Source organism: Nicotiana tomentosiformis, chromosome 2 (genome assembly GCF_000390325.3).
Source record: "Nicotiana tomentosiformis chromosome 2, ASM39032v3, whole genome shotgun sequence".
Lineage (NCBI taxonomy): Eukaryota > Viridiplantae > Streptophyta > Magnoliopsida > Solanales > Solanaceae > Nicotiana > Nicotiana tomentosiformis.
This window is the reverse complement of record NC_090813.1, coordinates 30,659,294-30,721,527: the sequence shown is the minus strand read 5'-3', so window position 1 is coordinate 30,721,527 and position 62,234 is coordinate 30,659,294. Positions and strand designations below refer to the sequence as shown.

The window sequence follows — 62,234 nt, the reverse complement described above, 5'->3', positions numbered from 1 at the left end:
AAAATTCCATTATCTTAAAAGAGGAAGAAATTCATGTAACTACCTGGAGTGTATTGCTGAAACCCAAGGAATTGTATGCCAAAGATTAGATGAAACACAATCTTCGGCGCTAAAGAAACACCCGAGACTCTCTTTCTTTTGTTTTTCCCGTTCGATGCTTTCTTCCTTTCCTTCAAGGGATTTTTTTTTCTTCTGAAACCCGTTGCTTTTGTCTGAGTTTCCCCTTACCCTAATCCCTTTTAATTTGGCAGATAATTGTTTGTTTGTTTTTTCCTCTTTCTTTCTAACCCTTGTAACTTGTGTCACGTTAATGGGATAAGCCCACTTGTATTCTTTCTTCTTTTTGTTTTGTTTAGTTAGTTTCATTGTTTGTTTGTTTGTTTTTTGTTTTTTTTTGTAGTTAGTTTCTAATAATAATAATAATTATTATTATTATTATTATGCTAATGACCAATACACCCTTATAAAAAAATATAGGGTATTACATCCTCCCCACCTTATGAAATTCGGTCCCCGAATTTAACTCAAGTACGTACATATAGACTGAAATAAATGGGGGTACTTGACTCGCATAGTATCTTATATCTCCCAAGTAGCTTCTCCAACTACATGATTTCGACATAAGACTTTTACGAACTCAATTTCTTTTGACCGTAGCTTTCTTACTTGCCTGTCAACAATAGCCTTCTGTTCCTCCTCGTAAGACAACTTCTCATCAAGCGGTATAGCAGGTGCTTCAAGCACCTGAGATGAGTCTGATATACATTTCCTTAGCATTTAGATATGAAACGGTGGATGAATAAAGGACAACTCAGGAGGAAGTGCCAAACGATAAGCCAAGGCTCCCACTCGGTCCAGTATCTCATACGGTCCTATAAACCTGGGCTCAACTTGCCTCTTTTCCCCAAACCGCATCACACCTTTCATAGGGGAGACACGTAGGAACACTTTGTCCCCAATTTTGAACACTAAATCTCTTCTTCTCTTATCAGCATAAGACTTTTGTCTACTTTGAGCTGCAAGCAATCTCTGTCTGATCAACTGGACCTTGTTCATAGCTTCTTGTACTAGGTCGGGTCCCAATAAGTTAGTCTCACTAGCTTCAAACCATCCGATAGGAGAACGACATCTTCTACCATACAATGCTTCATACGGTACCATTTGAATACTGGACTGGAAGCTATTGTTGTAAGCAAATTCAGCTAAAGGTAGATAAGCGTCCCAACTACCTCCAAACTCAAGAATGCAAGCTCTCAACATATCCTCCAAGATTTGTATAGTACATTCAGACTACCCGTCTGTCTGGGGATGAAATGCAGTGCTAAGATCTACTCGTGTACCCAATGCTTCTTGAAAAGATTTCCAAAAGTGTGAGGTAAATTGTGATCCTTTATCAGAGATGATGGATATTGTAACTCCGTGAAGTCGGACAACTTCGTTCATAAATATCTATGCATACCTCACTCCGCTATATGTAGTCTTCACTGGAAAAAAGTGTGTTGATTTCGTCAGTCGATCTACAATCACCCATACAGAGTCATAACCTCTAAGGGTTCGTGGTATCCCGGTGACAAAATCCATAGTAATTCTTTCCCATTTCCACTCTAAAATCTCAATTTGTTGTAGTAGTCCTGTGGGTCATTGATGCTCAACCTTGACCTGCTGACAAGTCAAACAACTAGAAACAAAGTTAGCAACATCTTTCTTCATACCTTCCCACCAATAGAATTGCTTCAGGTCTTGGTACATTTTTGTGGATCCAGGATGTATGGTGTATTTATAGTTGTGGGTTCTTCAATAATAGAATGTCTCAACCCATCTACGTCTGCTATACATAGCATGTACCCCATTCGAAGCACACCATCACTTTCAATAATCATATCCTTGATTTTACCAGCTAAGGCCTCATCTCTATATTTACATAATCTCTCATCCTCATATTGGGCGGCCTCATTGCGCTCAACTAATGAAGACTTAGCCTGAGCACAAGCCAACAATGCCTCTGAATTTCTGACACTAAATCCGATACCTGTATCTTCTAGTCTCTGAATATCTTTGGCCAAAAGTCTCTTTGCAGGAGCTATATGTGCCAAACTCCCCATAGATTTTTTGCTCAATGCATCAGCCACCACATTGACTTTTCCAAGATGATACAAAATAGAACAATCATAGTCTTTGAGTAGTTCCATCCAACGGTGTTGCCAAAGATTCAGATCTCTCTGCTGAAAGATATACTTCAGACTTTTATGGTCAGTATAAATCTCATAAGTTTTGCCATATAGGTAATGCCTCCAAATTTTTAGAGCAAATACCACTGCGGCCATCTCCAAATCATGTGTAGGATAGTTTTGCTCGTGCTTTTTCAATTGTCTCGAAGCATAAGCTATAACACGACCATTTTGCATGAGAACACATCCTAATCCCACTCTCGAGGCATCACAGAATACTGTAAATCCTCCAGAACCTGATGGTAAGGCTAATATTGGTGCAGTTGTCAAACATGTTTTGAGTTTTTGAAAGCTCTACTCACATTCCTCCGTCCACTGAAACTTTATATTTTTCTGTGTTAGCTTAGTTAGTGGCACTGCTATTCTGGAGAAATCCTGCACAAAATGCTTGTAATAGTCTGTTAATCCTAAAAAGCTGTGAATCTCTGTAGGAGAATAGGTCTGGGCCATTTCTGCACAGTTTCGGTCTTCTTAGGATCTACCATAATGCCATTTTTGGATACCACATGCCCCAGAAATGATATTGAGTCTAGCCAAAATTCACACTTCGAGAACATAGCATAAAGTCGATGTTCTCGTAATGTCTGCAACACAGTCCTGAGATGATCCTCGTGTTCTCCTTGGCTACTAGAATATATCAGGATATCATCAATAAATACTATAACAAATCTATCCAGAAACGGGTTGAACACCCGATTCATTAAATCCATGAATGCAGCTGGAGCATTAGTCAGTCTAAAAGGCATCACAAAGAACTCATAGTGCCCGTATCGAGTTTTGAAAGCAGTCTTAGAGATATCTTCATCTTTGATTCTAAGTTTATGATAACTAGAACGGAGGTCAATCTTTGAAAAATGGGCAGCTCCTTGTAACTGATCAAACATGTCATCTATACGAGGCAAAGGATATTTATTGTGTATTGTTATCTTGTTCAACTGCCTATAGTCAATGCACATTCTCAGGGATCCGTCTTTCTTCTTTACGAACAGTATTGGTGCACCCCATGGAGATATACTCGGTCTGATAAAACCCTTATCTAACAAATCCTGTAGTTGTTGTTTTAGCTCCTTCAACTCTGCTGGTGCCATCCGATATGGCGGTATTGATATGGGTTGTGTGTCAGGTGGTAAATCAATACCAAAATCTATTTCTCGTACTGGAGGCAATCCTGGTAAATCCTCAGGAAATACTTCAGAAAATTCTCTCACTACTAGAACATCTTCTATACTAATTGTTTCCTTTCTTGTGTCATTTACAATAGCTAAGAGACCCAAGCAACCTTTCTTCAGAAGTCGTTGATCCTTCATAAAATATACAACTTTGCAAGTCTCTGGAACCTGACCCCATTTTAGAATAAAACTAAGATCGTTTGGTATCTCAAACTTGACTATCTTTGCATGACAATCGACGATAGTATAGCAAAAAGATAACCAATCCATTCCTCTCAGTATGTCAAAGTCAATCATATCAAGTACAATATGATCAGCTAGAGTATGTTTACCCTCAACCCGAATCTGACAAGCACGATACACGTATTCAGCTAATAGAGACTCTCCAACAGGAGTAGCAACTAGAAAAGGTTCATTCAATAGCTCAGGCTATCTACTAAACCTCAAAGCAAAGTACGAGGACACATAGGAGTGAGTAGATCCCGGATCAATCAACGCAAGTGCATCAAATGAACAGACAGAAAGAATACATGTAACCACAGCATTCAAGGCCTGAGCATCTTGTCTAGTAAATGCAAAAACCCTCGCCTGAACTCTACCAGCATTCCCTTGTCCTTGATTCACAGTAGCACGGTCCCTAGCACCTCAAGCTCTATTTCCTGTACCCGTAGCACTTGAAGTATTACAAGTAGTCTGAGTAGGTGCAGCTGACTAAATAGAAGCCTGGTTGAAATTCCTCGGAGGCTGAGGGAAATCCCTTAAGTGATGTCCTAACTGGCCACACCGAAAGCACTCTCCAATTAGAACACGACATTAGCCCAAATACGATCTACCATAGGTCTGGCAGACTGGAGTAGTGGCATATATCTGCCTAGAATTACGATGTCCAGATGTTGATGGTCCCCTAGTACCTTGTCTGTAATGTGGTCTGTATGTGGTCTGTGAAGACAGGTGTGTTCCTGCCTGAGAACCCTATTGTTGTTATCCCTGATTTCCTGTTTTTTTATATTCACTAAAACCGCCACTAAAAGACCCTCCTGTCTTGGCCTTCTTACATAAATCACTAGCCGCACGCTCATCACGTCCCTTGTTTTCAATTTTTCTAGCAAGGTCGATTGCATCAGAGTAGGATAAAGTCTTCATATGTGGGGCTACTATAGTGTATAACCGACTAACCAATCCATCAATGAACCTCTGAACTAGAGCTTCTTCGGTAGGCACTAAGTACGGAGCATATCTATCCAGCTTATAAAACTTGGTGTTATATGTTGACACATCCATATCTGGAGTCTGAACAAATCTCTCAAAGTCTCTAAGATATTTTTGCACCAGGCTGTCTGGAAGAAAATGATTCATGAACAACTTAGTGAACTCATCCCATGTCAGTGATAATGCTCCTGCTGGCCTTCCTAGCAATACAGTTTCATACCATGTGTTGGCCATATCCTCTAGTATGTATGTTGTGAGTTCCACGGCTCTCTCACTCGAACATCCAAGAGCACATAATGCCTTGAGTGTCCCATCCAAGAAACTTTGAGGATCTACTAAATTATCGGAACCTGTGAATTTTGGTGATTTCAATTTCAGGAACTCTTGCAGGGATACCTCCTTATTCCTGAAAGTGTGAGTCTGTGTAGGTGCTTGTGTCTGTAAAGTAGCGTGAGGAGCTGAACTTCCACCCTAAGTAGGCATCAATGTCTCTAACACATTCAATAACCTTGCCACTGTATCTGCAGGTAAGGCGACAGTAGGTACAACAGTTGGCACTTATGGTGGAGCGTCCTGAGCTCCCTGCCCTTGCACTTGATCTGGCATAGCAGCTTGTGGTTGACCCATATTCCCAACTTTCGGTTGAAGAGCAGTCTGTCTTCTCGTTTGATGAACCCCAACTTGACCCCCACCCCGGGTAGTACCACGTCCAGTAGATGAGGGTGTGCGTGTCCTAGCCATCTGCGAAAGAAATACTCCAAAGTCAGTCTTAAGTTATCTCAACGCAAGATCAAAGGATGAAAGAAGGGAAAACATTCCTAGATGTTCAGTAGCCTCAAGATCATAAGTATGGGCGCCTACATACCCATGAACAATACTCTACTAAACATTGCTCCATGACTCGGGACTTAAAGCCTAAGCTCTGATACCAACTTTGTCACGACCCAATTTAGGATCGTGACCGACGCTTAGGAGCAAGTGCTCCCAAGTAAGCCTCATCGGTATTTTACAGAAAATCAGGCAGAGTTTTCCCTATTTTTGGACTATCCAAAAAAATTTTCTGTCTCAAAATCAACAACCAACCATTCTAATATCAAACCAAACAATCGACAACTCATCAATTAATCAAAACAAGTCTCAACCATTACTAATTAACCCACTAACAACCAGAAATACTAATTTATCTCCAACTTTGATAATAAAAAACGATACTCAACATAAGACTATAATAACAAAAGAATACCCATGACACTAAAATATTGATTGTTGAGCGACTCTAAGAGTTCAAAGAAAGACCATAACAATAAATAAAATTTTCGCCCACATGAACAAGTGCGAGGCTCACCAAGAACTATCAACATGTGCGCTCTAATTAACGAAATCTTCGCCCGCATCAACTGCTGTCTCTGTAAAAAAAAATAGCGAGGAATGAGTCTCTAACTCAGTGAGTAATAACACTTAACCACAACCGCTTTTATTGGGGACAAGTCAGAAAACATGCTAGTATCTCAAACAGAAATAACATAAAAATGCCTTTCAGAAACAATAAATAATTTCCAGCCTCATCATATTTTTTTTTTGTATTATAATACAATTAACAATTCAGTAATAAGTTCGGTAACCATTGTATAATATCAATATTCATATTTGGGAGGTTTCAATGAACGGATCATGTAATCGATAAACTGTGGACTTCTTCGCAAGAAGTCAAATATAACGGTAGTCTCTATTCGAGAACGGTATGCTAGTTCTACCTTCCCACTAGCGAGGGTTGTAACGGTAATCAGTAATTACAAGGTGCACCGGGTCTAACGAACCCGCCGTTAGCCGGGATCCTTCAAAGTCTACTCTCATTTATACTTGTCTTTGTATCCGTATATACTCATAGGAAAATATTTTAAAATAATATAGGGCATTTCGGTTCTTATCAAATCATGTAATTTTATTTCGATAACAGTAAATTCAAGTAACAGTAAAATATATCTAATGACAACAAGATTATTTAAAACAATGGTAATCATGTCACAAATCTATTCGGTATCATATCGAGTAAAAGACTTATCCCATATACAACTCAAAATAATCGGTAACATATTCATATTAAAAATCATGTGTAAATCATGCAAGTTATGAAAACATAAATTGCGGTTAGATTTCTACTCACAGTACTCGTGCCAAAATACCAAATGCTTCACTTCGAGCAATTCGTACAACTTCCTCCAATCAATCTATAATTACATAATATCGATCTCATGTTAATTTTCTTGTTTAGGCTAAATCCATCACTAGTTTAGAATACCCAATCCTCCGAGTTAACTCTTAATTTGCCGAATTATAGTTACCCACATATGAGCAATTACTAATCTATCAACTCCAACCTATTCGTATAATATACCCAGTTAATTTACGGAAAACTCTCGTGAATTTCTCCAAATTTCCTTAGCTTTATCTTTCAAATTCTTAATCCAATTCCAAAATTATATCTACTCAGCCCTATCAGAATTATGTATATAAAATTCCATTGTCTTAAAAGAGGAATAAATACATGTAACTACTTGGAGTGTATTGCTGAAACCCAAGGAATTGTATGCCAAAGATTAGATGAAACACAATCTTTGGCGCTAAAGAAACACCCGAGACTCTCTTTCGTTTGTTTTTCCCGTTTGATGCTTTCTTCCTTTCCTTCTAGGGATTTTTTTTTCTTCTGAAACCCGTTGCTTCTGTCTGAGTTTTCCCTTCCCCTAATCCCTTTCAATTTGATAGATAGATGTTTGTTTTGTTTGTTCTTTTTTCTTCTTTTTTTTTCTAACCCTTGTAACTTGTGCCACGTTAATGGGCTAAGCCCACTTGTATTCTTTCTTCTTTATGTTTTGTTTATTTAGTTTCATTGTTTGTTTGTTTGTTTTTTTGTAGTTAGTTTCTTATAGTTATTATTATTATTATTATTATTATTATTATTATTATTATTATTATTATTATTATTATGCTAATGACCAATACACCCCTATAAAAAAATATAGGGTATTACGGGATTATAACTCTAGTTTTATGTATTGAAGCATTTTTGGATGATTTAATTATTGCATCTATATTCATTTGTTCATGTAATCGAGATAGGCATAACTTGTGATATCTTTGCATTATATTGTTGGTTGAGTTCATAGATTCTTCTAAGTAATCGAAAAAGATTAGTTGAATCATTGATTAAACCTAGTTAGGAGGATAATCGAGAAAGGTTCTCCCAAAGACCAATCTACTACGCATTCTTGCATATTTTTACGGGCTTAAATTGGTTCATCTTGTGAGGTTAAGACTTAATCAAGAGAGGAGTTTTGTTGAATATTTGAACTAATAATTGAGTGAATTCGAGAGACTCACTTGAACATTAGAAGTGAATTATCTAGAGTTAGATCTCAAACAATTATCTTGCACCTATCCTATCAACCCCTATTTTTTCCCATTGATAAATTCCTTGCTTACCTTTGTTGCGATTATCATTAGTCAATAGCTTTAGATTCTTAGTTAATTATAGTTAGAAATCATACAAATCTTAATTGTTGATTATCTTGTATAGCAATCAATCTAGAAACTACAAGAATACTGTTTAAATCCAATCCCCGAGGATACGATATTATACTATACTATAATTGATTAGCAAGCATAATTTAGGTGTGTGTTTCGAGATCGTCAAATTTTGGTTCAGCGCCTGTTGCGCCTCATTAAAAAGACACGACACATCCACCTCGTTCATTTTCTCCTGGTCCTCCTTGGTCACCAGACATCGGAGGTAGCTGGCTAAGCCCACGGGAGCAGATAGAAACCGGGCATCCTCCGGGACAGTAGGAATAACCGCTCTCTTGCGACCAGGGTCCACACTCGGAGCGGAAAACTGATACTCTTCTTGGGCTTACGAGTCACCCTCTTCTTTGGATTCACCTTGGGACCTGGGGAGCCCGAAGATTTTCTTTTCCTCTTCTTATTTTCCCCCACGATAGCCCTGGGCTGTCCCGTAACTGAGGGATCAACAGATAAGGACACGTCCTCCAACGGCCTAAGGTCAGTGGTCTTAGGTAAACCTGTGAAAGAAATAAGAATGGTCAGTGTTATGTAAGTTAATAGCACGGAAACGACTATTCAAAAGAGAACCTTACCGTGAGAACGGGCCTCCCATCGACCCTTTGAAACTTGCGCCATGAGCGCTCGAAGTATGACATATGTTTGCAGATGCCTTCGATCCACTCCTTGAGCCGGTGGACTGCATTTGGAACCCGGGCAACAGCTGCACAACCACAAATACAAATGATGAAAAGGGAAATGAGGAAAAATTGGCACTTAAGGAAAGGCTGCACTTACAAAACGCATTCCACTTCTCGGGGAATGGCATAAACTCGGGGGGTCAGATCTTCGGTCTTCACCCGAACGAAGCGTCCCTGCCATCCTCGGTCTCGATCCTCATCAATGCTGGAAAAAGGGGCCTTGCTGGACCGGCGAGTAAGCTTGGTTAGTCAATGCATCCAAAAATTAATCAATGCATCCAAAAATTAAATGAATGGTTAGACATAAAACATTTTTTTACTTATCTAGGTCTGCTTACGTTTAGATCTGGTATTCTTTTTTCTTGAACCAAATAGTGAAAATAGTTTTCTTGATCCATACATATTTGAATTCAAAATTACTACTACTCCGTCTAATATTCTTTCCTTTTTAGTCTGTCCAAAAAAAATATCATTCTATTTAGTAATGTTCAACTTTAAATTATTTTTTTTATCTTTAATGGGATAATTTCTAGTCACACAAATTTCTATAGATTTACTTAAACCACAAATTTGAAAAGTTTTCCTCTATTTCTTAAATTCTAAATCTCTAACACAAGAAATGAAATCGTCCGTTCCGGTCCGTCTTTAACATCCATGCATGCAATCTTTAATTCAAACAGAATTGATAAATAAATACATCACCCTGTCATCCTCCTGTAACATTCTTACTTATCCCGAAATTAGGAAGTAATGTTTTTTTTATTTGTCAGCTTTATTCAGAAGAACGAAAGCATGCACTATAATTTAAGTTTCAACCCATCATTTGGGAGGGCTAAAGCTAAACCAATTGCCTGCGCAATTATCCAAAAAATGAAGTGTTTTGTCTCTACACAATAGGACATGGACTCCTTTATATGATCAAATATTTGTACCTTTTCTGTACTTTTACTCCAAAATCAATACTTTTATTTTGTGTGTTTGTTCCTTTTCCCTTGAAAGTTGCTGCACGTGTTATTTGTTATGAATTGTTTCATTTTTCTTTGGAGGTTGTGCTTGAAGTTATTTATAGTATAAAACTAAGAGTTGTCTTTGTGTTTTTTCTTTTTTGGCTTTGGGTATTTAGTATTCGGAATTCAATGGTTCGATTAAGTTGAACTTGCATCGGATAGGCTCAGAGAAAGCACTTATTGGCGAAAAAGTTCTCTATTATCAAGCTTGGAACTTAAAACCTCTAATTAAACGTATAAGAATACCACGTCAAGGGCGAATATAGTATTCTATTAACTGATTTAATTAAATCCATAACTTTTGATGCGGAGTATAAATTTATGTGTAAAAAAGTTATTAAAATTATAAAAAATAATATAGATGAATTCATAACTTTAAAAGTATAACAGATTTAATATATATACTAAAAACCTTAAAGGTTGAACTCATAGAGTTTTAAATCATGAATCTGCCTCTGTATCAGGCCATCCCATATACCCCTTGGTGGTACAGTTAAATATATACTCCATATCTTTGTTTCTTTTTCTAAATTTATTCCTATTTAGTAATGTTTGAGATAGCAACTTACTATAGATTGTGGTGTTAGTTACATTACTGATGAACTGCCGGCCGACAAGGTCATAGAATCTGGCGATTATGGCAATGGAAGATGGATTTTGTCTTTGTACTGTATATATTTGTGTCACTTTCTTGGGGAGGAGATCATGGGCTATTGTCCATAATAAGTTTTTCGCTTAACAATTGTGACTATTTTAGTATTCATTTCTTGGGTTTGAGTAAAGGCAATTAATCCAAACACCACATTCCACACTCCACTTCGTGCTACGTAATTTAGCTCATCCAAGAAAGAATAACGGAGCTTTTGCTTTATTAATTGTTTATTTATTAAGTACTACTTCATTATATATCGTAACTGTTGTATTTGGAATATTAAACAATTTTTCTTCGAGTACAACTTTAAACTTAAAAAAGAACTTTTTCTTTTCTTTTCAAAAAAGAAATAGGGCCTAATGATTTCTATTTTACGTATAGTTTTGAGTTGTTTTATTTCAATACTTTTATAAAGCGATGTTTGGATTCACACTGAATATTGTAGTAAATATCATGTTGTTTTTTTGTTTTCTGTCATTCTTACAAGTAGAAGCTTTTCTTTTCTTTTGCCTCATCCCTGGACCCAGGGATTGTCGGTCACATCTATCTCAAGCATATTCAAATCTAGTAATCGTGTCATATCCGCAACGAAACTGACAGAAGGAAAAAGTGAAAATTGATGGTAATTCTCAATCATCTTCAACGTAAATTCGTTGATTATATCCATTGTATGTCGAAACAAATGACACAAAGTAGTGTTAATTAGTAATTGAATTGACACTCTGATAAGCATTACCGATTACTACGTTTAATGATTAGTTTGTTTGATAGCTTACATTCGCAAGATCAATTAGTCTCAACAAATCATTGCTCTCGTTGAATTTAAGAAATTTGTAAAAATCAACAATACTAAATTTTCCGTTACTGACAGCAAGGATACAGTTTTACATTGTGAAAGAGCCAATCTTTTACAAGAACGTAACATTGTTTGTTGATACAAATAAATAATAAATAAAAATAAAAAGAGCCACCCCATGTTATATTTTTCTTTGTATTGAGTATTAAATTAGGACTGAAATTTGAAACTACCAGCTGAAAATCCACCATCAACATGAATAATCTGACCAGTAATGTGTGAAGCAGCAGGAAGACAAAGGAATGCCACCACTGGCGATATCTCATCTGCCTCTGCTATTGGTTTCAAAGGTGTTCTACACATCAGTTCTGAATAATTTCCCAATAATGACGGGTCAATATCCTCCTGCAAATTATAGCTAAAGTTATAAATAAAAACATTGAGAAAGAGACTATAAACACAACGTTTCTTTGCATGCTTAGGAATATATAGACATCTACAGCGTCGACAACATTACATATCAAATTTGAATACTTCCTTCCAAAATCAATAGAGTATGTTCTTTCCTCATTTTATGATAATGATTCATACCATTCACACTAGAAAATATCTATTTAAAAGAATTAATTCAAAACTCATATATAATTGGAAGAAAATATGTTACTGCTGAAGTGCAAATTTGGATATTAGGAACATTACCGGTTTCAAAATGTTGGTTTTGACAGCAAAGGGAGAGACTGTGTTAACGCGGATTCCATCACTAGCCCATTCGCACGCCAAAAATTTCGTCAGCTGGTTGATTGCACCTATTATATAAAAGAATAATCATTAATTTGACATCAAGAAATTTTTCAATCAATAACCGAAATATTATGTTGCATGAAGAAGGCTAATAATTTAGCGATATATATAGGTGAAAGTCCAATTCTCAATTTTCTCCTTTCTTTTCCTGATCTTATAATGTGATAGAGATTTGTTTTTTAAAAGGCAGTTCGGTGTATGAAGTATTATGCATTCACAGTTCTAACCCGTGACATATACGATACACAAAGACAACTTTATCGTTGTATCTAAGGTTCCCCTTCCGAAATAATTTTCGTTTTTAAGGAAAATATAAAGAAGTGTTAAGCTGAAATATATAGTTTCATGTGTTAGTAATTTTACCTTTAGAAGCTCCATAGACAGAAAGTGCAGGTAGTGCAACTGAACCAGCAAGGGAAGAAATGAAAACAATGCTAGCTGCATTTCCACTTGCTTTCAAGAGAGGGTAAGCAATTTGGGTCAAGTGGAAAGGGGACTCCACATTAGTTCCCATAATCTTTGAATAATCTTCTGCACTAATATCCGCAGCTCTTTTTATCATACTTATCGCAGCATTATTCACCTATAATAAATTTCCATATGAAATAAAATGAACAAGATTATAATCAATTACCATATACTCTCTTCGGTCCATATTATTTAATATTTTAAGACATATTTATCTCTTTTAAATATTTCACTTAATTTGCCAGAACTAGTAATATGTGAGATGGGAGGGTGTAGTTACACTCTCATAGGCGACCTATGCTTCGGAATAAGGGGTCACCGGACCCCGTTAACTTTGACAAATTTTTTTAATATATAAGAATATATATGTTAAAGACAATCATATATTTTGCTTGGAATCTTTAAAATTAAAAGTGTAATGTAGACACTAATTGAATAGTTTGATCATATGCTCCGCCATATTCAAATTCTAGTTCCGCCTCTTTGTTAAGATATATATACTTTTAGAAAATACATATAATGCAATGGCCCTATATGTCAGTAAGTAGTTCCAAGAGATGAGAATTAGCTATAATAAATACAAGAAAACGACAGGAGAAAATATAACGTTTCCAGTATTCCAATTTTGTCTTCTATCATTGATGCTGTTGGAAGTTTGTCACCTAAATTTGGCCTTTATTGGCCTTTCCTGTTCTAATCTGATTTCACTTATATCTTGGCATGTGTCTACAATGACGAGGGTGTTTACGTTACAATGTCTGGAAAATTCAACAGAGAGGTTTTACGTCATTTTAATAGCTGTCTCATTTAATACATGTTATATTTACTATTTAAAGAGTTAAATAAATTAAAAACCGTCTTTACATATTTAATACATGCTTTTATTTATTTAAGTTAGAGATTTCTAAAAGGAAAAATCAGTAGTATATTTTATGTCCCTGAATTTCGTCTCATTTAACATGATTATTAATTCATTGTTCAAAGAGTTACTGCATTAATTAAATTCCTTTATGAATCTAAAATAAATATGCATAATACTTTTACATATTCGTGAAATAATGTATTTGTTTCTAAAAAAAATATAAAGCAAATGGTTTCTAAAATTAAATTCAGACATTAAGAAGATTGACCTTGGTAACTCTCTCTCCACGCGGGCTAATCTGGATTAATTAATCAGCTCATTAAATTTCAGATGTTAATTAGTGACTAAATAAAAAGTATTGTGGTAACTCAAATTCCTTGGTATATCAGAAATAACTTTTCTATCGTCACAAAGATAAGGTCTTGTCTACATTTTACCCTTCTCAGACCCATTTCGTGGGATTACACCGAGTTTGTTATTTTAGTTGTGGTAACTCAAATTCCATAAGGATGGACATATTGGTTTTAGGGAGATCGATTTTTTTTCGTCTCTCTGTTGTAATTAACGATTTCAGTAGAGAAAAAATAGTAGTAATTAGCAAGGAAACTTACCAGTATATCGAGCTTGCCCTCAAACACAGAAGAAACAGTCTGAATAAGTTGTTCTCTCTCTTCTTTAATATACAAATCACAAACAGAGCCAGTCACCTTAAATCCTTTGCCTTTCCATTCTTGTATCTTCTCATCAAGTTCTTTCTGGTTTCTTGAACATGTATGTATAGTTGCTCCAAATCCTGCTAATTCCTCCACTATTGCAAACCTAAATAAAAGAAAAAATGAAAAGAGAAACAACTGAAGAAAACTGTAGTAACATAGCAAAACCAGGATTTTCACCAAATGGATTCAAAAACAAAAAACAAATAAACGCACCGAAGAAACTAAGATGATTCAAAATCTAATACTATATTAAGTGTATATATACAGCTGAATCCTTTCCGCCTATCTAGCTCCGCCCCTAGTTGTAGACACCTAATTTTTGACCCTCGGTTTTCAAGAAGAACGAACTCAACAAGTCAAGAATGACTTACCCAATACCTCTGGTTCCACCTGTAACTAAAGCTGTCTTCCCATAAAGAGACCATTTCTGGAGTTTGTTACTACTGCTACTCTGTTCTTGCTCAGTTGCCATGCCTATATCTCTCTTTAATTGCTCAAGAATTCAGACGAATATATACCTTATGTAGTAAACGTAAATTTCAAGATCTAACACTTTGTATTTCTTGTTTGCAGGCCGCAGGATTGGATACAAGGAGAGCGTTATTATTTATAGCTCAAGTTATTCCCTTCCTAAGATTTATTAAAAATGAAAATCAAACGAGAAAGTCAATGTAAATAGATCGACGGCTAAAAATGATGGAGGGAACTTTAATGGAGATCAATGGTTGTAGAATATGGATCCATTTTTTGTTAATTATTTTTGTTTTCTTAGTTTCCTAGAAAGTAGAATAAGGCAATAAGGTATCGAGGAGGTTTTGAGTGGTTGGAGATAATTGACCAATGATTTCCTTTATTATTTAAGTTATATACATATGTAGGGAGTATAAAGATTTTTTAACACTAATAATGTAATTTAACTTATGATAGCATATCAATTACAATTATTTATTAGGTTATCAAATTACTAATATTTTATCATAAAGTTTTACTTGCAATTATCTTATACTCCTAATTGAATTGATTGTGTATATATTTTTTACATTGCCGATGGCCGATGCACTTTGGTTATGTTATTACTTTGTTACGTAATTTTAACAGGAAAAAAAAAAGAATCGTGAAAGAGGGCAGGCTATTTAATTTGTTTCACTTCAAACTTAGCTGTATTTCCAGTTGCACTCTGTATTGTATACTCAGAATACTGAATACGAGTCAACACTTACTTCATTGGCAGATATAACAGAGAACGGCTGTACTTATATTCCCTTCCATTTACCGATTGCTAAGCTTTTCTCATTTTCTATTTAGTCTAAAATTCTGATTTAAAACAAGTAGCATGATTTGACATTAATTATTTGACGTCCAAGCAGTCTAAAGACTCTAAAATTAACTCATGTTCCATATTTAATTTTCTTTGCAGTAAACATTTCAGGCACCTCGCTCTAAGATAATAGTAATAAAAATCCACCTATGTTACTTACATTTATTTTAGCGAACTGAAGTAAACTGAAATCCCCAGACTATAGGTACTATATGGGGGTCAACACACTTCAACCACGGAGCTAGCCTTTCGGTTGCGGTTGCGGGTACGTGCCCAGTAGCTTTAGTCAAAATTTTGTACTTGTTTTAAGAAATTTATTGAATATATTTAGAACCCAGTAACTTAAACAGACAAAAATTTTAAACTCATAAAATTCAAATCTTGGCTCCACCTCTGTAATAAATCAACAACTTAAGTGTATTCAAATCAATTTAGCAGTAAAACCTCCTACTTTGTGCAAGTCATTTGCCTTCCTGACACACTTAATTGTACTCAAATCAATTTAGCAGCAAAATCCCATACTATTTCTGGAAGTGACTATTTGTTCAATGTGTAGGAACCTTCTATTTTTACCTTCATATGATTTCTGGCAGCTTTTTTATTTAAATATGTAATAAAAGAGTATAAATTAGAAAACAAAATACCCTGTGACATACATCTCCACAGTGGGGACAACACACTCTCTTGATGAAAAACAAAATATTCGCAGCTATATAGGTTTGGGAGGGTCAGTTAAGTGGCATCACATACCATAGCAGAACACATTTTAAGAATACATTTTGAACAATAATGAAAACTCAACGATATCTCAATTGTAGTAAAACAAAATGATTAAGTCTCGAGTTCGAGCTTCAACAATAAATTTTTTTTGGAGAAAGTGTTTTATCATGGACCTATCGACGCGAATATGCCAGTACTACTGCTTTTTATACAAACGTAGTACGTAGCTTTTACACATGTAATTTTTATTTGAAAATATTAGTTAATAAATATCTGATCTTGCACTGCTAGTGAGATAGACAATCATCAGATTTCGAGCTCTATCATTTTCTTTGAACGGAAAGAGTACAACTAATCATTGTTACGAGGGAAGTCGTTCAACTATCACCTCTTCGTTGAGCTGTTAAGAAGCCAACATAATATTCGAGGTGCCGCGAACTAATCCCAGCACTATTTGTTATGATCGAAAAAGTCCGTTGTCATGCGAAAGTTAGTAAAGCAACAATTGAACGACGATAAATCAAAAAACAAAAAAGAAATATACCAAAAGAGACACAAATATTTAACGTGGTTCAATCAACTGATCTACGTCAACGGCTGTTGGACTGGGAGAATATTTGACATCTAGGCCTCGCCAAAAAGGAGCCCAACTTGTGTAATTTTATTTTGTATAGTTAATAGCGGACGGGCCAGTAGCACTTAGGCCCAAAGTATATATATCATTTTATATATGTTTTGTAATAGATTTTTCATTCTTTTGGACAGAACATAACAGATTTAATCGAGAAGCTTCCATCTTCTTCTTCTCTCTATTCTCCTTAACCCTAACTGAGTTCTCATGGCGATTTCGTGGATCTCCAAATTTATCATGGTATCAGAGCGAGGATTCACGTAGATCTCGCGCACAGCTTTCGTCCGATGGTAGCCTCACACGATTTTGTGGATTTTCTCTCATCTTCGTCTCATCTGTGCTTCGTCGGATTTGTTGATTTTTTTGTTGTTTTCTCTCATTTTGAAGGTCGTTCTTCTTCCGGTAGCGAAGAAGTGTGGTAAATCTGAACCTGTTATCACTCATTTGTCTGTTACAATTGGTTTTCCCTTGTCCTAGTGTTTTGCATGTGTAGATTTTCGCATAAAATTGGCGTGATTCTGTTGTTTTCAATATGACTCTGGGAGATAGTACCAGCTCCTCTTCTACATACTTCCCAGACCCTCGAGTCCTCTGTTTATACATTCATCTGATATTCCTGGCACTTCCTTAGTGTCCATACCATTTGCTAGTACTGGGTTTGGGGGTTGGAAGAGAAAAATCATCGTTGCTTTGTCGGCAAAGAATAAAATAGCTTTTATAGATGGCATCTGTCCCAAACCATCTGATAATGCACCAGAATTAAAGTTTTGGAATAGATGTAATAATATGGTGATATCCTGGTTGACTAGTTCTCTCTCTCCAGAGATTTGCTGGGAGCGCGTTCAATACTCTGAGTCTGCTGAGTGTATTTGGAAGCAACTCGAAACCAGATATGATACTGTTAATGGGACCAAAATATTTGAGATTAAGAAGGAATTAGCTTCCACTTGATAGAGATGTTGTATATTGCATCCTATTTTAATAAATTGAAGAGGTTGTGGGATGAATTGGCCTTCATGCGCCAGCATTCTGTAAATCCTTGTAATTGTCCCTTGCAAAAGGAATTGGAGGAGGACAAGTTATATCAATTTTAATGGGACTTAATGAAATATATGTTAGTATTAGGAGCAATCTTCTTATGAGACAACCACTTCCTTCTCTTGACATTGCCTACAACATATTGCTCCAAGATGAGAGTCAGAGGCATATTAGTTCTACTCATCAATTCAATTCAGACTCAGCCTCATTCAATGCAACTGTCAATAATTATGCCAAGTTTCCTCCTCCAAAACAACAGTATAATCAAAAGATAAATTTCGATCAAATGGCAAATGTTGATCAGGGCAAAGTCCCCATGTTTTGCAAATAATGTAAGAAGTATGGGCACTTAATTGATAAGTGTTACAAGCTTCATGATTTTTCTCCCAATTTCAAGTTCACAAAGGGGAGAAGAATTGCAGCAAATGCCACTGTTGAACCTGAGTTCACTGCTGCTGGGCATAATACTGATGGTTCTTCTCATTCTGGTTCTTCTGATTCATCTGAACAGACTTCCATGATTCAAGGGTTGTCCATGGACCAGTACAATCGATTGCTGACTCTATTACAACAGTCTCATGTGTCAGATACTTTTCCTCAGTCTAATCTCATTGCTTCTGCTAATTTTGCTGGTACATTACTATCTGGTGATCTGTTGAATATTGCTAGTTTTAGTTCATGTATGCTTTCTCAAACAGTTAATCTAACTTGGATAATTGATTATGGGGCTACTGATCACATGACATCTAATAAAGATTTTCTTACTAATCCTACTCCTTTACTTGTTCCTTATCTTGTGTCTTTACCTAATGGATACAAAGTAAAAGTGACCAGCACTGGTTCTTTTGCCTTGCATCCATCCCTCATTATTCACAATGTTCTATGTATTCCTTCTTTCCAGCACAATCTTATTTCTGTGCATAGGATCATTCAACAGTTCATATGATTTATCTTGTTTGCTTATGAATGTTGTTTACTTATACCACAGGGCCCTTCTCTGAAGAAGTCTCTGGATCTTGGTAAATTGGACAGTGGTCTTTACAAGCTTGTCTGGAAAAGATCATCTCAATCTTAACTCTTTACAGATTTACCATCCATGAATTATGTTAATTCTTCATTTGTTGTTCCTAGTTATACATTTACTTGTAATTCTCTTGTTTCTAGTTCCATTCATGTTTCTTATGTTTCTGCATCAACTTGTAACTATAGTTGTCCTAGCTTACCAAATGTGTGCATTATTATACCTAGTTGTAATACCACTTAAATGAATAAAATGGATGTTCTTTGGCATCAAAGACTTGCTCATGTTCCCTTTGTTAGAATGAAATTGATTTCTGGCTTATCTTAACTATCATCCAAACAACCTTTTATTTGCAATGTTTGTCCTATGTCAAGGCAAACTAGGCTGCCTTTTCTATATAGCTCCACTACTACTACCAAACCTTTCTAACTCATATACATTGATACATTTTATCATACAACTACATATTCTGGGGATAGATACTTCCTTACCATTGTAGATAATTATACAATAGCTACTTGGACACATCTAATGGGGGCTAAAAGCAATGCATTTCCTTTGATAAAAGCATTCCTTGCAACGGTCCAGACTCAATTCAATACTAAAGTTCAAACCATTAAAAGTGACAATGCCTTAGAACAAGGTTCAAGCCATTCTGCCTCTACCTTCTACTCAGAGCATGGAATAATTCATCAAACTAGTTGCCCATATACTCCTCAACAAAATGGAGTAGTTGAAAGAAAACATAGAACACTTCTTGAGGCCTCTAGAGAATTGCTATTTCAGTCTAGTTTACCACTATAATTTTGGGGTGATTGTTTATTGATTGCCACTTATATAATTAATAGGTTACCCTCTAAACTTCTCAATGACATATCCCCTTTTGAAATGTTGTATGGCAAGGTGCCCACCTATTCTCATTTGAGATCTTTTGGTTGTTTATGCTATGCCACGATTCATATACATCACATGGACAAGTTAAAGCCCAGGGCTGCCCCATGCATCTTTCTTGGATATCTATTTGCTAAGAAGGGTTACAAACTCAACAATTTAACCACTAAGAAATGTCTCATTTCTAGGGATGTCATATTTCATGAGCACTATTTTCCTTTCTCTCAATCCTATCCTACAACCACTTCTATTCCATATCCTTGTATACCTATTTATGCTCCTTCTACTATTTATCCTGAATCCTCTAATTCTCCCCCCCCCCCCCCCCTCCATCCTCCTCTTCCCTTTTTGATACTGCTTCTCCTTTATCTCCCCCTTATCCCTCTCCCCATTCTATTACTGTTGCTTCATCTTCCTCTCCTACCTCTTCTCCTTCTATTACTGTCACTCCTTCTTCCTCCCCTTCTTCTTCTGTTGCTCCTGCCCCTATCTCTTCCACTCCTTCATTTTCTGTTCCTTCTCCTCCTCTGAGAAGATCCTCCAGGGACCATCATCTTCCCACCTATCTTCAGGACTATGTTTGTTCTTTTTCCAGAACATCTTCCTCTTCTTGTTCTAATTCCATTCTTGAGCATGCTGAATTTGAACCTAGTACATATTCTCAGGCAGCCTCCATTCCTGTTTGGCAAGATGCAATGAGAAAGAAATTTGAGGCTCGAGATGCCAACCACACTTGGGATATTGTAGAATTACCTAAAGGCAAGAAAGCCATTGGCTACAAATGGATTTATAAGGTGAAATATAAAGCTGATGGTGGTGTAGAAAGGTATAAGGCTAGGCTTGTGATTAAAGGTGATACACAGGTGGAGGGTGTTGATTTCACTGAGACATTTTCCCCTATTGTGAAAATGTCCACTGTCAAGTATCTCATAGAAATGGCTGTTAAACAAAAGTGGCCTTTATTTCAATTGGATGTTAATAATGCGTTTCTTCATGGCGATTTAAATAAAGAAGTTTATATGAAATTGCCTCATGGCCTTTCAGTTTCTGGCCCTCTTGTATCTTCTGCTCCTTTGGTTTGTAGATTAAGAAAGTCTCTTTATGGACTATGTCAAGCTTCTAGGCAATGGTATGCCAAATTGTCTCAAGCTTTGTGTTTTAGGGGTTTCACTCATTCTATCAATGATTATTCTCTGTTTGTCGAGAGTTCTCCTTGTTCACTGACTATTTTAGCTGTTTATGTTAATGATATAATTTTGACTGGTGATGATCTACATGTTATTCTTGATTTGAAGATGTTTTTACATGACCAATTAAAAATCAAAGATTTGGGCACTTTGAATTATTTTTTGGGTATTAAAGTTTCTTATTGTTCTTCTGGTCTCCTCCTGAATCAAAAGAAGTTCACCGCTGACTTGTTATCTGAATATGCTTGTTCTGATATTTCTTCTGTGGTGTGCCCTTTGGAACTTCATGAGAAGATGTTTGCTGATTCTGGGGATATGCTTGACAAGCCTGAGACCTATAGGAGTTTGATTGGGAAGTTACTTTTTCTCACACAGGCCTGACATTTGTTTTGCTGTCCAACACCTTAGTCAGTTCTTAAAGTGTCCAAGAGTCCCCCACATGGCTGCTGCCTTGCACATTTTGAGATACCTGAAAGGTTCACTTGATGTAGATCTTTTCTATTCACACTCATCTGACCTTACCTTGACTGCTTACTCAGATAGTGATTGGGCAGCCTGTGTTGATACTATACCTGTTAATCGGGCCGAGCTGACCCGTTTACAGCCCGGTTCAGCCCGAAACTGTAGTGTGGGGGCAGGCTGGGACGGATTGGGCGGGGAGCGGGTTTCAAACGAACAGTTTTTTGATACCGGTGCACCGGAACCCGCTAAGCCCGTTAACCCGTTAACGGGTTGTTAACGGGCTACAGCACGGTTCAACCCGTTAACTTGTTAACGGGTTGTTAATGGGCTACAGCCCGGTTCAGCCCGTTTTTTAAATTATTTTTTAAAAAAAATTTTTAATGGACTAACTGAAACTCCTGATATTGGCACTTGTATTTCTGATTTACACAAACATTTAGAAATATTATATAATTATTATGCTAATATTGTTGATGTTTCTTCTGCTGTAGATGCAAATATTCCTTCAAGTTCAATTTCAACATCTGGGACCTGTGCTTTGGATGATAATGATTGTGTTGAAGATTATTTGATTTGGTCTACACTAGGTGAGCATCAACAAACCAGTAGCAGGAATATTGATGAACTTCAATTCTACTTGCAAAAGTCAGCAGAGCCCCGCACAAAGGAATTTCTACCACTGGGTTGGTGGAGGAGCAACTCAAATAAATTTTCTGTTCTTTCGTCCATGGCTCGAGACGTGCTAAATGTACCGATTTCAACAGTCGCATCAGAGAGAGCATTTAGCCAAGCAAGGCAGCAACTAGGAGATACCCGTCATTCATTGGGTAGCAACGCTTTGAAAATTCTAGTGTGCTTCAGAGATTGAATAAGATCATAACAACAAAATCAAGGGCGTGACGAGGTAGATGAAGCGGAGGACCAAGAAATTGGAGATATAATGGTTTATGGTGCTGATTCAACCAATGCCGGAAACCAAGAACCTCATGTTGACATGGATGAACTTACAAAAATGATGCAAAGCATGTGATGTACTTTTTTTTTATATATAATTATTGTAAACTTTTAATTTGCAAGTTCAAAAATAACAAAATCAAAAAAGAACTTGCAACTTAATTTGAAGTATTATATATTATTCAATAAAAAATATTAAATAAAAGTCTTCGGAGCTTGATCCTTACATATTGCCTATTGGTCTTATTAAATAATTTTTTGTAGCTACTTACTTTTAAATTTTAATTTTAAAATTATAAATTTCAAATTTCAAATTTAAAATTTTAAACTTCAAAGTTTAATTCTAAGCCTTAAAAGTTTTCAAACACTTAAGTATCAATAACATTGAATAAGGAAAACAAAATTTACTTTAAAAAAAAAAAATTCACGGCCCGCTAACAGCCCACTAACATCCCGCTAAGCCCGAACCCGGACGGACAAAAAAAAATTCGAAAAAATACAGCCCGCTAACAACCCGCTATCAGCCCGCAACGTTAAACGGACGGGGTTTTTTTTTGTGGCCAGCCCGTCCCAGCCCACCCGTTAAACACCCATAGTTGATACTCGTCGATCTGTTACTGGTTTCTGCATTTTTCTGTATGATTGCTTGATTGGTTGGAAATTGAAAAAGCAGCCTATTATTTCTTTATCTTCTGTCGAGGCTGAATATCGAGCTCTTAGCAAAGTGGTTGCAGAGTTGACTTGGTTAGTTCATATGTTAGTTGACTTGCATGTTCCTGTCTCCTGTCTTATTTCTGTTTTTTGTGATAATCAGGCTGATGTCCATATTGCAAAGAACCCCGTCTTCCATGAGCGTATCAAACACATTGAGGTGGATTGTCACTTTATTCGAACCAAGTTAAATGATGGCCTCATTCATTTGGCTCATGTTCCTACTGCCAGACAGTTTGCCGACATTTTTACCAAGCCACTAACCGGGCAGAGTCACCACTCTTTTCTTTTCAAGTTGCAAGTGGTTTTCCCTTCCAACTTGAGGGGGAGGAGGGAGGGGGGGATTGGACTGGGAGAATATTTGGTATCTGGGCCTCGCCACAAAGGAGCCCAATTTATATAGTTAATAGTGGACGGGCCAGTAGCACTTAGGCCCAAAGTATATATATCATTTTATACATGTTTTGTAATAGATTTTTCATTCTTTTGGACAGAACATAACAAATTTAATTGAGAAGCTTCCATCTTCTTCTTCTCTCTATTCTCCTTAACCCTAACTGAATTTTCATGGCGATTTCGTGGATTTCCAAATTTATCACGGAGATAAGTAATCCACTATATACAAGAGAATACAAAATATCGAGAGAACAACCTCACGAAGAGGCAAACACAGGTGAAATACTAACACTTGTCCCGTAAAGTTCTCCCCTAAACACGACTCTCAAATCTCATATGACTACATTGTGGATGTTACTGAATGAGAAGGAAGGATCCTCAAGTTATAGAAGTCCAAACATTTTCCTACAAGAAAAGAGACTAGCCAAACATGGAAGAATTATAATTTTCTTTTACAAAAAGGAAAACCTAATTATGATAAATATATTGTCCTTTCCTTCAAAAAATAGGAAAATCAAATATGGTAAGAAAATCAGAACAACCTCTAACACTATCCAAAGCGCGCGGTCTACTATGTAAGTTATGAGTTCGCGTGAATTCAACAGATTTTGCCTAGTTCCTTATGTATTAAGAAATTTACTAAATATCTATAAATGATTAACGATATATGAAGTCAGTTATTGTTGTAAGAATTCATATTAAACTTCAAATCGTGAATCCATCTCTAGCACCACCGTCATAGACAGAGGCGGACGCACATTATGGGTTGAGGGGTCACCGGCACCCGAAAATTTCGGTAAAAACACCATCTATACATGCAAATGTCTTCAAAAATTAGTTAGATATTAGCATAGGCCCCGTACCAATCTTTATAAGCAGTGATAAATTTATATTGAATGTCATGGTATCCCGCGACCGCCAAATTCTGGGTCCGCCTATGATAGTAAACAAACCTAACACAATATAATATGTCTAATCAAAGATCAAATTACATAAAAGTTAGCTGTCCAATATTCCCTGTTAATCCCCACCAGGCGACCACCTAATACTATTGGTTAGGGCGATTTTTCAAAGCAATAGTGCTACCGTCGACGACAACTCAACTAAATACCCACATGCTTTTACTTACTATCTAGTAAGGAAAAGTTGTTGGACACTATTTGGTTAGAATCACCAAATGAACAGATCTTCTTAGATTAGGCAATCCAGTGATTCTTTCTTCTTCTTCTTCTTTTTTTTTTAGTTAAACTATAAGTTTTATTAAAAACGTACTACGAATTGCTCTTTATTTTAAAAAGAATAACACTTTTCAATTTTCAAAAATTCAACCTTCTTAATTAACTTTAATTATAAATTCGGATTATATTTAAAAGACATGAAAAAGTCATGGTCAAACACTACCCGTGTATGACGCGCTTGGATGTTGTATTCTCCATCACCTAATTAGTACTTTGCTCGGATACTTGATCAGTGGATCAATTGAAAATTCAATTATAATTGATTAACCTAGGATATGTTTTTTTATCACTTTATTTAACCTAGAACATGCATCATTCTTGATTTTAACTGGCAAGACGCTCGGGCATACTGACGGCTTAGTAAACTAAATACTATTGAGTTTTAATGTATGAGCGATTGAGTCTAAGTATCGGCATCCAATACGCTAGAACACATTTAAAAATAAAATGTATAGTGTTATAAGATATAGTGCTATATTAAAATATAAGTTGTAGCAACAACAACATATACTCGGTCAAATCCCACAATTGGAGAATATATATATATATATATATATATATATATATATATATATAAAATATTACAATTAAATATGTTAAATATATGTCGATTGTAAATAACAATAATCTATAAATAGTTGACCATGTTTGACCTCTAATACCGACCGATATCGGTCGATAATTTCATCATTTAAAAAAATTATATTTGTTATGGAAAAAAAAACAACCGACATTGGAATGGAAAAAGCAAATTAAGAATTCCGACCGATATCGGTTAGTAAGGAGGAACTTTTTTTAATTAAACTTTTTTTCGTACATAATATGCAAGTCTGACCAGCTTTTAGTTAAAAAATCGACCAGATTTCAATCGTCGTTGGTCGGATTTTTTTTAACGTGTCAGATAAAGCAGTATTTCGATATTATGGGACCACATTTACCGACCATCGGTCGGTATATTTATTTGAATTTGGTTATTTGATTTTTGCGATCAATTTATATTCTTTCCCGACCGATTATGATCGGTAGGCCTTGGACGGTTTTTCGCCAATTTCTAGTAGTGAAATAACACAACGCTTGACTCTCGAAATCCAAAAAGTATCATTTTTTTCGGACGAAAGGATTATTACATAACTTGACATGCTTTGGATCATAATACCAAGGCAATCTAATGATGAATATACCTATCTGTGGCTATAAGGTGTAACCCAATCTTCAAGCTGGTAAAATAGCCGGGGAAAAGGATTTAAAAAACACTCCTTTGCTACACAAAATATTTTATTTTTATTATCAGTTATACTTTTGGGTTTTTTATCTGTCTTTGATCGTACTGGAGTTCCACCGTGGACACGAATCAAAGTATAACTGAGGAAAATTTTAAACAATAATATAGTTAAAAATAGAGAAGTAAATTTGGACATTTTTCCCGCATCAAATTGATACGAGAAATCCAATGAAGCTCGTACTCGTATATTTTGTTAATCTATTTAAATTTGAAACAAAGCTGAGATTATATAGTTGAAATGGAATCGAGAAATAAATAGTACAAGAAAATTCATTTCATTTCTTCCTCTCTCCCACAAAGGTGAGATTATATACTCTCACTTTTTTTTTAATGCGAAATTGAAACAGATCTAGATGTTACGAGCTATACATTTTATTACCACGAATATTTCTTCTCAAATGTAGCATCTTGATGAGGTCCAAAATAGAAACCATCCTCTTGCACTTTCCAAAAACATTCAGACACTAAAACGCCAAGTGATCCACATTGGTCAGAAATATAATCATTGAAAACATCAAATGATTTGTCTTTACCATTCCAATAAAAATGGCAGAAGAATAATGTACCACCACCAAATTGTTCTTGAAACTTAAATCTAAACTCTTGACCAGTGACATTGAGTGTGTGATACCCTAGATCGTCATCTTTAGATTGACAACGAAGAGTCAAAGGTGGAGAATTATTTGGGATGTTGTCAATAATGTGCATTAGATAACCAGGACTAAATAAACCAAGTCTAGGGGTCAAACCAGAACTTGTAACTAGAGCAAGGTTAAGTGCAAATATGAATAAGAAGAGAAGGTTGATATTCTTGAAATAACTCATGTTTGACTCTTGACCAAATGGTTCTGTATATCTTGTCTTGAATCTATGTGTATTTTTGCTGCGTATTTATACATGAGAAGAAAGGTGTATCTTCCTAATCTCCTTAGATTTTGTTATCTTAGGTGAGATTTTTGCTTTTAAATTGTTTCTAAAGTAAGAACATTCTATATATGACCATTCCCATTAAGTAAGAAATTAAATGTACAGAAAGGAAAATTTTGGAAAAGATTTTATTAAATACCATATGAGGGTAGAGATATATCTAGTCAGGAAAAGAGCTTATTAACTACTCCTACCATATTTAGTCCAATGGAATAATAAGCTACTCTCTTTACATTTACATTGCAGTGCACACGAACTTGTCCATATATGACTAAAGTCAAGTAAAAGTAAAATGAATATATGTCACATTAAACAAGAGAATTTAAAGAAGTTAGAAAATAAAAGTTATGCCATTTTAGAACAATTCTCTATCCATTTTCTATAATTGGATTAAAATTAATTAATTAAGTAATTCCCATTTTTATCCTATTGAACCTTTGACTAGACTTCAGGTAGAAATTATTTTTTCCGTGTTATTTACACTAGATGGTCACTTATGTGACATTGTATTTAGAAGTTGGCTACTTTTTCAAATTAGACGCATGGTGTAAATTTTAGTTTTGAACTTTAAACTTCAAACTAGTTGACCATTTACAAGCTCAAAACCACTGGTCTAATTTTAGAAGGTGGCCAACTTCTAAATACAAGGTCACAAAAATGACTATTTGTGCAAATTAACCTTTTTCCGATTAGCCAGAAACAACCTATATCTTATTCAGTAGGGGTGTAATTGTATTAACTGTAAAGCAATTTTCATACGACCAAGTTATCCGACTATGAACTATCAAAGATGAGATATATCATGTATAAGGAATTTATGTATGCATCAACTTCCTTGAGTTATGGGTGTCTTTTATTAGTGTAATGTAAAATTCCGTAAAATTTTATTAGGTCTAATTAAATTCGTAATGACGTGATTAAGTTAATCTCGAGGTGTATCCAGACCCACACGATGCATTAAACTCGCCATAGAGTGAACCAACTCCTTTGCTTCATACATAACGTACATCCGGATTCATATTGTGTCGAATTGGCAAAAAGATTCTGTTAATATTACGATTAAAGAGTTGATATTGGCTTCTAGTTTTATCATATAAGACTTTAATTTTAATGAGTGCTTCCATATTGTTTGATCAAACTTTTAAAAGTTCCATACGAATATGTGGCATCAATCTCGGATTGTATTGAGAAGTAGGATCACAATTTAAAACTCCAAAAAATTATTGTAGAGTTTAAACTGCATTTGAAACTCCAGGAATTTTGTGCTGGAGTTCCATTTGTCAAAGTTTCAGCACCTTGTACTAGATTTGTTCCATGTTTTAGCTATCGGTATTTTTTTCCATAAGTTATTTCCGTTTTAAAAAATGTCTATTTCTCAATTATATTTCAAACAATGGCTAAATATTAATAAGCGGTCCAAAAACTGACCATCCGAGCTAATGTTTACGTCCAGCAAGCTGACTGGGCTGGCAAAAAGCTTCACTTTTGAATGGGCCAAAAATATCTTATCCAACCTCCCCAACTAGAGCCTAGACGGTTGGATCGGGCCGTATCACAGGTCAAACCCATTTTGATTGCTCTAAGTTACTAAATTTGGGCTAATGCGTCAATTGGCTGGAGACTTTGTGCTAACAGTATTTTAGCGTGAAAATATGACAGACTAGCCAGTTTTCGGACTGGTAATTGAAAAATAGTCAGTATTTGCAAAGTCAGTGAAAAAATACTTAGCCACTATTTTGTTGAGACACAGAAAGTTACAGCATAATATGTTAGATTATAGAGCTTTTGCAAATCAATTTCCAGCATATTATGTTGCAATTCCACGACACAAAAAGTTACAGCATAATATGTTGGATTATGGAGCTCCTGCGTATACACTTCCAGCATATTATGTTGGAACTCCAGTAAAAATTTGAACTCCAGCATATTATTCTGGACTTTTTTCGAAATTTTAAGGGTGTTTTTGTTCAGATTTTATCTTTACATGAAAAAGTGACTAAATTTCAATTACTTTTAAAACTGTAGTTATTTTTCAATTACCAGTTATAAATCTGGCTAATTCTGATTTCTATTTCCGTACTTTAGCCTGCAAATTTTCTTCAAATGTAAGTTGAATTTAACTCCTTTCTTTTAATTAATAACCGCGCAAGTTATAGTTCCTTATTCCTAAATTAGTTCCTTTTTATAAAGTATATATTAGCCAAAATTTGCATATTTTCTGGTAGACTACAATAACAGCCTCAAATTCTCCTTATCCACCAGGAGGAAATCAACAACATACAAAAAGGGACAATTACATCTATGTAGGAAATCAACAACATTCAAAAAAGGGACAATTACATCTATGGAGGAAAATACATCTTAAAATCTAACCTCAAAATAAAGAGGTAGCCAATCGCCATAAGCCTAAATTTTGTTGTTACTCAATCTAGTCACCTAGCCAAGCAAGAAAAATAAAAATGCAAAAATAAAAAAAAAATATTGATTGCCCATGCCAAAAATTACAAGTCACCTTCATAATCTCCACCTAGATAACCAATCTTCAATTTGTGGCCGTTGAGAAATCGTAAGCCAAATCCACATAATTTTTCTTACACTCACAACTAGTACTACTATAAAGCTTATCCCTTCACATACTATCTTCTTCAACCAATTTTTGAATATATTTAGCAAATCAAGAAAGCTTAGTCTTTAGCTTCTTTGATCAAGTTGTCATCTCAGTAGTCAAGATAATGGCTACCTCAGTGTCAACCATTGGAGCTGCCAACAAAGCACCGGTACTGTGTTTTATTCTCATCATTCTCCTACACATATCAATTTGTTTACTAAATTTAGTAATGAATTCTTGTTTTTTCCTTTTATTTTAGTTAAAAATACTTATGTTTCTCGGACTCTCCGGGTGCGTGTCGGATCCTCCAAAAGTAGTGCATTTTTGGAGGATCGATTGTTCACTAAGATTCCAGTATTTCTTTTTTGGTCTGTCTTGAATTATTCCATCTAATTCCATGTTAAGTTATAAACTTGTATCTTGAATTTTCAAGCTTGAGGCTTTATACTGTCAAATTATATGTGAAAGACTTAGGGGTGGGAATAGTAGCTGAATCATGTTAATTTTCTCGGGCAAATAACTGAAACTTGGAACCTTTTGTGAGTTCTTTGATTAAGGAATTAAGAATATTGAATTTTGTAGGGGATTGGGTAAAGGGTAGCCCAGTGCATTAAGCTCCCGTTATGCGCGGAGTTCTGGGAAGGGCCGGACCACACGGTCTATTGTATGCAGCCTTACCCTGCATTTCTACAAGAGGTTCTTTCCACGGCTCGAACCCGTGACCTAATGGTCACATGACAACAACTTTACCAGTTACGCCAAGGCTCCCCATCTTGTAGAGAACTGACCAACAAAAAAAATAAAGTTGATGGATATTTGGGGGTGTTTGTGTTTTGAGTTTGAAATATAGGATGCTATAGTGAGGATATACTTCCCCCTATGGTTTATGATTGAACCAGAATCCGGTACTAGAAGCCATGGTTACCTTCTTCAAGATTTTACTACTTCCTTTGTTCCATTTTATATGTCCCTCTTTTAACCTGTTCAATAAAGAACTACACCTTTCTATATTTAGAAACTCTTCAACTTTCGACATGTTCTTGTAGTGATACAATTGTCACGACATGTTTTATACCACAAGTTTTAAAAATGCTTTTACTATGTGCCAAAAGTTTTTCTTTCTTAAACTTTGTGCTCAATCAAATATTGTTATATAAAATGAAACAAAGGAATATGTTTCAGTGGGGTTTAATAAGGGAACATTCTTGATGCAGTTGAGTTTGAACAACTCAGTTGCTGGAACTTCAGCTCCAAGCACGGCCTTCTTTGGCAAAACTTTGAAGAAAGTGTATGCAAAAGGTATTTCCAGCCCCAAGGTTACAAACAGGAGCTTGAGGATTGCAGCTGAAGAAAAAGATGCCGATCCCAAGAAACAGACCGATAGTGACAGATGGAAGGGTCTTGTTCAAGACTTTTCCGATGATCAACAGGACATCACCCGGGGTAAGGGTATGGTTGACAGTCTTTTCCAGGCTCCAACCGGTACTGGTACTCACCATGCTGTTTTGCAATCCTACGAATATGTCAGTCAAGGTCTTCGTCAGTAAGTCCTCCATTTGGCAAAAGAAATTGTTTGCTAATTCTTCAAAATTTGAGAAGTGCTAGCTAATTGATTCTAATGTTTGATTGTTAATCAAAATTTTCACTCTAGATACAACATGGACAACACGCTGGACGGATTCTACATCGCTCCTGCTTTCATGGACAAGCTTGTTGTTCACATCACCAAGAACTTCTTGAAATTGCCCAACATCAAGGTCTGTTTAAAAAATTTACTTGTCTTAATATTCAGGTTGACATAAGCTGTCTTTTGTGGTGAAAAATAATCAATATTGTGTATGTTTTCTTATAGGTTCCACTCATCTTGGGTGTCTGGGGAGGCAAAGGTCAAGGTAAATCTTTCCAGTGTGAGCTTGTCTTCAGAAAGATGGGAATCAAGTGAGTATTTCCTTTATCATATTGTACCATTTTGTGAAAGTCAAAGGATCAAAGTAGCTTATTATAAGTTGCAAGTAGTTCTATCCGAATACGTAACTGCTTATTTATAAAATCAACTTCAACACTTGATGCCTATCAGCTATTTTTAATCAGTTAAGCCAAACGGTCTCTTACTCACTATGCTTGGACTATAAACTTGCAGCCCTATTATGATGAGTGCCGGAGAATTGGAAAGTGGAAATGCAGGAGAGCCTGCAAAATTGATTAGGCAAAGGTACAGAGAAGCAGCAGAAATCATCAGGAAAGGAAACATGTGTTGCCTCTTCATCAACGATCTCGATGCAGGAGCTGGTAGAATGGGTGGAACTACCCAATACACTGTCAACAACCAGATGGTGAATGCCACTCTCATGAACATCGCTGATAACCCGACAAATGTCCAGCTCCCCGGTATGTACAACAAGCAAGAGAACGCCAGGGTCCCCATTATTGTCACTGGTAACGACTTCTCCACATTGTATGCTCCTCTTATCCGTGATGGTCGTATGGAGAAGTTCTATTGGGCACCAACTAGGGAAGATAGAATTGGTGTTTGCAAGGGTATTTTCAGGACCGACAACGTGCCTGAGGAAGCTGTTGTAAAGATTGTCGATACCTTCCCTGGACAATCTATTGGTATAGACACTCATAACTCAAAATATTGTACTTTCCTGAAAGTAAATTATAGCCTGTTGATGATAACTGATTTGTATCTTTTTGTTCTGATAACAGACTTCTTTGGTGCTCTGAGGGCACGAGTATACGATGATGAGGTGAGGAAATGGGTTTCAGGCACTGGAATTGAAGCTATTGGGGACAAACTTCTGAACTCTTTCGACGGACCCCCAACTTTTGAGCAACCAAAAATGACTGTTGAGAAGCTCCTTGAGTATGGTAACATGCTTGTTCAAGAGCAAGAAAACGTGAAGAGAGTTCAGTTGGCTGAAACATATCTTAAAGAGGCAGCACTTGGAGATGCGAATGCCGATGCCATCAACACTGGAAACTTCTAATGCCATCAATCTCAAGTCTAAACAAGAGGTTGCATTTCCTATTTGAAAAGCTTTAATTTATAATAAGTTTGAAGATTGACGAGATTTTAAAAAAAAATTGCATTAATGTATGGATGCAGGGAAGAATGGACAACAATCTAATTGTCATGTTGCTGAAGTCTCTACTGATTCAAGTGCTCAAAAACTTGGTTCAACTTCCAGGAGTGACGATGAAATTAATATTTTCAACTTTTTGAGGCATTTTGTGAGGGTAGCTATAGAATGTGGCTAGAACTTTGTAATATATGAAATCGGTTGTGTTCCATTCATAAGGGAGTACAAACTCCAAATAATCTTTTGTTTCAGTTTTTGTAATTCTTCTGTAATCAAGCTCTTGATTTTGAATTTCAAGATTTGCTTTATGTAATTGACTTCTTGGTACTCCAATGGCTATGATCTGCAAAGTAAAACCAGTATAATTCTCTCAACCTGCAAATATAAGATTATATGCCAATAGTAATTGAAGAGTGGATACACTTATCAAAAGGAAACCCGGTTCACTAAGTTCCCGCTATGCTCAGGGTTCGGGGAAGGGCCAGATCACAAGGGTCTATTGTACGCAGTCTTAAAAGGCTGTTTCCACGGCTCGAACCCGTGACCTCCTGGTCACATGGCAACAACCTTACCAGTTACGCCAAGGCTCCCCTTTAGTGGATACACTTATCAATGAGCTTGGTCATTATAATGTAGGATACTTCATGTTTTAAAGTTGGATTACTGGATATGAATTTACACAAAGTCTCGCGGCATTTCAAGATGGATTTCAACAAGGTACAAAATCAGGATATGCCACACTTTCACTTTCAGCTGCATGCTCTTCATGCACAGTCCAACATCTACCAAATGCACAGTCCTAACCTTGCTTGTGCAGACGAGGACTACTTGGAGTTTTGAGTGAGGTGCTCATTGAGCCAATTTCTGGTTGCCTATGATCCTCACACAATGTAAATAAAGGGAACTGGTACAGGAATCTTTGCCCGGAAACTGCATTAACCTTTAGCTAGCTGACCACGTACCAAAAGTCTAAATTTGTTACTCCTACATTTCCATAATCTTTCTCCTTACTTGTTTGGATGGTCGTTACATATTGTATTGTATCATATTGTTACTTTATATACAATGTTTGTTTTGATTGTTATTTAAATTTTATTGTATCGTATCGTTAAATCCATCGTTACGTAACGGCGAAAAGTGTCACGATGGATTTGATGTGGTGGCGTTGTTACCTTTTTTTTTTTCCTCTCATCTTGCCCTTCCTTATTATTAAATAATTATATTTTATCCTTTACCCTACTTTTTATATAATAATTATCTTAGTAATGTTGCAAGTTTATTCTTCATATTGTTGGTGTCTGACATCACCAAACGTGACATATAATCTATCCAAACATTATATTCATCAAATAATACAGTATAATACAATACAATACAATACGATACATTATGAAATGACATGTAACAACAATCCAAAGAAAAATATGGAACATGGTTAATCTTCTCCTTTTTCGCTTGTTTGATCTCTAATCTTGGGTTCAAAGGGTCCTTATATACTAGAGTCAATACACAAATCTATAGAAGTTTGATCAGTTACCAAAATGGTAAAGGAACTGTTTAAGTGACTTTGGTGATTGACTAAAGTCATCCTTGTAAGGATTTTTTTCTCGGTATCACACCATTAAGAGTAACTCTACAATTTAGATTGCAGCTTCTTTCTCTAATCAACTATCAATATAAAACTTTATTCGCACACCGGCGTTTCATTTTCCGGTCCACCAAGCCATAATTTTATATGGTACAGTGAGTTTACACCTTTTTACTTAAACCAAAGAGGAGTAGCATAAATTGTAAAGATTGAAGGAAAAAAATGCCCAAGAAGATGGATAAAGGAGAAAATTTTATAACAGTAATAGTTCAAGAGCAGCCAGGAATAAACTCACACCCAAACAACAGTAAACAGAGAAAAACTGAGTGGATTGAGGAAATTTGGATCGTGGGTCCCCACTTATCCATAGATGTAACACCAAAATCTTGATTCTGATGTGGATTCCTTATCCAGTTTTCTCACATGTGGCAGCAACAGCAATTCCATTTCTCATATCTCTATGGATAATACATGATTTATACTACTCCATATCATATCATTTCACATCCAAGAAAAACAAATCAAAACATATAAGACTTTCACAATGGCCTCCTCAATAGCTAATTGTATGCAAATCACAGTCAATCCAAAATCCACTGCAATTCCATCAAACTTTTTGGGTACAAAGATTTCACCTTTGAACATTAGTACTGCTCACAAGAACAAGAAACATAGATCTCTGGAAGTGGTAGCTGCAGTTGGAGATGTGTCTTCTGAAGGAACAACTTATTTGATTGCTGGCGCTGCTGCTGTCGCATTGCTTGGAACTGCCTTTCCTATACTCTTTTCCCGCAAAGACCTGTACTAATTTTTTCATTCTTCTCTGTTCTTTTAATTATTATTTTTACGATTTAATCATCTAGTATCAGCACTCGCCTAATTAATTTGGACCGTGTCGAATAGGCCACTAAGTGGAGTGAAAAGCTGTCTCTATTCTCATGAAAAACCGAGACCTCCTGTTAATTGGCCACAATTTTTGCTTTTATTGATTTTTCTTGATGAAGGGAGCCTCCGACCAACGGTCACGTTATTTCCGTGTTACCTATAGGTCAAGGGATTAAGCCGTGTAATCAGCAGTCACTACTGCCTACATCATACCTCTGGGGTGCGGCTCAGACCCTTGCTTGCGGGATGCTTTATGCACCAGACTGTCTTTTTTTTTTTCTTCTTTCTTGATGATGTTTGAGTATCCTTGTACTTCTTGTTCTTTTGAGCCGATGATCTATTGGAAACAACCTCTCTGTCTTCATTAGGTAGGAATAAAGTCTGAGCACACATTATCCTCCCTAAACCCCATAAACCCTATATGTGAGAATATACTGAATTTGTTATTGTTATTGTCAATGATGTTTACGTAATTGGGGAGTAAAATTCATGTTGTTTTGAATTGGGTTGTTGAATAGGTGTCCAGAATGTGATGGAGCAGGATTTGTGAGGAAAGGAGGGGCAACTTTGAGGGCAAATGCAGCTAGAAAGGATCAAGTTCAGATTGTATGTGCAAACTGCAATGGTCTCGGCAAGCTCAACCAAGTTGACAAGTAAAGAGCAGCATATTAGATACATAATATAATATTAGTTCTTACTTTGTACCTGTGGAACTTCTTCTTTTTTTCTTTCTTTCTTTGGGTATATATATATTGCTGTAAAACTTGTAATCATGTATACAGGAATTTCTCCTTCAATACATTTGCAAGTTCTAATACTCTTTTATATTCTCAAATTTCCCACAATTTGTCTTGTTTAGAAACTCCAATTAGTTCCTATCTGAATTTATATATGTTGCGTGGACTCTCCAAAATAATCACACATGTGTCGAATTCTCTAAAAATGCACTATTGTTAAAAGATCTGACACGCATCCATCGATATTTTCGGAGAATCCGAACAATATAGGAATTTATACAAGATCTTAGTCCAATTGAAAGGTTTAACTATTATATGTGGTTAGGGATAGCAAAGGGGGCGGGGCAAGGCGGGGGCGGGGCAGGTTTAAGACTATGCAGGGCGGTGCAGGTTTAAAGCTATGCGAGGCGGGGTGGGTTGAAATACTTGTCATAAAAACCGATGCGGGGCGGAGCGGGTTGCGGGTCTATGCGAGTTTATGCGGGTGTAAGTATTTTTCTTCTCATTCTGAGTTCCTTGTGATCACCATATGACCCATAAAACTTGCTTCTCAACAAATTGCTAATCTACTTTGGAAAAAGAAAACATAAACAACTTGTTTATTTTATTAATAATAATTTTATGATATAGTTCATCAAAGATAATGTTTACCCGTAAAATGATACAGTTGAATTTATACATGGTTTCTAGACAAGTGAATTAATTTGATCCTGAAATAATATAATAAATAAAGAAATACACAATACTTAGCCTTAGAATGTAGATGAAATAGCAAAGATAGTGATTCCGTGAGCACGATTTTCGGACATAGCAATGATGAGATCAAAAAGCAAGAGAGAGAAATCGTCTAAAGCTTTGTATAAAATATAGTATATGTTCTTGCCAGAAATTTTGTGTGTTTTACAATGGTAACTGAGCTCACTATTTATAGCTATGCCTAGGGAAAGAGGTCCTAGGATCGTACCCTCCTTTAATGCCAATTATGAGTCATTGATGAAGATGTAACGTTGAGCATAAATGCTAAATTCTCTGTAACGGACTGTCGCTCTTAATGCTGTAGAATATTCCTTAGTAAATGCTACCGGGTGCAGGGCATTTAATACACTTTTATAAACATTATCCATTCCGGTGATAAGCGCAGTGACTGCGTTCGGTCCTCAACCATTCCATCTTGGATTCCACGTGTCCTCCTTTTAGTCAGCCACATGTCATATCATATTTTACCCTATATAGATAATACGTTAATACTACTCAGAGATATTTTCATAATTTGAAAAGACTATTTTCACAAAAACTAAGACATATAACAATCTGTTTTTGTGAAGAGGCTCCGATAGGTTTTCTTCATAGAGTGCGGAAAAATTGAAAATCAACTCAAAAAGGAATAAAATTGGACAACAACCAAAAAGGTCTACAGTGTGGACCGCACAATACTGTGTGCGGTCGCAAACTCTGAAGAGGCTCTGATAGGTTTTCTTCATAGAGTGCGGACCGCACAATTATTGTGCGGCCGCAGAAGACTAGATTCAGAGAGCTGAAGTTTGGGAGCTTGAAGATGTGCGGACCGCACTATTATTGTGCAGCCGCAGGATGCCAAAATGCGGCCGCACTCATAAATGTGCGGTCCACAGAATGGAACCCTTATCCAGTCCAAGAGCAAGAGTGCGGCCGCACTCAGAAATGTGCGGTCCGCACAATGAGAGGAAGTGCGGCCGCATCTCACTTTTGTGCGACCGCAGATAGCCATACCCACCAGTCAGTCTCAGCCGCACACAAAATTGTGCAGCTGCACAACCTTCGCATGAGCAATTTTGTCAGATATTTTCAGCTGGGTATAAATATATCTTTTTGTCATTTTTAGGTTAGGTTTTGGTGCACCTGAACATTCAGAGCTGTTTTTATTTACTGTATTGGGCAACTTTGTACTAGTTTAGCATTTAAACATTAGATTTTCTTTCCTTAATCAATTATTATGCATTCTATCTTAGTTTCTTCTTTAATTTCTTCATTTTTCATGAGTAACTAAATCCTTAACTAGGGTTGTAACCCAACCCTAGTATGGGTACTTAATGGGTGATGATTTAGGGCTTATTTGTGATTGGGTATATCAATTTTAGCCTAGTTCTTGCTTGATTTTGAGAATTGATGGTTGTAAATATTGATTCATGCCTAATTGACTTAGTCTCTACTTGAGGAAATGAGACTAAGTCTAGGAAAACTTATCTAACAAGCAATTGAGGTGAACTCAAGAAATTGATAGCCCCAATTAAAGGGTCTAATCTCGAGATAGTAAGACCCGACTTGAGCATTTATCACTTGTTTCGTGAGATACCCATTTGGACTTGAGAAAGCCAAATTTGACAAAATCACTCAAACTACCTAGAGGTATAGAGTGAGTAATTACGTGGGATTGCTATATTGTATCCCGATCAACCAAACATGACCTAAAACTATAAATCTGTTAGGTAACCGACAATGCGAAAGTCGCAACCCTAGATCTTTTATAACTTGAAAAACAACCAAAACCAAAAACATTGTCTCTTAGCTTTACAATTGCAAGCATTAGCGTAAAAGTAGAAGTAGAAACAACAATTGAAAATGTGGAAGTGTAATCTTAGGCACGTCATACATTCACACTAGATATATACCTAATCCCACATCAAGCTCTCTGTGAAATCGACCCCGACTCGTGTTGGATTTTTATTATTGCATCGACCTCCTCGCAACCTAAATTAGTGGTGTGAGTTTGGGCGACATCAATTTTTGGCGCCGTTGTTGGGGAGCTAAAAATGGATTTAGCTATAAATTTGGTTTTGTGTGTGACTTGTCTTCTTTTCCTTCCGGGTTACTAACCTTTTTGTGAATTGATTGTAGGTACAAAATAAATGGCTATCAATAATGATCCTCTCGGAAACATGCCTTTGGGGGATGTGGACGTAGAAGATGACCCAATTGAAGAGGTTCCTCTTGAACCTCAAGAAAATAGACGAGGCCGACAACCTCAAGACAACATTCCCGTTCCTCCCCCAAATCCACCAAGAGCGGCTCCACACCGGGTGTTGCCGAATGAAGGGCACGCAAGTGCAATAGTCCCGCCCCGTATTAGGGCGGGCAACTTTCAAATCACAAATGTTATGCTTACACCGCTTGAGAAACGGGGATTTTTTACCGGGGCTCTGAATCAAAATGCGTACAAGCACTTGAAAGGATTTGTGGACACCTGCTGGAGTAGTAAACAGACCAACATTTCTGAGGATGCTTTAAGATTGAGACTATTTCCCTTTTCTCTACCGAGGAAAGCCTTGGATTGGTTAGAAAGATTGCCAAACCATTCTATCCATACATGGGATGAATTGGCGGAAAAATTCATTGCCAAGTTCTTTTCTCCCGGGCATATGGCTACTCTTAGAGACGAGATTCTAGCATTCAAACAAGAACCCAATGAGCCGTTGCACGAGATATGGGAGAGGTACCGCACTATGGTGAAAGAGTGCCCGACTAATGACATGACCGAGGCCATGATTCAACAAACCTTCTATAGGGGGATAAATACTACCAATCAATACATAGTCAACCAACTTGCCGGTGAAAATTTCATGACAACACCATATGCCGAAGCTTGTGAAATCTTAGATGAAATGGAGGATACTTCATCGGCATGGAAAAGTAGATCAAATGTTCCTCAAGGTGATCCAAATGTGATTCACCTACACAAAGAATTGCACGATCATGGGCAAATAATTGTCGAGTTAACCACTACAATGAATCAATTGGCCAAAACTCAACTTCAACAGGTTCAAAGTCCTAAGCAAGTAAATGCAATGGAAGGTGTCAATATGATGGTGAAAAAGCGAAGGCAAAAGGGTCAACAAGTGCAAAATCGTGTAGAACAATTTGTGCAAGATGATAGTGGGTTCGACCAAGACGAATCATATAATAAGCAAGAGGAAGAAGTGTAATATGTGAATAATTACCAAGGGCAAAGGAACAACTCTCAAGGCCCGAATCAACAATGGCGATCTCAAGGAAATCAAGGAAATTGGACCAATAAAAACCACCAAGGCAATTGGAGTGGTGGTACCAACAATCAGGGTAATTGGAATAATAACAATAATCAAGGCAATTGGAACAATCAAGGAAGCCAAGGCAATTGGGGTGGCAACAATCAAGGATATTGGGGAGGCAACAACCAAGGGGGTTGGAACGGTAACCAAGGGAACCGGGGGCCGGGCTATCAAAGGCCTCCGATGTATCAACAACCAAACAACCCGCCTCTTTATCCGTCTCAAGGTTCTAGTTCTTCCAATAATGAGATGGGACGAATTGAAAATATGTTCAAATAAATAATGGAGAAAAATGCCGACTTCGATGCTCAATTAGCTTCTCACAACACTTCAATCCGAAATTTGGAAGTTCAATTGGGGCAAATCTCGCAAGCTTTAAACACTCATCCTAAAGGGGCACTACCTAGTAATATGGTGGTGAACCCGAAGGGTAGAAACAACACGGGACATGCCATGGCCGTAACATCAAGGAGTGGAAGAGGAGGAGATGCAACCACCTCAAATCAAAGAAGAATTATGGATGATGATGTAGTGGTTCAAGAAGATGATATTCCAAGTAATGTGGTTCAAGCTAATGAAGAAGTGAAAATTGATATTGATGAGAGTGCGGATGAGATACAAGAAGAAGTGAACACGTCTAGGGAACACGTGATTGACATATCGGAACCGGTAGTGCCAAAGGCCAAGGCACCAATGCCAAGGCCTCCTCCTCCATACCCTCAAAGGCTCTCCAAGCACAATAGTAAGAACTAATTCAAGAAGTTTATTGACATGATGAAGAGATTATCCATTAATGTGCCATTGGTTGAGTCGTTGGAACAAATGCCCGAGTATGCAAAGTTCATGAAAGATTTGGTGACAAATAAAAGATCAATGAATTGTGAGACTATCAAGATGACACATCAAGTGAGTGCTATTGTGCACTCAATGGCTCCAAAATTGGAAAATCCCGATGCTTTCACAATCCCTTGCACTATTGTAAGCGCCGACTTTGCCAAAGCTCTATGTGATCTAGGGGTGAGTATTAACTTGATGCCATACTCGATGTTCAAAACTTTGGGAATTGGGCAACCAAGACCCACATCTATGAGGTTAAAAATGGCGGATCGTACTATGAAAGGACCATTGGGTATTATTGATGATGTGTTGGTTCGTGTTGAAAAGTTCATCCTTCCGGCGGACTTTGTGATCCTTGACTGCGAAGTGGACTATGAGGTGCCAATTATCTCGGGTAGACCTTTCCTTGCTATAGGGAAGGCTCTTGTTGATGTGGAAGCTGGTGAGCTCACCTTTCGGGTGAGCGATGAAAAGGTAGTTTTCCATGTTTGCAAATCTATAAGGCAACCAAATAGCAACAAAGTTTGTTCATTTGTGGACTTAGTGACCGAGGTGATTGTTGATGATGCTAGTGCCATGATGAATATTGATGATACTTTAGAGTCCGTATTGCTTAATCATGATGATGACGAGAAGGATGGCTATGTGGAATGTGTAAATGCATTACAAGGACGAAAATTGTCCCTAGATCTTGAGAATCGGAAGACTCCTCCAACAAAGCCATCAATCGAGGAGCCTCCCACTTTCGAGTTAAATCCATTGCCTTCACATCTCAGGTATGAGTTTCTTGGACCATGTTCTACTTTACCTGTTATTCTTTCCTCTTGCTTGACTAACATGCAGGTAGATTCTACTTTGGTGGTGCTTTAAAAGAGGAGAAAAGCTATAGGATGGACATTGGCGGATATTCGGTGTATAAGCCCCGCCTTTTGCATGCACAAGATATTTTGGAGGAGGATGCCAAACCCCCCATTGAACATCAAAGAAGGTTAAATGAAGCAATGAAAGAGGTGGTAAAGAAGGATATCATAAAGTGATTGGATGTCGGGGTAGTTTACCCCATTCCGACAGCTCGTGGACCTCTACGGTGCAATGTGTCCCAAAGAAAGGGGACATGACTGTGGTCACCAATGACAAGAACGAATTGATTCCTATAAGAACGGTGACCGGGTGGAGAGTGTGCATTGACTATCAGAAGCTCAACAAAGTCACTCGGAAAGATCATTTTCTGCTTCCATTTCTTGACCAAATGCTTGACAGGTTGGTCAGATGAGCTTTTTATTGTTTCCTTGATGGATATTTCGGCTATAATCAAATTCTCATTGCTCATGAGGACCAATAAAAGACTACTTTCACTTGTCCCTATGGTACTTTCACATTCTCACGGATGCTATTTGGTTATACAATGCATCGATGACTTTTCAACGGTGTATGATGGCCATCTTCACTGACATAGTAGAGGATTTTCTTGAGGTCTTTATAGATGATTTCTCCGTGGTTGGGAATTCCTTCAATGATTGCTTGAACAACTTGGATAAAGTCTTGGCAAGATGTGAGGAGACAAACTTGGTTTTGAATTGGGAGAAATGTCACTTCATGGTCGAAGAAGGCATAGTCCCCGACCACAAAATTTCAAAGCATGGTATTGAGGTCGACAAGGCTAAAATTGAGGTGATCTCCAAACTCTATCCCCTACATCCGTGAAGGGAGTGAGGAGCTTCTTGGGTCATGCGGGGTTCTATCACCGATTCATCAAGGACTTTTCTAAGGTGGTGAACCCCTTGTGTAAACTTTTGGAGAAGGATGCCAAGTTCCATTTCAAAGAGGATTGTATGAAGGCATTCGAATTGTTCAAGTTCAAGTTGACTAATACACCTATTATCACCGCACCTGATTGGAGCTTACCTTTTGAGCTCATGTGTGATGCTAGTGATGTGGCGGACGGAGCAGTTTTGGGGTAGCGTATTAACAAAATCTTCCATTCGGTCTATTATGCTAGTAAGACCATGAATGATGCCCAAGTTAACTACACAGTGACCAAAAAAGAGCTCCTTGCTATTGTTTTTGCTATGGAAAAGTTCCACCTGTACTTGATGGGTACAAAGGTGATTGTTCATACCGACTATGCGGTGCTTCGATATTTGATGAGCAAGAAAGATTCTAAAGCAAGACTAATGCGGTGGGTGTTTCTTTTGCAAGAGTTTGATCTAGAGATTCAAGACCACAAAGGTAGTGAAAACCAAGTGGCAGACCACTTGTCTCGTTTAGAGGAGGAGGGGAGGCCATATGATGGCCTTGAGATTAATGATTCATTTCCCGACGAGCAACTCCTAGCCATTTCTATGACCGGGATGCCATGGTTCGCCGACTTTGCCAATTATCTTGTGAGTGGCATTGTACCGAATGAGTTCTCTTCAAAACAAAGGAAGAAGCTCAAACGGGATTGCCTCGACTATAATTGGGATGAGCCTTATCTCTTCCGGATTTGTACTGATGGTGTGATTCGACGATGTGTACCGGAGGAGGAACAAATGGAAATTATTGAGGCTTGTCACTCTTTGCCATATGGTGGTCACCATGGTGGAGATAGAATGATAACAAAAGTGTTGAGTTGTGGATTCTATTGGCCTACTCTTTACAAGGACGCTAGCGATCTCGTCAAGCGTTGTGATAAATGTCAAAGGACCGGTGGGATTTCTAAGAAAAATGAGATGCCCCTCACCACTATCTTGGAGATTGACATTTTTTATGTGTGGGGCATTGATTTCATGGGTTCGTTCATGAGCTCTTGTGGGAACACTTACATATTGGTAACTGTGGATTATGTGTCAAAGTGGGTTGAAGTCGTGGCTTTGCCCAACAATGAAGCTCCGAGTGTGGTGGCATTTTTGAAAAAGAACATCTTCACAAGGTTTGGTACTCCAAGGGCCATTATTAGTGATGGGGGATCGCACTTTTGCAACAAAGCTTTTGATACCTTACTTACAAAGTATGGTGTTACTCACAAAGTGTCGACCCCATATCATCCTCAGCAAGCGGGCAAGTTGAAATTTCCAACCAGGAGATCAAGAGTATTTTGTCAAAGACTGTGAATGCCAACCGGACGGATTGATCAAAGAAACTTGATGATGCTCTTTGGGCTTATAGGACAACTTACAAAACACCGATTGGTATGTCTCCATATTGGTTAGTGTTCGGGAAATCTTGTCACCTACCGGTGGAACTTGAGCACAAGGCTATGTGGGCATTGAAAAAGCTTAATCTTGAATAAGATGTAGCCGCCAACTTAAGGGTGGCACAATTGAATGAGCTTGATGAATTCCGGTTCGATGCATATTCAAGTTCGTCCTTGTACAAGGACAAGATGAAGTACCTCAATGTCAAGTACATCCGGAACAAGGAGTTCAAAGAAGGTGATCTTGTGCTACTGTTCAATTCTCCGTTGCGTATGTTTCCGGGAAAGTTGAAATCCAAGTGGAGTGGTCCATTTGAGGTTGTGCTTGCGACACCCTTTGGTACATTAGACTTGAAAGAACAAGAATGATGAAGTGTTTAGAGTCTATGGTCACCGAGTGAAACACTATCTTGGCAAAGTTGATGATGGCCACGTTGTGGCGTTAATTCATTTCAAGTGATTGATGGTAACCTGCGTCGTGCCGCAACGTTAAATCAGGCGCTTCTTGGGAGGCAACCCATGTGTATTTTTCTTTTCTTTTTCATTAGAGAGGCTTTGTTTTGTGCTAACTAGTTTTGAAGTGTATGCAGGAATGGATGTGCATTGCAGGGACTGTGTCAAAAAATTTGGCCAAGTGTTGAAAGAGTGCGGATCGCACATTAATTGTGCGAACCGCACAATTCTAAAGGCAGTAGCAGAAATTACTTTGCAGCCGTACAATTCTGTGTGCGGTCACACAACTAGAAGACAAAAATTGCAAGTTCTATGAAGTTGGACTTTCAAAATTCATAGACAATCTGTGGCCGCACATAAAATTGTGCGGTCCACACAAATTCTATGGCCACACTCACTTTTATGCGGGCCGTAGAGTTGCATCGAGGTCCATGTAAAGAGTGCGGTCCGCACTCAAAATTGTGCGGCCGTACTCGCCTTAAGTTTGGGGCGACTTGGTCAACCTACAAATAGAACCTCGAGACACTATTCACAACTTTACCAATCTGAAGTCTTGAACCTTAAGCAAACACAGTGCACGATTGATTAATTCACAATCTTCTTTCATTTCATCAGTGTAGATTCTTACCTGCATCCTTCATAACTGGTATGTTCATTACATCTTTAGATTTTGAATTGTTTTTAGTTTTTGTTCTTTTGTGGTGTGAATTGTTAGACCTAAATTGTCACTTGTTAGTTAAGGGTGCTTAAAATCATATAGGTAGTTTCATAAATGTTCATTAGGGACTGGATAGACCATTAATCATGTTAATTCGTGCATGCCATATCTAAATTTTGAAAAATTGCATGAACCCTAACTTTACAGTAGTAAATGCTCAAATTGTGCGTCCGCACACAAATTTGTGCGGTCCGCAGACCACTTGATTAGGTTAAATGTTGCGCTTGCAAAGTGCAAACCGCACTTAAAATTGTGCGGTCTACAGAAAAAATTGTGTGTGCGCATAAAAATGTGTGCGACCGCACTCAAAATTGTGTGGTCCGCAGTAAAATTGTGCGGCCGCATAAAAATGTGTGCGACCGCACTTGTGAACTTCAGAGAATCAATATCTCAGGACTGGACCTGTGCGGTCGCACTTAAAATTGTGCGGTCTGCACTTCAAGATATGCGGCCGCACTCACAATTATGCGGTCCGCACTTCAGGGTGTGCGACCATACTTCAAAATTGTGCGGTCCGCACTAGACAGTCTGTGGCCGCACTAAAAATTATGTGGTCCGCACTGTCTCCTTTGATGACTGTTGTGTTGCAATTGTTCTGTAAATGTTTGAAGTGTTTTGAACTCAACTGACCTATGTACCTTGTATTGCAGACAATGGTTAGATCACGTGTTAGCGGCGATACATCAAAAGGGAGAGGTGAACCCTTCTAAGGCAGAGGAAAAGGCACTCACCCTTTGCGAGTGCAATCAAAACCCATTGTTAAAAAGCTGACCACCGGGAAAAGAAGGGCCACAGAGCCCTCAGAATCCAGTTCCTATGCCCCATCCAGGGAAGCCTCCGAGGGTCATTCAATGGAGGTCCAACCTGAGGCCCAGTACCAACCATGCCAACCCACTGGGCGTTTTCAATTACGTGACGAACCTACATCTAGTTCTTCTGGAGGTTCTGATGCGGGAAGCCAGGGTTCCGATCCCTCCTCTACACCTACTCCTCCGACACCAATACCTATTGATGTCGATGATGATAATATCCAGGATTATGGTAAAGGGGGGGGGACACACAAGTGGGCGGCCTTGAGAGGTCGAAGAAAAAGGAAATGTGGGAGGATCGGTTCGTGAGTTTGACAACCTTTAACAGGTTCCGGGAATTGTGGCCCTAGAGGTCGCTCACACTTGAGCGATAATTTTTAATGAAGGATTTGGATATTAATAATCCAAATGTCCTTAGATAGTTCCACGAGCGCAAGGGGTGGAAGTGGTTCACCCACAGTGTCATCGATGCAAATGAGCACTTGGTCAGGGAGTTCTACGCCAATGTGGCTCACATCAAGAAGGGGACGAAAGTGGCAAATGTGAGAAATTTGAAAGTCCGCTTCGACGCCTTCTCTTTGAACACTTATATGGAATTCGAAGACGTGGAGGCAGTCCAGTGCCTAGAGAAGTTGGCTCTGGGTGACGCAACTTGCCTGTGGCTAGCTGAGATTTTTGCCGCCGAGGACCATGACCACCATGGGTTACAGTAGGAGTTCCTATCCTCCGGGCCACCCTAAATTTTGAAGCTAAAGGGTGGAAAACCTTTGTGTGTATCCGGTTGATCCAGGTCTAAATGAGAACAACCTCCCACTTCCCCGGGCAATTTTGGTGGCTTCTATTATGGTGGGGTACCCGATCAATGTGGGTGCAATCATGTTAACCAACATCACATTGGCGGTCCGAAAAAGTGAAAAGTCTTACCCTTACCCAAACACCCTCACAAAGTATTTTAATGATGCCAAGGTGGAGCCGAGACCATATGACGCAAAAGCAAAGGCCAAGAAGCCTTTCTCATGGTACCACCTGCAGGGTGCTGACAACCCAAAGTTCAAGGGTAAGATCACTACCACCGTTGGTTAGTCTGACGAGCCATCGGTGGTGGGTTCTGAGGCTGCTGCTGAGCCATCTACAACTCCCATGCCTTCCATAGTAGCCAGGACTTCCACTAGGACTGCCACCATGCCACCATCTTCATCTTCTAGGCCATCAGTTGCAGTACCAGTGCCAGCCTCATCCACTTATCCTCTCACTGTGCTGCGAGTCTCCCCAAAATTTGGCGAGCTTTAATAACTAGATGCAGACATCCACTTCTAAGTTGTCTGACATATCCAGTACTGTTGCAACACAGTCCTCCACCCCAACAACACCACAGGTCCCTCCGTCGGTGGAGGAAATATTGAAGAAGATCTTAGACAACCAGAAGACCATTATGGATACTCTGGTGGCTCACGAGGGTGCTATGGAGGAGTTGAGTGTTCTATTACTATCTCTAGGTTTAACCCTTTAATTGGGGCTATCAATCTCTTGAATTCACCCCAATTCCTTATTAGCCTACTTTTTCCAGACTTAGTCCATCTTTTTCAAGAAGAGCCCAGGTCATAAAGGCATGACTCAGTGTTTGCAACCACTAATTCTACAATTTTAGCATGAATTAGGCTAAATTTCACTAACCCAAAAATAATTAAGCTCTAAAATTCAAGACCCATTAAATACCCACACTAGGGTTGGGTCACAACTCTAGCTATGGGGTCTAGCTACTCATAATAACAGCAGAAATCAAAGATAAAGATGAAATATAAGCCATAATATTAAAGTACAAGATGAAAATCTAAAGTTTGAAGGTAAATCTACTCTAAAATTGCCCAAAAAGGGGAAAACAAGCCGTTCACGTGCTCTGCTAAACAAAACTTAACCTAAAATTGATAAAAGGATCTATTTATACTAGGCTAAAATTTTCGGACAGAAATGCCCCTGCGGAGGATTCGCAGATGCGTAATTTTGACCGCGTCCGCGCTTGAGCTTTCGCGGCCGAGTAATAATGAGCGTGATCCGCGTTTCTTCAATACTGGGCTTGTATTAGGCTTAGTTTCATGGACCGCGTAATTTCAACCGCATTTGCGTGTGCTTCCATCATGACCGCGTAATTTGGACGCGGACCACGTTCTTCAGTTAAGCCCAACTTGCAGGGTTTCTGAACCTCAAGATGCGCTCTCAGCGAAATTCCCTTCACGGCCGCACCAAAGATTTCGCGGCCGTGCCTTTCCAACGCGGTCAGCGGTGATTTTAGTACTCAAAACAGCTTCTTTGAATCTATTTTCGCGGACCGCGCAATAGTGGCCGCCTCAGCGGTGGTCCTTACGCGGCCGCGCCTTTCTGCCGCTCTCAGCGCTCTAGTCTCAGCCTTGGATTCGTGCAGGTTTGACTCCTTCATGAGTTGATTATGGCTTCTTTGCCTCATTTTTACCAAACCCTGCAAGCAAGCACATTAAGTTAGTTTTCGGGAATACCTTTACGTATTTTTGACCTAAAACCTAAGCAAAGGAGAGCAAATAATAGTCTAAAACCCCTAGTTATCAACTCTCCCAAACTTAAACTTTTGCTTGTCCTCAAGAAAATAAGGTAATTCCCACATCCAAACGAAAAAGAAATGAAAATTTCAGCTGTCCTAAGGTGACTTCATCAAGCATCAATTGGGACTAACAATTACCATCAACACAAATGCATTATCACAACATCATGTTATGACGTTTTGAGTTCCATAGTTCTAATGTGACACAAAAGCATCAAGAGTTGACTCAATTCATCAAGGAAGCTCGCTTTCTCACGTAGGTCATTGTGGATCCCAAACTCCTCCTCCTCTACTCTCCATGAGTAAATCTCACTTTATAAAATGTGACACTCAAAACAAGGATTGTAAAGAAGTGCGCTCATCATTCTCAAAAGAATGCCACAAGTCCGGTATGTAAATCACCACTAATGTAAGCTCACTCAACTTGAAATCATATAGGGATTTAGTAAGATGTAATGAAGGATTTTTGGATCAAGGTAGGACATAATGAACTATGATGGTTTCATCTTTCCTTAAGCACTCCATTTTCTCATTTCGGTTCATACTTTCTTGACTCTTTGAGTCATTTTCTTCTTCCTCGGGGGAACTAGAGAGATACATTGTCACTCTTTCTTGTTCATGACAATCATTTTTCTCCTTTTCTCATCATTCCATGCCTTTCAACATTGTTTTCTTTGAATCCCTTCAACCTTTTCTTTCTTTTTTGACATATTTCTTTTTAACTCTTCATCATTTTCTTTGCCTTTCCTTTTCATCAATTCTTTTTGTTCTTTGTACCTTTCATCACTTTAAAATTCCTCGTCTCTCCCCCAAACTTATGTTTTTGCTAATTGCTCATCATGAATGCTAAGGAAAGATTGGGTGCCAAGAGAGGGTCATTATAAAATGGATGAAGGCTTGTAATGTGGCTATTGAATGAAAAAGGCTTAGGCTCAAAGGGGTTGACTAGGGATATCATATTGGTAGGCTACGGAAGCTTTCACAGTTCAAATGGGACCAAGGAGAGCCTACAATCACTTCTCAAGTCGAGCTACACTTAGAATTTCGCCTAGACAAACATTCAGGGCAAGTTCTAGACTTATTGGCATGGGACTTGGACTTGTAATTCAATACCTCACCTCTCTCTCAAGCTAATGGATTGTTAAAGAGAACAGAGTCGAGGGCCCACAACAACCCTAGCTAAGATTGAATATCACAGATGGCTCAAAGAAACTACTTGATGATAGTTTTAGTCAACTCAAATGTCTAAAGGTCACAACTAGAGCTTTTCTTTGTTAATAAACTTGTTTCTAACCATGAGGTCGAAGGTAAATGTGTTAGTACCAAGTGAAACCTGCTTGAGACACTTTTATTCATTACTACTACATATCATAGCAAAAAGAAAAACAGACTCAATCCCTTAAGAAGGTTGTTACGCCATCCATCGTTGGGAAGAGCCACCCGGTTCACACAATATCCACCTTTGGAAAGAACCGTGGCATTAATAAAACCAAATGCTTATTGATTACGCAAAAATGTGAAAAGAAGCTAAAAACTCAAAAAGAAGCTACTAAAAGAAATAAAAAGCTAAGCTTTTAAGGAAAAATACAAAAGAAGTTATAAAGTAAACTACGGAAAGTAAAATGAATATGTACAATAATGGAGTGAACCGAATATATACAAAATGGATATGAATATATACATGGAATGGTAAAGTTATATAGATACCAAAAGTGAAAAATAACGAAAGTGAAAATAACAATAAGTAAAAATAAAGGAAAAGAGTATCATAATTATTACATGTCAGTCATCAAATTAAAATAAGACCCCCCCCCCCCCAAATAAAAGATAGCATTGTCCTCAATGCTAAAAGCAAAATTAAGATTAGGGAAGGGATAGAGAGTAAAGAAAACTCCCTATGTGATCTCTTTCTGCATGGGGTCAGGCTAACTAGTGGGGACCTCGGACTGCATAGGATCATCAACTCCCTCCGGGTCCTCCAACTGTATCTCTAGGTCCTCTGACTGGGGCACCACAAATCCTCTCACCGGCTCTATGTCAGCCTCATGCTCTGATGGATGTGCTATCTGTGTTGCAGGGGAAGTCTTCTCCATAAGCAGGTCCAGTTGAATATCTCCGGTAGAAGTGAACTTCTCTACCTCCTTCTTCAGCAGCTCCACTGACTCTTTTGAAGCTTGAGTCTTCTTCATCTTTTTGACCTGCTTGCCCAGCTCTTTGATCACCTTCCCATGAGTATATAATGTCTCCAAGATTTTCTTTTGGTTGTCCAGGAGCTTCTTCTGATTGTCCAGAAGCTCCTTTAATGAATCCTCCATTGATTGAGGTACCTAAAGTTATGTTGGGGCTGCCTGTGTTGCGACTGCACTGGATAAGACATACAACTTTGATATAGCTTCCTGCAACCAGTTGTTGACGCTGGATAGCATCTGAGAGACACGCAGTGAAGTCTGAGGATATGCGGAAGATGAGGGCACAGATAATGGGGCTGTGACAGATGGCCCGGATGAGGGAGGTGGCATAGCAGCCGAAGAACCCTCCGTTGTGGAAGGCTCGAAACCATTGGCCACTACCCTTAGCTCTTCAGACTGGCCATTGGAGGTAGTGGCTTTGCCTTTGGACTTCAGGTTGTCTGCTACCTGAAGGCTATACCAAGAGAAGGGTCTTTTCAGCTTCACCTTCTTGTCAAAGGGTCTCTCCTCAACCCCCTGGTCCTCTAGGTACATAGTAATGAAATTAGGGTAAGGGTAGGAACTTTCTTCTGTCCCGGTTGCCTTAGATATGTTATGGGCCATGAGTTTCCCCACATTTATTGGGCACCCTGCCATGATGGACGCTATGAGGATTGCCCAGGAGAGTGGAATGTCACTGTCATACTGGCATGGATCAAGGCGGCTGCATATGAAGGTGCACCACTCTTTGGCTTCAAAGCTAAGGGTGTTTCTAGCAATTGAGACTCCCGGTGTAAGACAAGCCGGTGTTGTCCCAGGGATGGCTATCACCTCTGCAAGCCATGGATGCGCTGCCTCATCTAATGCCACCTTCTCCAAGTATAGGGATTCGTCCACATCATCGAACCCAGCATATGTGTTCAGTGTCTTGCCATCAAATCTGATCTTCTGATTTCATACCTTAATCACATAGGTGCCCTTTTTTATGTGGGTGACATTGGCGTAGAATTCCTTGACTAGGTACTCATTTGCTTTTGGTAACTCGCTAGTGAAGAATTTTCATCCCACTCTTTCATCAAATTGTCTCTTTACGTTCGGGTTATAAGGGAGAAGGTCTATTTCTATGAAATGTCGCTCAAGGGTGAGCGACCTTTGTGGCCACCATTCCCTGAATTTGTGGTAGGCCTTCTCACTCACGAATCTATCTTGCCATACTGCGGGCTTTCTTGATCTCACCAAACCTCCAACCTGGGTATCACCACCTCTCCCGTTATCCGGGACATCCTCTTCATCATCAATAAATTGGAGTCGTTGTTGAGGTCGGAGTTGTAGCAGGTGGGGAAGGTGGTGTCGATGTCTCACTACCTCCTCCTGAGCCATCATACGACCCAGACAAGGAGGTAGATTCATTGACGAGGCGGTAAGGCTGTGATTGAGCCTTTTGTTGGGGTTGTGTAGCTTCCCCTTCATAAATCTCCTGGGAGGGGACCCACTAGTCTCAGAAGAGTCGGGAGTGGGTCTTCAGAGGGTTTGCTTCTTTCCAATGACCCATTTAGGTTCTAAGGGTGCAGTCTGTTTCCCACTGCCACGGCCTCGGGATGATTCTCCCCTCCCTTGTGATTTCTCAAGACCGCCACGAGATCGCACAATTATCTGCATACACAATCAGTGAAAGCTCATTAGTGTTGTGGTGCAATGAATCAGCAAAGGAAAACAGATGAAATGATCACAGTATTTCTTTAAAGCAGGGGTCCGCTGACAGCGTAAAAAGGAGCACGGCCGTGGAAGGGTCAGCGCGGTCCGCGTAAAAAGGAGCGCGGCCGCGAAAGAGTTAGGACCAAGCTACCAACTCTCTGAACATTGGTTACCGAGAAATAACAGACGCATACCGCGTAAAAATGAACGCGGTCGCGAAATCAATTTATTAATTCTTTGAATCTCATGAACGCGGTTCGTAAAATTATGGACGCGACCGCGTAAAGTCAATCGCTGATCGCGGAAACATCACCGCGTCCACGAACATATAAGCCCATCAAGTTCGCACAAAATCATGAACGCGGATAGCGTAATTTGGACCGCGGTCCGCGAAATTCAAATCATACTAGCACTGATGAATTATTTAAGACTTAGAGTTTCACTTAGTGCAAAAATGTAGTCAATTAACAGGCATTGTGAACAACCATATCCCTCATTAGGCATTAAACATTACCCACATGCAATTTTAGCATCAATCAAGCATCATTTTGAAATCATGACATGTGTTAAACCTTAAAAAAGAAAAAGTAAAACTAGAAGAAAAGAAAATCAAAAGATGAAATTAATGTAAAGATTTGAGCATACGAGATGTGGATTTATAGTAGGAAATTACTTCTTGATTAATGAGATATGAAATTGAAAGTGTAAGAAGGTGAAGATGAACAATGGTCCATTTCGGTGAGAGTGTGGGGTTCAAAAAGTGTAAAAAGTCCTAAGGACTTCGTATTTATACCAACCCCAAAGGTCCCACCGACTTACCAGAGCGCGGTCCACGAAATTCCATCGCGGTCCGTGCTTTTTACCTTTCGAAGAGCCTTTTCAGAAATAGGTATGCTGAGAGAAGATTAACAGTCGCATAAGATCAACGCGGACCGCGAAATTATGAATGCGGACGCGAATACAACTTCAGAGAGTTGATATTCTGTACTTTTCAAGTCCGCGTTCGCTAACAATTTGCGCCCCTACGAAAAGCTCTCGCTGACCGCAAAATTTTGAGCGCGGTCCGCGTAATTCCCCACACTTAGGAAAATGTTTCCAGCAATAGTCTTGTACTGCACAAACAATTCTTACACAAAGCTCACAACCAGTTAGTTCAAAATAAAGCCTGATCTAAGAAGAAAATCAAAAAAGAAAGAAAAACACATGGGTTGCTTCCCAAGAAGCGTCTGATTTAATATCGCGGTACGACGCATGTTACCAACATCATTGGAAATAGATCAAAGCCACCACATGGTTGTCATCAAACTTGCCAAGGTAATGCTTCACTCGGTGCCCATTAACTCTAAAGATTTCACCATTTTTGTTTTTCAAGTCAAGAGCACCAAACGGAGTCATGTGCACCACCTCAAAGGGCCACTCCATTTGGACTTGAGCTTTCCCGAAAATAGTCGTAACCGAGAGTTGAATAGAAGAACCAAGTCACCCTCCTTGAATTTTTTATTTCGGGCATATTTGTCATGTAAGTACTTCATCTTGTCCTTATACAAGGACGAACTGGAATAGGCATGAAACCAGAATTCATCAAGTTCATTGAGTTGCTCTACCCGAAGATTAGCTGCTACATCCCATTCAATGTTTAACTTCTTGAGCGCCCACATGGCCTTGTGCTCTAACTCAACCGAAAGATAGCATGCGTTCCCAAATACCAACCGGTACGGAGACATACCAATTGGAATCTTGTACGCAGTTTTATAATCCCACAAAGCATCATCAAGTTTTCTTGACCAATACGTCCGGTTTGCATTGACAGTTTTTGATAATATGCTCTTTATCTCCCTGTTGGAGACTTCAACTTGTCCACTAGCCTGGGGATGGCAAGGGGTTGATACCTTATGATTGACACCATACTTGGAAAGTAAAGTGTCGAAGGCCTTGTTGCAGAAATGAGAACCCTCATTACTAATGATCGCCCTAGGAGTGCCAAACCTTGTGAAAATATTTTTCTTTAAGAATGCCACCACACTCCGTGCCTCATTGTTGGGCAATGTTACAGCTTCAACCCACTTGGAAACATAATCAACAACAACCAAAATGTAAGTGTTACCACACGAACTCACAAAAGTCCCCATGAAGTCTATACCCCACACGTCAAAAATATCGATCTCAAGAATAGTGGTGAGAGGCATTTCATCCTTCTTGGAAATTTCACCAGCTCTTTGGCATTCATCACACCTCTTAACAAGCTCACTTGCATCTTTATACAGGGTAGGCCAATAAAATCCATAGCTAAGAACCTTTGAAACAGTTCTCACCCCACCATGATGACCACCGTAGGGCGAGAAATGGCAAGCATCAAGAATATTCATTTGCTCATCTTCCGGGACACATCTCTGGATCACACCATCATTGCAAATCTTGAAAAGATAGGGCTTGTTCCAATAATAATCCAAGCTACTCGTTTGAGTTTCTTACTTTGGTTAGAAGAGAGCTCAGTCGGGACAATAACGGTCACAAGAAAGTTAGCCACATCAGTGAACCAAGGCATACCATTCAAAGACACGGAGATGAGTTATTCATCCGGGAATGAATCATTAATTTTGAGGCCATCGTGGGGCCTCCCCTCCTCTTCTAAGAGGGACAAGTGGTCCGCCACTTGATTATCACTTCCTTTTCTATCAATGATTTCAAGGTCAAACTCTTGAAGCAGAATAACCTATCTCATCAACCTAGCCTTCAAGTCCTTTTTGGTCATCAAGTAACGGAGTGCCGCGTGATCGGTGTGCACAATCACTTTGGCACCCATGAGATATGGCCTGAACTTTTCCATGGCAAAGACAATGGCTAATAACTCTTTTTCGGTCACCGTATAATTGACTTGGGCTTCATTCATCATTTTGCTTGCATAATAGACCGGATGAAATATCTTGTTGACCCTTTGCCCCAAAACCGCTCCTACCACAACGTCACTAGCATCGCACATGAGCTCAAATGGTAAGCTCCAATTGGGTGCGTTAATGATGGGAGTGGTTGTAAATTTATACTTGAGAAGCTCAAAAGCTTTCATGCAATCTTCATTGAACACAAACTTTGCATCCTTTTCTAGCAGCTTGCACAAGGGGTTCACCACTTTTGAGTAATACTTAATGAACCTTCGGTAGAACCCCACATGCCCAAGAAAGATCCTAACTCCCTTGACAGAAGTAGGAGGTGAGAGTTTTGAAATAACTTCAATCTTTGCTTTGTCCACTTTAATACCGTTCTTTGAGATCTTATGGTCAAGGACAATGCCCTCCTCGACCATAAAGTGGCATTTTTTCCAATTAAGCACTAGGTTGGTCTCTTCACATCGGTCCAACACTTCGTCAAGATTATCTAAGCATTCTTCAAATGAGTCCCCCACAACACTAAAATCATCCATGAACACTTCGAGTAAGTCCTCAACCATATCCGTAAATATTGCCATCATACATCGCTGAAAGTTAGTCGGTGCATTACACAAACCAAACGGCATCCGTGAGAATGCAAATGTGCCATACAGACATGTGAAGGTGTTTTTTTCTTGGTATTCCGGTGCAATGAGAATTTGGTTGTACCCTGAGTACCCATCCAAAAAGCAATAGTAGGCACGCCCGGCAAGTCTGTCCAATATTTGATCAAGAAAGGGCAATGGAAAGTGGTATTTACGGGTCACTTTGTTCAGCTTTCTGTAGTCCATACATACCCTCCATACGGTGACAGTACGAGTGGGGATCAACTCATTTTTCTCATTTGTGACCACAGTCATACCCTCTTCTTCGGCACACGTTGTACCGGTGAAGTCCATGAACTATCCGAAATAGGGTACACAACCCCTGCATCAAGCCACTTGATAATTTCCTTCTTGACGTTCTCTTGCATAGCCTCGTTCAACCTCCTTTGATATTCTACGGAGGGTTTGGCATCATCTTCTAGTATAATATTTTGCATGTAAAAGGCGGGTCTTATACCCCGAATATCAGCCAAAGTCCATCCAATTGCCTTTTTCCTTCTTTGAAGCACCGCAAGGGTGGAGTCTACCTGTACGTTAGTTAGGCAAGCAGAAAGAATAACAGGTAATGTGGAAGAAGGGCCTAAGAATTCATACCTTAAGGTGGGAAGGCAAAGGCTTCAACTCCAATGTTGGTGGCTCCTCGATTGAAGGCTTTGTTGGGGGAGTCTTTCGGTTTTCCAAGTCCAAGGAAAGTTTACGGGGCCCATATGAGTAGGATCCCATTACTTGCAATGCATTTGCACATTCAAACCAGCCTTCCTTTTCATCATCCTCATGGTTTAACAATACAGCTTCCAAAAGGTCTTCCACATTGATCATGGCACTCGTGTCATCAACTATCATCTCCGTCACAAGATTCACAAAAGATCAAACTCCATTGCTATTTGGTTGCCTCATTGATTTGCACACGTGGAATATAACTTTTTCATTGCTCACTCGGAAGGTGAGCTCCCCTACTTCCACATCAACCAATGCCTTCCCTGTTGCTAGGAAAGGTCTCCCCAATATTATAGGCACCTCATAGTCGACTTCGCAGTCGAGAATCACAAAATCAGCAGGCAAAATAAACTTGTCGACCGGACTAGAACATCATCAATAATACCAAGCGACCTTTTCATTATCCGATCTGCTATTTGTAATCTTATGGAAGTAGCTCTTGGTTGCCCAATACCTAGTGTCTTGAACATAGAATATGGCATCAAATTAATACTTGCTCCCAAATCACACAAGGCTTTTGCAAAATCGGCGCTACCAATGGTGCATGGAATTGTAAAGGCACCGGGATCTTCAAGATTTGGAGCCATCGAGTGCACAATGGAACTCACTTGATGAGTCATTTTGATGGTCTCACAATTCATAGATCTCTTCTTAGTTACCAAGTCCTTCATGAACTTGGCATATCCCGGTATTTGTTCGAGAGCTTCCACCAAGGGCACATTGATTGACAAACTTTTCATCATCTCAATAAAATTCTTGAATTCGTTTTCATTATTTTTCTTTGCAAGCCTTTGAGGATACTGTGGAGGAGGCCTTGGCAAAGGGTCCTTGGCTTTAGGCACTACCGTTTCCGGTATGTCTATCACGTGTTCCCTAGACGAGTTCACATCATTTTGAGTCTCCTCCATGTTGTCATCAATATCGATCCTTACTTCATTATTCACATTCTCATCATTGGCTTGAATCTCATCATCTTCTTGCAACACAATATCATCACTCACAATCTTCTTTGGATTATAGGTACTTGTATCTCTACCTTTACCGCTTCTTGTGGTCACCGCCATAGCATGGCCTGTATTATTACCACCCTTCGGGTTTACTACCGTATCACTTGGTAGTGCCCCCTTAGGGTGAGTATTCAATGCTTGAGAAATTTGACCCATTTTTACTTCTAAGTTGCGAATAGAGGTAGTATGGGAGGCTATTTGGGCATCTGAGTCAGCATTTCTTTCCATCATTTATTTGAACATACTCTATATCCGCCACATCTCATTGTTTGAAGAACTTTGCCCTTGAGACGAATATGGAGGCGGATTGTTGGGTTGTTGATACATCGGGGGCCTTTGAAAGCCTAACCCCCGGTTGCCTTGATTATTATTATTCCAACCCCCTTGGTTTCTATTGCCGCCCCAATTCTTATTGTTGTTCCCCCAATTCTGATTGTTGTTCCCCCAATTGTTCGAGTTGTTGTTATTTCCATTGTTACAATTCCCTTGGCCTTGGTTGCCCCAATTTTGATTATTCCCTTGCGATCTCCATTGTTGATTTGGAGCATTGCTCCGTTGACCTTGGTAGTTATTGGCATATAACACTTCCTCACTTTGATCATCATAAGAATCGTCTTGATTGTAACCACTACCACTTTGCTCATATTTATCTTGATTGTTTTGCACTTGTTGACCACGCTGTCTCCTCTTATTGACCATTACATTTACCCTTTCCATGGCATTTACTTGTTTTGTCCCTTGAACTTGCTGAAGCTGGGCCTTTGCTAACTGATTCATAGTAGTTGTCAACTCGGCTATGGCTTGTCCATGATCATGAAGTTCCTTGTGAAGATGGATGACATTAGGGTCACCCTTAGGAACATTTGCCTGACTCTGCCAAGCTGAGGATGTGTCAGCCATCTCATCAAGTATGTCACAAATATCAGCATAAGGAATTTTCATAAAATTTCCCCCAGCTAGCTAATTCACCACACACTGGTTGGTCGTGTTGATGCCCCTATAGAATGTCTGCTGAATCATTACTTCAGTCATATCATTGTTTGGGCATTCCTTGACCATTGTCCGGTATCGCTCCCAGATTTCATGTAAGGGTTCATTAGGTTCTTGTTTAAAGGCTAAGATCCCATCCCTCAATGGTGTCATATGACCCGGTGAGAAACACTTGGCTATAAACTTTTCTGCTAACTCATCTTACATGTGTATGGAGTGGTTGGGTAGCCTCTCGAGCCAGTCCAAAGCTTTCCCTCTAAGTGAAAATGGGAAAAGTCTCGATCTCAGAGCGTCCTCCGACACGTTCGTCTGCTTGCTCCCCCAACATGTGTCTACAAAACCCCTTAGATGCTTTGTATGCATTCTGATGAGAAGCTCCAGTGAAAAACCCCATTTTCTCCAATAGGGTCAGCATGACATTTGTAATTTGAAAATTGCCAGCCCGAATACGAGGGGGGATAATTGCACTTGCGTAACCTTCATTGGGTAGCACCCGGTGTGCTGCCCGTGGAGGAGGTGGGGGAGGGATTGGAATGTTGTCATTAGCCTGGCAGCCTCTTCTTTGGAGTTGAGGTTCTAGATTAACCTCATCCTCACCATTGTCATCTACCTCCTCCCCTCGAATAACATGTCCGAGAGCATCATTATGAGCCATTTGGTACCTAAAGTGATTGATACACAAAAGTTAGAAAAACAGAAGGAAAGAAAAACAAGACGCACAAATAGTTAGATAGAAGCCAACACCGTCTAACTCCCCGGCAAAGGCGCCAAAAAGTGATCGAGGCCAAACCTACACCACTATAGAGTAGCGAGGATAGTCGATGCAGTTTTACCTAACGAGGTCGGGATCGATTTCTACAGGGAGTTAATTTGGCTTGGAGTTGGGTATCTAACTAATCTAGATGTGCGTGTTGTTCCTAATTTCACTTCCAAACATTATTGTGATTGATTCTATTCTAATTTTATACTATTGTATGTTTAGTGTAAGCTAAGTACAATATTTTTGGTGAAAGTTTTCAAGTGTTAAAAGGCACTAGGGAAGTGACTCCTGCCTAGGTGAGTATCTAATGGGTATCAAGAATCTAGGACAAGATTGTTATGATTGGGGTTGTGATATAACCATCACACATAATTGTTCACTCTATACCTCTCGGTAGTTTGAGTGACTTTGCCCGATTTGGCTTTCTCAAACCCAAACGGGTGTTCATATAATACAAGTAAAATTGGCTCAAGTCGGGTATTACTATCTCTAGGTTTAACCCTTTAATTGGGGATATCAATATCTTGAATTTACCCCAATTCCTTGTTAGCCTAATTTTCCCAGACTTAGTCCCTCTTTCTCAAGAAGAGCCTAAGTCATAAAGGCATGACTCAGTGTTTACAACCACTAATTCTATAATTTTAGCATGAATTAGGCTAAATTTCACTAACCCCTAAACAATTAATCCCTAAAATTCAATACCCATTAAATACCCACACTAGGGTTGGGTCACAGCCCTAGCTATGGGGTCTAGCTACTCATAATAACAGCAGAAATCAAAAATAAAGATGAAATATAAGCCATAATATTAAAGTACAATATGAAAATCTAAAGTTTAAAGGTAAATCTACTCTAAAATTGCCCAAAAAGGGAAAAACCAGTCGTTCACGTGCTCTGCTAATCAAAACTTAACCTAAAATTGATAAAAGGATCTATTTATACTAGGCTAAAATTTTTGGACAAAAATGCCCCTGCGGAGGATTCGCGGACACGTAATTCTGACCGCGTCCGCGCTTGAGCTTTCGCGGCCGCATAATAATGAGTGCGGTCTGCATTTCTTCAATACTGGGCTTAGTTTTGCGGACCGCGTAATTTCAACCGCGTCCGCGTGTGCTTCCATCGCGGCCGTGTAATTTGGACGCGGACCGCATTCTTCAGTTAAGCCTGACTTGCAGGGTTTCTGAACCACAAGATGTGCTCTCAACGGAATTCCCTTCCCGGTCGCGCCAAAGATTTCGCGGCCGCGCTTTTCCAACACGGTCAGCGGTGATTTTAGTACTCAAAGCAGCTTCTCTGAATCTACTTTCGCGGACCGCGCAATAGTGGCCGCCTCAACGGTGGTCCTTACGCGGCCGCGCTTTTCTGCCACTCTCAGCGCTCCAGTATCAACCTTGGATTCGTGCAGGTTTGACTCCTTCATGAGTTTATTATGGCTTTTTTGCCTCATTTTGACCAAACCCTGCAAGCAAGCACATTAAGTTAGTTTTTGGGAATACCTTTACGCATTTTTTACCCAAAACCTAAGCAAAAGAGAGCAAATAATAGGCTAAAACCCCTAGTTATCATTGAGCAAGCAGGTGAAGAAGATGAGGAAATCCCAGGCTTCAAAGAAAGTAGTGGAGAGTTTGAGCAGGGAGGTGAAGAAGATAGCAGCAGCAGGTGATTTGCCCTTTGACCTACTGACGGAGACAGGTCCATCATTACCAGCTGACCCAGCAGCACCATCAATAGAGGCACCAGCTGGCCAGTCTGACTAGCCAGATCTCACTGCCCCCACTGCTGAGGAGATACTTCAAATGCTCACCAACCCTGTTGTCCCTCAGCCCGGTGATGATGAGATACAGTTGGAGGAGACGGAGGATGGTGATGCTGTCAGTCACCTTGAGACCACATAAGGAGTTTTCTTTACTCTCTATCCTCTTTTGTTTTTATGTTGCTAAGCATTGAGGATAATGCTTATTCTTATTCTGGGGTGGTGGTCTATACTGTGATGACATTTGATTACATTTGGGCCTCTAATAACTTTAATACTCTTTTTCTTTTATCTTTATTTTTATTTTGTCCCTTATTATGTATATATTCATCCTACTTGTATATATTCTATTCATCTCGGTTCGTATATTCAGTTGCCTTACTTTCAGTATTTTATTTCATAGCTTCTTCAATTTGTTTTCTTAATAGTATAGCTTCTTAGTTACTTTATTAGCTTCTTTTTTATTTGTTAGCTTCTTTTTATGTTTTAGTGAACAATAAGCCTTTGATTTTCTTTATGCTACGGTTCTTTCCAAAGGTGGGTCGTGTGTGAACCGGGTGGCTTTTCCCAACGATGGATGGCGTGATGAATTTCTTAAAGGATCGAGTCAGTTTTTGATGATTAAGTAGAAACAAGTAGTACTAATGAATAAATAAGGGTCAAGCATGCTTCACTTGGTACCAACACACTTAACTATGCGCTTATGGTTAAAAATAAGTTTTTGTAAAGAATAGCCCTAGTTAGTGACCTTGTGACTCTTGTGTTGACTTAGGCAATCATCGGGTGGTTTAGTTGAACCATTAGCGATTTTCAATCTTGAATGTAGTTGTTGTGGGCTCTCAACTCTATTCTCTTTGACAATCCGGTTGTGTGATAGGTGAGGTATTTTGTTACAAGTCCAAGTACCCGTACGAGTGGTCTAGAACTTGCCCCGAATGTGTTTCTAGGCGAAATTCTAAGTTAGCCTGGATTGAGAAGTGATTGTAGGATTTTCTTGACCCGTTTTGAAATCTTTCATGGCCCACCAATGATATCATCCTTAGTAAACCCTTTTGAGCCTAAAGCCTTTTTATTCGATAATCACATTACAAGTCTTTACCCGTTTTATAGTGATTTTCTCTTGGCACCCGAACATTCTTTAGAACT

General features: G+C 38.7%; 6 protein-coding genes across 6 annotated transcripts; 3 read left to right on the top strand and 3 right to left on the bottom strand.

Annotated features, from left to right (window-relative positions):
* Nucleotides 1-1,733: 1,733 nt before the first annotated feature.
* LOC117281014 (uncharacterized) lies at nucleotides 1,734-5,233 on the bottom strand. The gene is made up of 5 exons (XM_033660777.2): nucleotides 5,201-5,233; nucleotides 4,417-5,077; nucleotides 2,711-3,798; nucleotides 2,531-2,603; nucleotides 1,734-2,464 (listed from the first exon to the last, which is right to left on the bottom strand). Exons 1-5 carry the CDS (start codon nucleotides 5,231-5,233, stop codon nucleotides 1,734-1,736), a joined length of 2,586 nt encoding a protein of 861 aa, XP_033516668.2.
* Nucleotides 5,234-11,351: 6,118 nt separating this feature from the next.
* LOC104114229 (tropinone reductase homolog At5g06060-like) lies at nucleotides 11,352-14,770 on the bottom strand. The gene is made up of 5 exons (XM_009624624.4): nucleotides 14,536-14,770; nucleotides 14,060-14,267; nucleotides 12,482-12,701; nucleotides 12,017-12,123; nucleotides 11,352-11,722 (listed from the first exon to the last, which is right to left on the bottom strand). Exons 1-5 carry the CDS (start codon nucleotides 14,634-14,636, stop codon nucleotides 11,528-11,530), a joined length of 831 nt encoding a protein of 276 aa, XP_009622919.1. The 5' UTR covers nucleotides 14,637-14,770; the 3' UTR covers nucleotides 11,352-11,527.
* An 11,618-nt stretch (nucleotides 14,771-26,388) lies between these two features.
* On the bottom strand, nucleotides 26,389-26,838 carry LOC138904555 (S-protein homolog 5-like). The gene has a single exon (XM_070193060.1). It carries the CDS (start codon nucleotides 26,836-26,838, stop codon nucleotides 26,389-26,391), a length of 450 nt encoding a protein of 149 aa, XP_070049161.1.
* Nucleotides 26,839-29,473: 2,635 nt separating this feature from the next.
* Nucleotides 29,474-32,944, top strand: LOC104104783 (ribulose bisphosphate carboxylase/oxygenase activase 2, chloroplastic). Its single transcript, XM_009612941.4, has 7 exons — nucleotides 29,474-29,717; nucleotides 30,763-31,091; nucleotides 31,200-31,305; nucleotides 31,401-31,486; nucleotides 31,689-32,161; nucleotides 32,258-32,566; nucleotides 32,658-32,944. Exons 1-6 carry the CDS (start codon nucleotides 29,673-29,675, stop codon nucleotides 32,536-32,538), a joined length of 1,320 nt encoding a protein of 439 aa, XP_009611236.1. The 5' UTR covers nucleotides 29,474-29,672; the 3' UTR covers nucleotides 32,539-32,566; nucleotides 32,658-32,944.
* Nucleotides 32,945-34,635: 1,691 nt separating this feature from the next.
* Nucleotides 34,636-35,921, top strand: LOC104104784 (uncharacterized). The gene is made up of 2 exons (XM_009612943.4): nucleotides 34,636-35,020; nucleotides 35,623-35,921. Exons 1-2 carry the CDS (start codon nucleotides 34,764-34,766, stop codon nucleotides 35,759-35,761), a joined length of 396 nt encoding a protein of 131 aa, XP_009611238.1. The 5' UTR covers nucleotides 34,636-34,763; the 3' UTR covers nucleotides 35,762-35,921.
* A 4,878-nt stretch (nucleotides 35,922-40,799) lies between these two features.
* On the top strand, nucleotides 40,800-41,779 carry LOC138904554 (uncharacterized). The gene is made up of 2 exons (XM_070193059.1): nucleotides 40,800-41,538; nucleotides 41,586-41,779. The coding sequence occupies exons 1-2, from the start codon at nucleotides 40,800-40,802 to the stop codon at nucleotides 41,777-41,779; spliced, it is 933 nt and encodes a 310-aa protein (XP_070049160.1).
* The last annotated feature ends 20,455 nt before the right edge of the window (nucleotides 41,780-62,234 follow it).

Bases quoted from the DNA above. Each gene is read 5' to 3' on its own strand.
- LOC138904555 (XM_070193060.1), bottom strand. From the start codon at position 26,838: ATGAGTTATTTCAAGAATATCAACCTTCTCTTCTTATTCATATTTGCA.
- LOC117281014 (XM_033660777.2), bottom strand. From the start codon at position 5,233: ATGGGTCAACCACAAGCTGCTATGCCAGATCAA. The intron at 5,078-5,200 runs GTGCAAGGGCAG...ATGCCTACTTAG, and splicing joins AAGCTGCTATGCCAGATCAA to GGTGGAAGTTCAGCTCCTCA. The intron at 2,465-2,530 runs GTGAGTAGAGCT...CCTTACCATCAG, and splicing joins GTTTCAGTGGACGGAGGAAT to GTTCTGGAGGATTTACAGTA.
- LOC104104783 (XM_009612941.4), top strand. From the start codon at position 29,673: ATGGCTACCTCAGTGTCAACCATTGGAGCTGCCAACAAAGCACCG. The intron at 31,306-31,400 runs GTCTGTTTAAAA...GTTTTCTTATAG, and splicing joins TGAAATTGCCCAACATCAAG to GTTCCACTCATCTTGGGTGT. The intron at 31,487-31,688 runs GTGAGTATTTCC...ATAAACTTGCAG, and splicing joins TTCAGAAAGATGGGAATCAA to CCCTATTATGATGAGTGCCG.
- LOC104114229 (XM_009624624.4), bottom strand. From the start codon at position 14,636: ATGGCAACTGAGCAAGAACAGAGTAGCAGTAGTAACAAACTCCAGAAA. The intron at 14,268-14,535 runs GTAAGTCATTCT...TCTTTTATTTAG, and splicing joins GGTGGAACCAGAGGTATTGG to GTTTGCAATAGTGGAGGAAT. The intron at 11,723-12,016 runs GTAATGTTCCTA...TATAATTTGCAG, and splicing joins AAACCAACATTTTGAAACCG to GAGGATATTGACCCGTCATT.
- LOC138904554 (XM_070193059.1), top strand. From the start codon at position 40,800: ATGACACATCAAGTGAGTGCTATTGTGCACTCAATGGCTCCAAAATTG. The intron at 41,539-41,585 runs GTTCTACTTTAC...ACTAACATGCAG, and splicing joins GTATGAGTTTCTTGGACCAT to GTAGATTCTACTTTGGTGGT.
- LOC104104784 (XM_009612943.4), top strand. From the start codon at position 34,764: ATGGCCTCCTCAATAGCTAATTGTATGCAAATCACAGTCAATCCAAAA. The intron at 35,021-35,622 runs GTACTAATTTTT...GTTGTTGAATAG, and splicing joins CTCTTTTCCCGCAAAGACCT to GTGTCCAGAATGTGATGGAG.